The 71,585-nt window shown below is 45.1% G+C and overlaps 1 protein-coding gene, 1 long non-coding RNA gene and 1 other non-coding gene across 4 annotated transcripts; 2 read left to right on the top strand and 1 right to left on the bottom strand.

The window, feature by feature from the left end:
- The first annotated feature begins 44,575 nt into the window (after window positions 1–44,575).
- Window positions 44,576–44,682, top strand: LOC122241688. Its single transcript, XR_006221924.1, has one exon. It is a non-coding gene; the product is annotated as a U6 spliceosomal RNA (small nuclear RNA).
- Window positions 44,683–46,155: 1,473 nt separating this feature from the next.
- LOC107178955 lies at window positions 46,156–58,637 on the bottom strand. Of its 2 annotated transcripts, none has more exons than XR_006221707.1 (3): window positions 58,360–58,637; window positions 47,714–47,934; window positions 46,156–46,522 (listed from the first exon to the last, which is right to left on the bottom strand). It is a non-coding gene; the product is annotated as an uncharacterized LOC107178955 (long non-coding RNA). The 2 variants fall into 2 exon arrangements; XR_006221708.1 differs by having other exon boundaries at window positions 47,714–47,929.
- A 295-nt stretch (window positions 58,638–58,932) lies between these two features.
- On the top strand, window positions 58,933–69,860 carry F3 (coagulation factor III, tissue factor). The gene is made up of 6 exons (XM_007073420.3): window positions 58,933–59,063; window positions 60,177–60,288; window positions 64,502–64,692; window positions 66,602–66,780; window positions 67,334–67,481; window positions 68,854–69,860. The coding sequence occupies exons 1-6, from the start codon at window positions 58,964–58,966 to the stop codon at window positions 68,988–68,990; spliced, it is 867 nt and encodes a 288-aa protein (XP_007073482.1). The 5' UTR covers window positions 58,933–58,963; the 3' UTR covers window positions 68,991–69,860.
- Window positions 69,861–71,585: the final 1,725 nt, after the last annotated feature.

Here is a 71,585-nt window from a genome sequence, read left to right as displayed (position 1 = left end):
TAATAAATACGTGCCCAACAACATGCCAGGAATGGGCAAAATTCTCCACTTACTTTACTTCATGTAATGCTCTCAACAACCCTCTGTCACAAGCGCCTGCTATATTATTACCATTCCTATTTCATACCTGAGAATGGTAGGATAAGAGAGGGTAAGTAACTTTCCCAAGGTCACCTAGCCAATAGAGTAAATCTATGACTTGAATCCAGAATGCCAATGACTGTTCTCTTCTTTATCATTACACTACATTCTCCAAGTTTCTACAGACCATCAAGAACCCTCTACATTGCTTTTGGTGGCCCAAATAATTATATTTCTGAGGGCTGAGTGGTCCCTCCGTTCCAGATAGATTATTATATCCAAGGAAGCAGTTACAAGGCACCTTAAAGCAGCTGCCCAGGTTGGCGTTTTGATCTAGGTGTACTTGAAAGTGGTGTGGACAGCCGTGTGGCCTTGCAAACATTGTAGAAACCATGACTTAACGCTCTTAGGATAGCAGGCCTATACTGTGACATCCCACGTGTTCCCCCATGGAAGCCAAGTTCTGTTATCCCTCTAAAAAAATCCTTTAAATGTTTTTTCTCAGAAATACAACAGCCTAGCTATGACAGTTTCTGCACATTAGGGCCTCAGACACTGGGATCAACAACAAATAAAACAGCACAACTGGGAACAGGCACAGTCAGGGCAGGGGTGCAGCTGGAGTGTCATATGTCTGACAGACAGATGCAGGGAGAGGCTTCTGGCTGAGCGCCTCAGGTGCAAAGGCAAGTGCAAAGTGGGTCACAGACCAAGGTCATCTTCCCACCACACCTCCACCCCAAGAAGGGTTTCACAAGCCATGTGTTTGCTCCAAGGAAGGACTGCTACTCTTTTTTTGTTGTTTTGTTTTAATTTATTGTCAAGTTAGCTAACATATGGTGTAGTCTTGGCTTCAGGAGTAGAATCCCATGATTCATCACTTACATACAGTGCTCGTCCCAACAAGTGCCCTCCTCAATGCCCATCACCCATTTTCCCCACCTCCACCAACCCTCAGTTTGTTCTCTGTATTTAAGAGTCTCTTATGGTTTTCCTCTCTCTCTGTATCTCATTTTTCCTTCCCTTCCCCTTTGGTCTTTTGTTAAGTTTCTCAAATTTCACATATCAGTGAAAACATATGATATCTGTCTTTCTCTGACTGACTTATTTCACTTAGCGTAATATCATCCAGTTCCATCCATGTTGTTGCAAATGGAAAGATTTCATTCTTTTCCATTGCCAAGTAGTATTCCAGTGTGTGTGTGTGTGTGTGTGTGTGTGTGTGTATGTATGTGCACCACATCTTCTTTATCCATTCCTCAGTTGATGATGACATTTGGGCTCTTTCCATAATTTGGCTATTGTTGATAGTGCTGCTATAAACATTGGGGTACAAGTGCCCCTATGCATCAGCACTCCTGTATCCCTTGGGTAAATTCCTAGCAGTGCTATTGCTGGGTCATAGGGTAGGTCTATTTTTAATTTTCTGAGGAACCTCCACACTGTTTCCCAGAGCGGCTGCACCAGTTTGCATTCCCACCAACAGTGCAAGAGGGTTCCCTCTTCTCCACATCCTTGCCAACATGTGTTGTTCCCTGATTTGTTCATTTTAGCCACTCTGACCAGTGTGAGTTGGTATCTCAGTGTGGTTTTGATTTGTATTTCCCTGATGATGAGTGATGTTGAGCATCTTTTCATGTGTCTATTGCCCATCTGGATGTCTTCTTTGGAAAAGTGTCTATTCATGTCTTCTACCCATATCTTCACTGGATTATTTGTTTTTTGGGTGTTGAGTTTGGTAAGTTCTTTATGGATATTGGATACTAACCCTTTATCCAATATGTCATTTGCAAATATCTTCTCCCATTCCTTTGGTTGCCTTTTAGTTTTGTTGATTGTTTTTTTGCTCTGCAGAAGATTTTATCCTGATGAGGTCCCGATAGTTCATTTTTTATTTCATTTCCCTTGCCTTCAGAGACACGTCAGATAAGAAGAAGCTGCTGTGGCCAAGATTGAAGAGGTTGTTGCCTATTTTCTCCTCTAGGATTTTGATGGTTTCCTGTCTCACATTTAGGTTTTTCATTCATTTTGAATTTATTTTTGTGTATGTGTAAGAAAGTGGTCCAGTTTCATTCTTCTCTTTGTTTTTTTGGCTCCACACCACTTCCCAGGTTTCTGGATTTCTGGAACTTTTCCTTCCCAGGGAATAACTCCAAAGTCTTAACTCTAATGTACAGGCCTATATCATTTGTATGTAATTTAGTAAGAAAGTCAGGTGATGACAGTCATGAATGAGATCCCAACAGATCTGTTATTTCTGCTTGACAACCAAAGGGATGAAAGAAACATGTCAAGAGCAGAAATGGATGGTGGAGTGAGGTTGGGTTAGGCATGTAGGTCTCTCATGTTAAATTAATTAGACAAGCAGGCCGTTAGACTGAGGTGGCTCTAGTTCAATGGCAGTCTATGGAAAGAGACCAGATTCTGAGTCTGTAAATGCCCCAAGGTTATGAAATCAAACCCTAAGGACAACCAACCACAAACAGCCAACTAGGCTGTAAGCTACAGCCAACCAAATAATTTCCTTTCTTTGCTTCTGCACTTTTTCTATATAAGCCCCCCAACACATACACCCTCAGCTCCTTTCCTCCAAGCACTCTTGACAACTTCTGGTTTGGTGCTGCATCCCATTCAGGTCAATTTGTGCTCAAATAAACTCTTAAAAAACGTTTAACGTGCCTCAGTTTATCTTTTAACACTTAACCCTCCAAGTTCTCCAGAACTAACGTCTTCAGACCCAAAGAGGCAATCCCCTAGCCTAAGAAAGGGAGACAGTACCCTTTGGAGGGCATTTGGAAATGCGGATGGTGATATGGTTGTCAGAGTGACTGGGGGGTGTTGCAAACATTTAATGCAGGGGTCCGGGATGCCAACCATCCTGCAGTGAAGGGACAGTTCTGCATTATGAAGAACATCCCGTCTCAAATGTCAGCTGCACTCCTGGGTGGGTCCATGCCCTCGGAGTGGTGCTCAGCTCTGGATCTGGTCTGAAACTCTACATAGCCAATCTGAGCTTTATCTTCAGGGGGCTTTGTCGAAAAAAGACTGACGTCATCATCAGCCTCAGCCTCAATAAATATGTACAAAGAGCCTGTGACCTGGAGGGCAGGGCTTACTTAAGGAAAAGTAGGGAAATGCTTCAAAAATCAAGTGGGCTCAAAATCTGTCTACTACTATTGTCCAGGATACTTGCATTTAAGTATACACACTCTTAGGAGTGTGATATGCCCCCTGCTTTCTTTTTTCTCTCTCATTCTAGATAAATAAGGGTTGGTTCCCAGGAGCCTGGGTGGCTCAGTCACTTAAGCGTCTGACTTTGGCTCAGGTCATGATGGCAGGGTTCATGAGTTCGAGCCCCGCATCGGGCTCTGTGCCGACAGCTCAGAGCCTGGAGCCTGCTTCGGATCCTGTGTCTCCTCTCTCTCTGCCCTTCCCCCACTTGTGTGCGCACACGCACTCTCTCTCTCTCTCAAAATTAAATAAACATTAAAAAATAATAATAAACATTGGCTCCACGAAGCCAGGAAAAAACAAAATCCTTACATATGAATTTCCAATAGTAGCTCCAATCAGATTACCGTCTTCTCATGTGATGTGCTTTCTAGCCTGCAGACTTCTCAAAATAATTAAAAGACCCTTGACTTACACACAACGTTGACAAGGCTCTGCTCTACAATAACACTTCAGTCTTATCATTTGAGTGGGCATTTTGTTTTGATTCCAAATTTAGTCAAAATTACACATAAACATTATTTAATTCTCTGACATTCCGAAATTATTTTCAAATGACAACTATCTATTGTGGTCAAAATCGCTGAAGGCATTTCGCCCTAAATACATTTTTTCCAACTGACAAAGAAATTAATGAGGTATGAAGGAATAATACATTTTGTTACTTTAACAAGAGTCTGCATTTTCTGAAAATCAATGTATATACCTGAAGACACATCTATCCCGTGTTCTCAAGTAAATTTTCTGCGTGAGTTTTCCCTTGAATGACACTGATGCTGACTAGTCGTCTCTTCCACGGCTCAGTGCTAGTACCCTGCTCTCCCTTCACGGTATAAGCTTCTGAAAATTCATCTTTCACCTCTGTGGGTATCACCTAAAGCTGCATCTTCATTTCTGACCTCTCATCAAATACCCAGGGTCACATTTGATATTGCCTAGTGTGCATTTCACATGGAGTCCTGTTTCCTTCCCAATAGACAACGTTTCCAAACACCACCTCTTCCTCCTAGTTCCCCACTTCTGTCATTTCTCTAGACTCCTCTGTACCCTTTCCAACGAGAGAGAGAGATTGAGGAGAAGGAAGGGAAAGAGGAAGGGTGGTTTTAAGTGCAATTTTTAGTCCACAATGCCTTATACTGTTATTATCAGCACTCACTCCACCACCACGCCCTGCCACCCCATAACAAAATATGAAATCTCTGGGGCTAGATGCTTCTTTTGTCTGCAGAACCCCCAATTAATAAGCAGTCGCTTATTAAGTCGCTAAGGTTGACAATGATGAAGGCAATGACATGAACCAGATTTCCTTTGATGATGGAGAGCAATAACTTGAATGTTACATAACAAAACGATAAAAACCCAATTCAAAGTAGATTAGGCAAAAGCAAATTAATTAGCAAAAAATGAATTGAGAAGTCCAGGCTTCCGGGACCTAGAGTGCCACTGGACCCAGGTGCACAGACACTGTCATCAGGGCCCAGCTCCCTGCCTCTTCTTCAGGTCTACTTCCCCTGTAGCGGTTCGATTCTCAGAGCAGCCTTCCGCAAAGACAGGCAGAGACAATCAGCAGCATTTCCTAGAGCTTTGCATCACCAACAAAAAGAAAACTCCCGCCAAAGTTCAGGAGCTGACTCCCATTTGCTCTGATTGGCCCAGTGTGGTCACCCCAAAACCGATCAAAGATGACGTGCCCTCACTGGCTAGGTTTGGGTCTAGACCCCCAGAGCCAGTGGGTGGGATCAGCCTCAGACAAAATACACGGACTTTGGTGAATAAAGAGTGATCCCCTAAAGGAAGCAGAAGGTACCAGAAAAAAACAAAACAAAACAATGGACTGGCAAAAACAACAGGTGTTTACCATAATCCCTAACAATGATACTACTCTACAGGGTTGTGGTAAGAGTTAAATCATATGGATTTTTTAGAGGTTTGTAAATCATAAAGCAATTATATCTAAAAGTTGTTTTTTTCATTAAGTAGATAATTCTGCTTTTCCACACACACACAAGAGATACATTGCGTTGATACTATAACCAAAGGCAACAACCATTGTCTGTGCCGCTGGATGGTCAAGGGAGACTCCAGTGGCTGAGGAAGGCATCCTGGGTTTTGTGGACAGACTCTGGTGTGGTGGGAAGGATCTTGGCCTTGAAGTCACGCAGATGTGGACTCGGGTCTTAGCTGCATCTTCTACTGGCCAAGTGAACTTATATGTGGCACTTAGCCTTTCTGAGCCTTTCTTCAACTTTCTTCAACTGTGGAATGAGATCCATCACAGTTTTTAACACCCCATTCCTGTGAGGGATAAAATGTGAGCAAAGCGTGGTGCCTGGCACAGCACAGATAGTCATTAAATATTAGAAATATCTACCCCTTGTCGCTCCCCTGCCTCCAGGATTCCTTGTGTTGCTTTACTGCTATTGACATTTCAATAACGTAAGGCATCTTAATATTGAAATGTGGAACCTGGAAAATGCTAATTTTTTTTTTTTTTTTTTTTTTTAGTGGAGACAGAAGTAAATCAAGTTAGTCTTTTTTGCATTGCTATTTAGACATGTTTTAAAATATCCCAGTTGACGGGGGAGGGAGATTTGGAAATGGAACCAGGAACTTTGTCCTAAATATCCATTAACCTGGGCCATGAACTTTGGTTTCAGATATTGTCAGCACACTCATAACACACCGACTCACACAGCACACAGGCCAGGGAGCAGCTGTGGTATTATAAAACTATCTTTCCAAGGCACAAAAAGTGCAGCTTTTAAGGGAATCTGTGAGTCAGCCAGGGGAGTGAAATACACGTAGGGAGACCGTCACTGATAAGGAAGGAATGACTAAGCCAACAAGCCTTCGAGGGGATATTTTCAGTGGGTACTTTGTTCACAGTTATTGGGGAGAGTGGCACAAGTTATCAGGATAACCAAATGGGGGCTCTCTTTCTGGAGGAACTCGGGGGTGGCTCGAGCAAACACTCACGCTAACCCCTTTCTGCTAACCCCGTCCCTCGCTATTCCCCCTGGGCTCCGAGAATCAGCCTCCTGGGCAAACACGCACTCATCGATGGCTTTACTCATTACCGCCATTCCCCTCTCTTTCCTTCCCCAAAGCACATCTGTAAATGCCAGGGCTCTAGAACACTCTCTCCCTCCTCTGCCTTCCCAGAGTTACAGAACAAGGACCCACCTTAGGAAGCCACAAGGTTCCCCCAGGAATTTCCCAGGAGGACTCTGGCCCACCCTTCTTGTAGAAGCAGCTGCAAGAGGACCAGGTTGTGCTCAGCATAAACAGTTCTCACACTGGGCAGGCTGCCATCTGCCTGGAGTGGGTGCACCAGCACGGACCACCCACCTTCTTTCTCCCCTTGCCTCCAGCTGGCTCGCCCCACCCTGTGCCCCAGAGTATTGGACGCTAATGTGGAGAGGAAGGGGTTGATACGGCAGGTCTTATTAATCAGCTTCCGAGCAGCTAAACCAGTTCAGCTGATAATTAGTAAGAAACTAGGGGGAGGGCTTGTGCCCGACTCTGCTGAGACACTTTGTCCTGTTGAGGACCGAGGGTAGGTCACCCAGCGGCAGGACACTGAGGCTTTGTGATGCTTTCTGTAGCCACGACTGAAGGTCCTGCTCATCAGTGCTGATTCTGTGCTCTCCCGAAATCTGCAGGCATTGATTTGGGCTCCTTTCCTCAGCCTCGGGGAGGGGACAGGGAGAGGAAGCAGTGCAGGTGTTGGACAAGTGAAGGGGCTTCTCTTCAAGCCCTGGCCCAAGTGGCCCGGAGGAGCCTGGCAGTCACGGGCAGACACTTTCCCTTCTGCAGCTGAATGCCTGGTCTCCTCTTCTGTCTGGCTGCCATCGTTCACATATAGGCCACATGCCCCAAAGTTAACAGCATCTGATGCCTTCCAGAACTCTCTGGCTTCCACACGGGCACCCTATGTCTGACTGTTTCTGTTCCCCCACTGTTTCCCAGAAGATCACCTGTGGGCCTTAACCTCCCTGGCTAATAGACTGGGAGCTCCTTGAAGGCAGGGGCCTCATCCTGTTCCCTGTTTCCTCCCCAGCTCTCAGCATTTTGCTTAGAGCAAAGCTTAGTGACCAATTGTTGGTTGTTTTCCAAACACTCACTTGGGTAGTTTTGAGTGAATCTTTAACTTTGAAGGATCCCTTGGCCAAATGCATGTCCAGAGTCACTAGAACTGTCCTGACCCAGCAGATACAGACATGAGCTTGGCTGGTTCGCTCCTGCCATAGTGGAGCCTTCTCACTTGACCCTGCACACTCCCAACTGAACAACCTGACTGGAGAATAGGGGCTGAAGGGAGGAGACGGGACTGCCAGGCCTGAGGAGGAGAGAGGGAAGCAAGAGGAAGAGAGGGATTAGGAAAGAGATCAAAATGAAGGGGTGTCCACGTGCTTTAGTCTTAATTTCAGCTCAGGTCACGATCTCACAGTTCATGAGATTTCTCTCTCTCTCTCTCTCTCTCTCAAAAAAGAAAAAAAAACTTGAATAAAAAAAGAGAGAGGGAAGAGAGGGGCAGGCAGGTGGTCAGAAAGGGGCTAGAGCAGGAGACAACCAGACACAGAGAAAGAGGTAAAGAGACAAGAGAGAGAAGGGCAGGAGGAGCTCAGGGAGGATGGCAGAAAGCTCACATGGGCTGGGGGTCACCATGCCATGAGTTGTCCTAATTATTGAGTACCTACTGTGTACCAGGAACTGTTCTAGGCCTTTGGGGATATGGTGGCAAATGGTGAAGAAGACAAACTCTTCCCTCAAGGAGGCTATATTCTCATGGCTGACTGGTGACAAATTAATATATAATAAAAGTTGTTAAAGAAAAATAAAGCAGATAGCCGTCTACTCCCAAGTAGAAGTGAGTTTCAGTTCGATGCTACTGTATTAACATAAAGACCAAATGCCACAGACGATTAAAGAGCTGCTTTCATTCCAGCTATTGCAATCAGGAGAATAATGATGAGGGAGGAAAGTCTCAAACAAAAAAGGAAGGGGCCCTGGGGTTCTAGGTGGGTTAGTAAAGGAGGGAGTCATCCTCGAGTCCTATAGAAGCCTTGAGAAAGGAGGCAGAGGGGGTCTTATTATCTTGAAACACTGGAGGCCACGGTGGTCCTCTGAGGCTTAGCCTTGGAACGGCAAAGGATAAAGGTTTGGGAAAACAAAAGGGCAGGGGATTTCTTTAATAGCGCTGTTTTCCAGGAGCACAGAGCCCAGGTCAAGTTGGGCTTGACCACTGACAAAGTACCATCTCTTTTACTCTAAAAACAAAATGTGATTTCTTCTCACCCGCACCTCAGTTTTGGAGCTCCTGCAAGTGGCATGCGAGCACTTCGAGCTCTGGTTCCTACCTGCTCCCAGTTAGCTGACATGGGAAAGCCCAGGGAAGGGCATATAGGACAGGGTCTTCTGGGTCAGGCCCACCCATCATGTCTGCACACCTTCTGTCATACTGCAAGAGGGGCTGTGAGCCCAGGAAGGGGGAGAAAGTAGATCTTCCTGTCACAGCTAGCTGGCTTTGTCACACATGCCTTTCATGCTGTTCCCTCTCTCTTTAGGAACACCCTTCCTGGCCCTTCTCTGATTACATGGCTCTGTGCACCCTTCTGGAGACATTTAAGCATACCGGACTTGAGGAATTCTTTCTTCGCCACTGGTGTGGGTCAGGTACCCCCTGAATTCCCTGTAGCACCTGAAGATCTGTTACAACAGTGGCCAGACTGTTCTCCAATTGTTTATTTTCTCATCAGCCCACCATACCGGGGTCCCTGATGTTAGGAACTATGCCTTTGTCTCTCTGTCCTTGATGACTAGCACTGCCGGGTGCTGGGTAGATAATCGAAAATGTCTGCAGGTAAATGAAGGGCCTCTGGCTCACTTCTGAACTGCCAGGATCTCAGGTGTACCCCAGAGTGATCATTTCAACTAAAAGAAGACTGGAGGTTCCCTCCGTCATAGCCCTCTAACCAGAGGGTTCACTTGAGACCTGGGGCTGGATCAGTTCTCATACTGGGACCCCCCAAGAAGACACGAAGCATCACTAATATTAGAGATGCAAAGAGAGCCAGATGCCTGATTTTGAGTTCAGAACTGTGGCCTCAGCTCCCTGGCAAGAGAGGACAGAGGGCAACAGATACCCCCATTGGGTGAACGGGGCTAAGAAGGCAGCCGACTCAGAAGGAAGGCCAAGGGCTGGCATGACCGGGTTGCAGAGTATCCGGGTAAGTCAAGTAAACAGTTACACAGTGGCACACTTCGGTATAGCTTCTAATATTCGGGCTTTGCTCCCAGCCAGTTTGAGTCAGGACCAAAGACAGTTAAACCTTATTAACACTGGAGAGAAAGCCTGAGTCATTTCCATGATGACTGGCTCACGGCAGGAATTATTACTGAGCCTGAGAATGAGAAAATGGCAGCCTCTTTTTATGTTCAGTTATTGGCTGGGGCCCCACTTTATAACTTCTGAAGAAGGAATCGCATGCCTCACGCGTCCAGAACAAATAAAATGAGATTACCTCACGTATGAGTTACCAGACAGCAATGTCACTGGCACCTAAGGCCGAGGGTGGCAGAGCAGCTACGTAGAGCTACCCACACCTCCTACCCCATGGCTGCCGTGCTGGGGGGTTGAGGAAGACCCTGGAGGAGTTAGGCGTCTGCACTCTTGAGCCCGCCCGATGCCCCTGCTGCCTCCAATACTCATGTTTGAGATTCCTTAGGGCCAAGTGGGTGAGAAAATGGAACAGAACCTAAACAAATTTCAGGATTTATTTTATTTATTTATTTATTTATTTATTTATTTATTTATTTTGAGAGAGAGTGGGGAGGAGCAGAGAGAGAGAGAGAATCCCAAGCAGGCTCCAGGCTGCCCGTGCAGAGCCCAAGGTGGGGCTCGAACTCACAAACCGTGAGATCATGGCCCGAGGGGAAACCGAGAGTCAAACGCTTAACCACCTTGAGCCACCCAGGTGCCCCTCTAAACAAATTTCTTAACCTTAAATGGTTGACTTGGGTTCTGTGGTTGATGAAAGCGATGAAATGAAAATGAATGGTGCCTTTGAACCATCTGCTTTTATGTATGTTCTGGTGCTTCTTTTCCTGGTTGGGCTGCTTCTTAACTGAGCCCTTTGGGGGCCATGGAGGGTGTCCGAGGGCACAAGGACAGGCATTTCAGGAACCAGGGACACTAAGGACTTCAGGGACACTGTGGCCTCAAGACAGTAACTCCTGAAGTCTCTGCACACTTTATCCTCACAAGACGAGAGAAGCACTGAACTCTCTTCCCTGCACGGTCACTCTATCAATGAGATACTACGTACACTCATTGTTCGAGGCGGGAAACATACTGGTGGGGAAGATGCTGAAAAACTCAGCTCCAAAATGAATCAGACCAAAAAAACCCACCTAGAAGTCTTGGCGAAGATGTAGCCCTTGAGTTCCATCATCGGGACCCGTTGTGCCCCTGGGAGCCAGCGCAGGTTCTTTCTTCACATTTTATTTCAAACTTGAGCACTCACCACCCCGGTTGGTACCACCACCACCTTAGTCCAAGCCGCCATCATCTCTCACCCGGACTACAAATAATAGCTAATATTTATTAAACTCTTCCTAGGTGCCAGGCATTGTTCTAAGCACTTCTCTGTGTTTGACCATTTAACCCAACGAGGTAGAAAGACCCACCTCTGTTATTTGTAAGACCACAGTGCTGCACAGCTCCAAAAGGTACCCTTCACACGGTGTTCACTGCTCCAGGGGGCGGTTCCACCTGTACAAAGTGGCAGACTTTACTACGATCATCCCCATTTTACAGATCAGGAAGCCGAGGCACAGACGAGTCATTTAACTTGGCTATGTTCACGTTGCTCATTAATGGCATAGGCAGTCCGGCTCCAGAGCCTTGCCCACTATGTTACACTGCCTCTCCTAACGGGTGTCTCTGTTTCTGGTTTGCCCTTTTGGCCAGTAGGCAGACTGATCCTTTTAATACACATAAACGATATTGTGACTCAAACCCTCCAATAACTTTTCATCAATCCTGTTTTCATCAATAACGTTTCAACAATCTGAATGAACCGCTTAGAATGCCCCATGAGGCCCCACGTGACCTGGCCCCTCAGCAAGCCTCTAGGCTCATCACCAACAACCCTCTCTGCAATTCACTCGGTTCCAGCCACACGGCCTTTTTGTTTTCCTAAAATCACACCAATCTTGTTTCCCACCTCTGGGCCCTTTGCACATGCTGTTTCTTCTGCCTCTGCCACATCCTTTGCCCAGATCCTCCTGTGGATTTACTCCTCACATGATTCAGGACACTGCTCCACCTTCTCTAGAGAGGGTTCCCTGATCTTTCCACATAAAATGTCCCCCAACCCCCACCTGCTGGTCTCTATCCCATTACTCTCCTTTGCATTTCTTGAGAGCACTTTACAGGATTCCAAGTTATACCATAGATTTATGCATCTGTTGGTTTATTACCCCTCACATGTAAACAGGGACTTTGTCATCCTTAAACACTGAGTCTCCAGGGCCTTGAAGAGAGCCTGGTACATCATAGGAACTCAATAAATATTGACTGAGGATGTGAATGAGCAAAATTCCTGGAGATCAGGGCCATGTCAGCACTGATCCAGGGACATAGTTCTCAAACAGAACCAACAAAGCAGAGGAGACTGGAAAAAGGAGAAGGAATACAGAGGAAGAACAGCACTATTCAGATTCCAATTTAACCACATGTATTTTGTTTTTCTTGTGCACCGAAGCTTAGTGACACATAGTATCTCATTTAATTGTTACATCTGCTACAGAAAGTAATTTTAGCAGGGAAAGTGGAACTATGAGAATAGAAACAGAAACACAATTTGCATCAATTCCTTGATATGCTCTTTGTCTAAACAGGAAAGAGCCTATTATTAAACAAACAGACTTGGGGCGCCTGGGTGGTGCAGTCGGTTAAGCGTCCGACTTCAGCCAGGTCACGATCTCGCGGTCCATGAGTTCGAGCCCCGCGTCAGGCTCTGGGCTGATGGCTCGGAGCCTGGAGCCTGTTTCGGATTCTGTGTCTCCCTCTCTCTCTGCCCCTCCCCCGTTCATGCTCTGTCTCTCTCTGTCCCAAAAATAAATAAAAGACGTTGAAAAAAAAATTTTTTTTTTTAAATAAAATAAAAAAATAAACAAACAGACTCTGAATTCTTATCTTTATGTTGCCTGACCCACGGGATTTTGTGTTTATTATTTTTTTTATAACTCAGCTTTATGAATCCTGTAGCCCATTTAATTTATTGGGTTTCCTTTTATTATAGCTTCAAGATAAAAGTTTTATTTCTACCATCCACTGTTCTCTCAACTCAGCCTTTAGAATTTCCCCCATGGTTTGTGTGTATTCATTCATTCAATTCACTGGACAACCGTGAGTTTTCTGCATAAATTGTTTTGTCAGTTTTTGTGGAGGAGAAGCCTGAGTTTTTCTCAGGCTTTGTCCAAACTAAAATATTTTATAATGGCACTATGTCTGGTTTTTAATCAGTTGCTCATTTTAATCACATGTTGGAACAGTGACCTAACAACTTATAAGACAAAATCTTGCACAGTGTCCTAATCTGAAACCTTAGGGCCCCTGATTCCCACCCTCCAAAAAACCCCTTCCTCCTTATTAAAAGAAAGCACTCTTCAGTGGGTCAGGCCCCTCCTTGCCTAGCAAGGCACAGGCTGTTTGGTCTGTGGTTAAACCCGAACTTGCACAATGAGGATGTGGCTTCTGTTGCAGGGTTGTGCAAAATGGGGGAATCTTATGAAGTTGGTGCTTTGAGCAGATCCCAGCTATGTAATCCCAGCTCCCTAGGCTGATCGCGCAGCTAGTGAGCCTCCCTGGTCCTTCCACCCACCCTCTGCACTGGTGGGAGCCTGTAAGTCCAGACGGCAGTTGGGATTAGGGTCAGAAGACACCCTATTATAGCTCAGACCCACTCAGTGCTGATGCAGTCTACTTGCTGCTCTCCAGAGGCGTCGGGAACCCTTAAAGGGCTACTAAGGCTGAAATAATAACACAGCCCTGACCAGAAACATTTAATAGTCCCTGAAAAATGTCATAAAGAATGGAAATGGTAAATCAATGTAACTTCCAACAGGGATTTTGGAAGCTCATTCCCTTCTTCCTGTCCTGATGAAAGGAAAGGGAATTGGCATATGCTGCGGAACCCCAATGCTCATCCACCACAGTGTCCTGGGCGCTCAGCTTCACGGTGGGAAATTCTGGGGCGATCCCTTCTCCTCAGAAGCCGCCTACTCCATCTGCCAGAGTCAACAACTCCTCTCCACGTTATTGAAAACTTACAAGTGCTCTAAACAATTTACTCTTGATTAAACATCTGTGTTAAACATTTTTGATTTCCTCAAATCTCTTGCGCACTCACTGCTTTCTGAAATAAGAGTGCAATGAGGATAGGATCCCATTTGCCTTGCTGACTTAAGGTCATTGTTATGAAAACCAGTTTGGAGACCATTCTCAGTTCTACATTGCCCCCTGGGGCTACTGAAGCATGTTGACTATTTGCACCTGTCCTCAGTTGGGTCTGGTGGCTGTGATGCTTCTGTTAGCCATTAATGGGCCCTGGATCATTGCCTGGACAAGAGACGGAGGGACATTTTGTAAAGTGGGGTACCCATGTCTGGTGTTGGCATTAGGGGTCTCTACTCTGGAGAGAGCTGGGTTTGCTTAGTCTTGCTTTCATTCGTCTTGCTTGTTTGTAACGTGAGGTCAAAAGATCACAATTCAAATTCCAGTTCTTCTTGCTATCCAGACTCAGATTTCCCAGATCCATCTCACAGGTCCCCTGGCCATAACATCTTTTCAATGATCTTCCCCCAACAACCCCCCGCCCCAGGGCCCATTTGGGGTCTTCCATGGAGTAAAAGCTGACCACGTATCAGCTAGAATAGAATGGAACCATGAGTCAACCATTGTTGAAGAGAAGCCAAGAGGCAGAAAGCTGAAGGGAAATGAAAATCGCTCTACTTTTTACCCCTTCCCACCCTTTCAACACTGACTTTGACATATTTCCTCTGTCCTCTGCCATGTAGGTTTTAGCACCAGCGTCCAATGGCCAAAGCCATGTGGCTTTCTTCTTCAGTGAAGATTCAGGTGGCTAGGTACTTGACTAGACTCCTGGCAAAGCAACTGGAGTTTCAGCAGAGCAGACAGGAGACCCTGGAGCAGGGCCGACATTATCCTAAGCTTCTGCCTCCTCACACTCCTATGTCCTTACTGCCTCTTCCCTCTGGTAGCACCAGCATCTTCTTCAGACAGAGTTCAACTGGAAAACTCTGGGCAAGTTACTTAATATCCATAGCAGAAATTGTTCGTTGTTCGGCCCGCTATCCATTCTTTACTCCTTTGGTAACAGAGGCTCTGATTTTTAAATCAGAGCTGCCTAGAATAAAGACTGCATTTCCCAACTCCCTGACAGCTATGTGTAGCCAGGTGACTAAGTTTTAGCCAATAGCTTGTAAGGGAAAGTAGTATGTGTACAACTTCCAGAAAGTGTCATTGAAGGAAGAAGGTGCACCCTTCTTTGGTCCTTCCTCCTTCGTACTGGCTGGAATGTGGAGGGGATGGCTGAAGCTTAAGCAGCCATCTTGAGCCACAGAGTGGAAGCCAATGCTGAGGATGGGAGAGCAACAAGATAGGAGAAGCTTGGGTGCTAACACTATGTCTCTCTCTTTCCTATTTAAGTCATTATTATTTTGAGTTTTTCTGTCCCATGCATTCAAATCTAAGCCAATCTGAGATATTTCTGAGCCTTGATTTCTTTTTATAAAAACTACCAATGTCAGAGCATTATTTGGAATACTAAACGAGAAAGCTCTTTCAAAATGCTCTTTAAGAAGACTCTTCTTAAGTCTTAGTTTGACACACAGGATGTGATCAATAAATACCTTTTCCTACGTCCCTGCTTTTCCAGCTCAGGGTTGAAAGGTTTTGCTGTGACTTTCACCAGGGTAACATGTATGACCTCTTCAGAGTTCTTCTCCTGAGTCACCGTAAAACACAGCATCTGGTGGGGCTGAACTGACTTATGGGGAGCTTGCCAGGTGCCAGTCACTGTGCAGTCACTTTCCACCTAAAATCTCATCTTGTTATCATGAATGCACCACGTGAGGTAAGGGACATCCACATTTTACTAAAGAAGCTGAGATTCAAGGTCGTGAAATATTTACCCCAAATTACACAGGTTCTGGGATTCAAATCCAGAGCTACCTGAGTCTAGAATCCATGCCATTGACCACACTGCTGCTCAAAGAGCAGAAGATTTTCCTGTTATTCACCCCCTTCAACCTCTGCTGTCACCCAAAGTGACATCTGGGTCCATTTCCAGCCTTTCTTTCTCCCCCTCAGTCCACAGGGGCAGAGCTGTGGTCACGAGTTTGCACAGCTCAGTTCCTTGAGTTTTATAAGCAAGATTGCCAAAAAGATTGCCTTTTCACTAATGACTAAATCTGGGACTTTGTCCTCTTGCTAGTTATCTTGACTCTATGAGGTAAACAACAAGTTTATTGGTAGCATCATCCCTGTGAGCCATAGGTTTTGGGGGGCGGCAGAAAGAGGGAGAGGGAGACAGAGAGAGAGAGAGAGAGATTGCTCAAGCAGGATCCACACTTTCAACACAGAACACAACACAGGGCTCGATCTCCCAACCTGTGAGATCATGACCTGAGCAGAAATCAAGAGTCAGACAGTCAACTGACTGAGCCCCCAGCTTTGGAAGCTGAGCCAGGAGACTGCTGTCGTGGCAGGATTGGCCAGAACACCAGGCTTGTTGGGGTAAGGGTTGTGTAGTGTTGGGACAATGGACTTTAAGGAGAGAGATCTCATGTGGGGTCACCTAGGATCTTGGCCTAAGGATCTTGCACCTCTGTGAGGTGCAGAGAGACTCTAGTAGAGAGTAGTTGGAGGTAAATGACTAAAGGCTGAAAAAGGAGTGTCAATAACCTCTTGAAATGGAAATGCCCTGATGTGGAGGCTAAGGGCACTGTCACAGTGGGGAGTCCGGGGGGAACCTATAAGTGGCTCATGAGAACACCCCAAGAGAGGGAGAGCCGGCTTTAGATGACTGATCATCCCTGAAAGGTGAGGCCAGTTTATGACGATTCCATCCATGAAGTGAGACTTTTCCTCACCTTTTTCCTCGTCCTCCCTTGCGCCATGAGCCCGTGGGCCAGCCACAGAGAGACTGAGGAAAAGTCAACCAGACTGCCACCCAGTTCCCCACAGCTGGCTTCCAGCCCACAGGCAGCCACTGGGGAAGGAGACAAGGTTTGGCCTCTTACTGGGTTCAGGATGTTGACTGCTCTTGGGAACTAGACACGCTCATTGCTGGGCTAAGTCAGCACTTGAAGCCTAAAAGGACTCAAGGATTGTCTCCTACTTAATAAGCAAAAACATTTTGGGGCCTGCTGGAGTTCTCGTGCAGGGGCAGGGAAGAATTACCAACAGTAAACAGATCGTGAAGAATGCTGAGACTACAGATAAAAATGCGTTCTGATTACCTTAGGAGTCTGCCATGCCGCCCGGGCGGCTCTTGTTTATGTGTTGATCCCCACACAAGCACAGCTGCACGACTGCAGATCAGAGGAATGTCCTCCCTCGGGGGGGCCTCCAATGTCACGTCACAGGGAGCCACTTTAGGCCTGAGATGACACGAGGAAAGTGCCTGGCCTGCTTAGGAGAGGAGGAGAGTCCTCCGTGAGGGGATAAGACTCTCAGTCGATTTTTCCTTTGGGCCAATTTCCTTCCAGTCCTCAAGGAGGCCCAGCGAGGAGCCTCTACAGCCAAGGTGGCTGGGCCCAGGCTATTCAAAATGCACCTGGGGTAGAGTACTGAAGCTCCTGACACAATAATCCCAGGATCAGTCAGGGTTGTGACTTGAGACCCACGAAGCTTTCTTTAGCGTGCCCACTGGGGTCCCTCATGTGAAGCTTATCAGAGCTTCTCCCTTCAGAGAACTGCCCATTCCTCCTAACTCTGTGGGGGTAATGGAGATGGGAGCACCTGTCCCTGAAGTGTCTTCCAGGAAGGATCGTGGAAAGGAATTGCTGTTCTGCCCAAGTCCCTCGTCTTGATTACTAACTGTGTCCCGGCTCAACATGGCATTCCTTCCACAAGCGCCAACCCCACGGGTGCCACCTCCTGAGAGCCCTGGGACGGGCCTGGCTAGGTGTCAGCAACACGTTGATCTCACCTGAAACAGAGTATTTAATGAAAAGTGCCAAGGTTGAGATAAATAGGAATCAACTAAGAGAAAAATGTCTACACGTGGAGAGAGCCGGGGAGCACAAGGTCGTTCTTCTGGAATAAGCAGCCTCCAGCCTACACATTGGCTTCTCCTGTTACTTCAAGAGCTCCTGAGAGACCACGTCCCAAACCCAGTTTTTAGTGCAGAAAGACAGATGGAGTCTGGGGGGAAATCCTGGTTTGGAGAGTGGAGTTGCCTGTGGGAAGTGACACAGGGGAGGGGAGGACAGGATAAGAGAAACTCATACTCTTCTGGGAAGGCGACAGTAAACAAAAGGCACTGAATGAGGTGCCTATCCCGCCTTTCATTTCCTCTGTCTCACAACAGCTTGTAAATGACTACATTTATTTATCCTCAAACATCTCCTGAGGACCTACTACACGCCTGCCCTGGGCACTGTGGGTTGGGAAATAAACAAGGTTCAGCCCCTGCCCTTAAGGAGCTCAGTCTAAAGGGCAGGACAGTCACGTACAGAGAAAGTCTAAGGGAGAATGTGGCAGGTGAGCGCTACAGGAAGCAGACGCTGAGACAGAGCTGAGCGTGCAGGGTGCCCTTGGGATCCACACGTGCGGAAGGGCAGGGAGGGAGGCAGGATGGGGAGAGGGGGATGTCCAACGGCGGCGTAGGCCTGGTGATGGCCTCCGCCACCCACGGGCAGCGCCGGTGCTAGAAAGGCCTCACAGAGTTAGGCCGAGGGAAGGTCACTGCACTGATTAATCTTTGGCTGGGGCCCCCGGAATGGGGCACGACTCAGGCAGCCGGGGCCATCCCTGGGGAGCCAGGCCGCTGAAGACCGTCCGCCGGCAAAGCTTCCAGCAGTCGGGCAACACGGCCGCCGATCACGGGAACCTGCGTGCGGGACCACGGTGGCCACCCCGTCACCCAGAGCGCTCTGAAAACAGGGAGGGGAACAGTCACGAAGGCTCCACTGAGAAGAGTCTGGGAGGATGAGAAGAGCTTTCAGGAAGAAAAAGTGTAGAAAATTCGAGTCGCAGGGCCTCGGGTTGCTGTTGCCCCAGAGACTAGGGGGTTGCATTGAGAGGAAGTAAGAGGGTAACACTCCTCACCCGCCAGGAAGACCTGACTTCATCCCTCCCGCGCGAAGCGGAGAAGGCTCAGCCTCTCCAGATGAGCGTAACTACGTGGACAGACAGTAAGCTGCTGTGTGACCAGAAAGAAATCACATCGTGACCGGCTGGTGAGCAGCTCCGCAGGCCTTCTTCATCTGCAAATATTTAGTCTGATAACGAACACCAGTACCTGCGTGGCTGGCCCCACTCTTCTTCCCCAGCGGTGCGGCAGAAGCCTGGCAACCGCAGCTGACGACGTGGGGGGACCGCCTTGCTTTCTCCCAGAGAGAGCCGGGTAAATGAGCTGCCCACTTCCTGGGCGACCTTAGCCCAGTCGCTGCATCTCTCTGAGCTTCAAGCCCATCATCTGTCAAGCATAACTGGCACTCAGCGCCCAGGGTTGTGTGGCTTGAGAAAAGGTATAGAGAGCTGCGCTGTACAGGGCTGGTCTCTGGCACAGCCTCGCTGCCTTGGACACTTCATCAGGCCTGCAGGAAGTGACCCAGCCCGCTTCCAGGCCACGGCTGTTTTGTCACTCTGTCATGAAAGCCAGCATTGCCACTAGAGCAAGCCCGAGGACATCTGCACGCCCTCAGTTCAGACAAAGCTGTGACTGGTAATGAGCAGAGACTGGGAAATCAGTGGCCTGGTTCTTTCTCATCTTGCTCATCTGGGACTGGGGTTAGAGAGGGTTGCTTAGCAACAGGGTTAATTCATCTTCGGGACCATCCCCCTTCCCACTAGGGAAGGAATGCCACCACGCTCATCAGCACTATTGTTTTGGAGGGTTGTTTGGACACTTCTTCCTGAAGGGGGTTTATTCTGAGGTAAACCAGAGACATTCCTCGGATGGGAATTACCACAGGGATGAAAGAACAGCTATGGGGGTGGGGGTGGGGAGGGAGCTGCAACTTGGGGCCCCTGCCCACTCTTCACGGAGCAAATTATTCCGGAACAGAGGCAGGATGACCGGAGAGAAGGGGCACAAGCGGGCCTCTGTTTCATGTTTGGCAGGGAAAACATGGGACTCTTTTCTTCTCTCTGTAAGCCTTTCTAAGTCCCAGCCACATGCTGCCCCCCTCCCCGGGACGGAACTGGGCTCCTGAGCCTCTCAGAAGTGGGGTGAGAGAAATGAGTCAGAGCGCCTCAAGTTAGGAGGGCACCTGCAGTGGCCTGGCAGTTAGGAATTTCTGGACTGTTCCCATTCAAGGGGCCGCTCCCCAGGGTGGAGGGGACACCCTGTTAACTGCTTCAGCCCACAGCCCAGATTCCAATTGCTTTTACAGGTGGAAAGCAGCAAGCGGTGGGGCCTTAACAGTCCGATTACCCACAAGACGGAAAGGAATGAACATTTGAAGAAAACATGATTTCCTCGGCAAACAGCTTCAAATGCTTCTCAAGGCGGTAGACAAGGAGAGAAGCAGAGCTAGTCAGATCAGCCTGGCTTGTTTTAAATTCATCTCACAAAGCAAGTTTACAATGAGAGAACTCTTTTTAAGAGCAACTAACTGAATCAATCAACCTTCAGTGAACTTCCAAGTGCAGAAAAGCCATAAAGCATTCATTTGTGCAATAAAGCCCCGCTTGGAAGACAGACCGGTGACAGGCACACTGGGGAGACAGAGTCCGGGATCTGGCAGTTCTGCCCTCGGGCTGATGTGGACACCCCCACTGTTTGGTTGCAGGGATGAAGTTTGCACCCATCCCGCCCAGAACCATCCAGTCTAATCAGCAAGCACCAGATGAGCTAGAAGTGCCCTAAAATTCAGCACTGCTGCTTGGGCCTTTTTTCTTTTAATGCCTAACGGCATGATTATGCAAAATCAAATAGTGCTGCAAGGTGATGGACTTTTTCTAGTTTCTTCTTGTACAGAAATGCAAAATGCCTTCTTGAGGAATTCCCTCCTCCCCATCCTTACAAATCACAGGAAGAAAAGCCATGAGAATCAATGACCTTTATTCCCCCAAGCCATTTCTCACCCAGAAGGAGGGCCCTGTCTATAAACTGGAAGGGAACCGGAAATGAGGAAACTCAGTGAGGTATAATTATTTAGTCTTGTAATTTAGAGACCTGTCCATCTGAGCCCTGGAAAGTTTGTAGGGTCACTGATGAGTTAGCAAGCCCTATCAGCACCGAAAATCCATAACAAGAATAATCTGGGATTCCTCCACACCTGCTCCCAATCACTGGGCGGAAAGAAGGGAGCAGTGTGTGCATCTGCTCCAACTTTTCTGGGCTTTGGATGCAAGACATAGATATTTATCCAGGTCACATACAAAGAACGGAGGTTTATTCCTTATTCTAAGGAGTGCACAGAAATGCAGGAAAAGAAACAGAATATTCAGGAAATCTTCTCAGCTACTCTTTTTCTGCTCTTCTACCTTCTGCCATGTTCTTTCCCGCTTGTTCAGTCTTATTTTTCCTCCTGGCTGGTGCTTAGGGTGTCACTCCTCCTCGCCCCTAACTTTGGATGTCATGACCATGGGCCCTGCATGGTCCTGGCTTCATCCACTCCTGAATATGTCCCTTTGTGATTCAGCTCCTGGTGCTAACTCATTCTCTCGATATTTTTCATTGAAATTCCTGGGATGAGCTCATCATTTTGAGCTAGACAGACTATGCATGACCCTGGGTCAACAGCCCATCCCAGGCCATTTTCTATGGCTGCACAAGTGCCTTGGAGGGTGGGGATGGAGAGAAATAGGATCCTGCGTACCAGATATGGCTAAGGCAGACCCTTCAGCGGAAGCACACAAGGGTATGGTGTTTAATGTAGATGACCCCGGGGCTCTCGCTAACCAAGGCAGTGCCAGTTTTTGGCAATGTGCATTGGAAAGGCAAGCATCCTGAGAAATTATCTCATTTTGCATGAAATTTGTTTCATATACCAGGGGGCAGATTTGGAAAAACCGTGAAGTGTTTTCAGTCTTCAATGAATCGTAGATCTTTATGTAGGATGAAATCTAAGCAAGGTGCTAGCTTAAGAGGTCACACAAAATTAATAGGCTTAATCTGGCTTTTGATACAGGAGCCCTGGTCATACAGGGAGGAAGTCTCTAGCTCTGCTTTGAAGTCAACTTCATGTACCAAAGAAGACTTCTGAGCCAGGGTTGCAAGAGAGGGACACTCAAAGCCAAAGGTCTAACTCAGGAAAGCCAGATGGGAGAGATGCAGAGAACAAAGTATGTGGGAACGGGTGTGGAGTTCCTATGCCCTCTCCCAGTGTACCACCTTCCTAGCCAACTTGGAAGCTCCCTAAACCCTGTCCTTTGGGCTTGTTATAGAGGCGTCATTCCATAGGCATGATTGATCAAATCATTAGCCATTGGTGATGAATTCAACCTCCAGCCCGTCTCCCCTTCCCACATGGAAAGTTCCAACCTTCTAATCATAACTGGTTCTCTTGGCAACCAGTCCCCATCCAGTGGTGACCTAGGGGCTTTCCAAAAGTCACTGCATTAACATAAACGCAGATGTGGTTAACAAGGGTTTGTTATGAATAACAAAAAATATCCACCTCACGTTTATTACTCTGAAGCCATTTCAAGAACTGAGGACAAAATCCAAATATTTTAACAAAAGATGCCTCTATTGCTCAATTCATTTATTTGCTTTTCTTTCTTGTTTGTTAAAACTCATGGGACAACACCGATCATCTACCAATCAGTATAAAACAACCAATCAGTATAAAAACAAAGAACAAATAGAACACTCAGAACTGCAAGTATTTCGATGCTCAAAAGGCCTTTGTGTGACCTGTGCCCCAGCACCCTCACATCTGTTCTACCTCAGCTGCCCTCTAAAATTAGGTGACTCTAAGAAACCCAACTTGTGAACCAGGAGATCATCACCTGAGCCAAAGTCAGATGCTCAACCGACTGAGCCACCCAGGCACCCTTCCATATATCATTTTAAAAAGCTTTTTAATGAAATTAAGAATACATCAGGGGCATGTATTATTAGTGTACAGGTTAGTGAATTTTAACAAAGAACACAGCTATGTGACCAGCACTCAGAACTATAACAAAAAAAACAGAGTATCAGGGCACCTGGGTGGCTCAGTCGGTTAAGTGTCTGACTTCGGCTCAGGTTCATGGGTTTGAGCCCCACGTCAGGCTCTGTGCTGACAGCTCAGAGCCTGGAGCCTGCTTCAGATTCTTCGTCTCCTTCTCTCTCTCTCTGCCCTTACCCCACTTGCACTCTCTCTCTGTCTCTCAAAAATAAATAAATGTTAAAAAAAATATATATATATCACCAGCACCCCAGAAGGCCCTCCTATACCTCCTTCCCCAAAGGGAGACCTACCTGATTAGTTTGCCTGTTTCTGGGTTTTATATAAAAGAAAGAAAATAGCGTATACCCTATAGTGCCTGGCTTCTTTCACTTAACACCATGTTTATGAGAGTCACCCATATTGTGGTTTTAGTAGCAGGTGGCTCCTTCTAACCACTGCAATGCATCCCACTGTGTTGAATACGGCTCAGATTAATCATTCTATTACTGATGGGCATTTGGTCCATTCACTGTGAATCAAAGGTTATTGTCTGGCTTGAGACGTTTTTTAAAAACAATCCCATATTTGGGGGGGCCTGGGTGGCTCAGTCAGTTAAGCATCCGACTTTGGCTCAGGTCATGATCTCGTGGTTCATGAGTTCGAGCCCTGCATCAGGCTCTGTGCTGACAGCTTGGAGCCTGGAGCCTTCTTCGGAATCTGTGACTCCGCCTCTCTCTCTGTTCCCTCCCCAGCCCATGCTCTGTCTCTGTCTCTCAAAAAATAAATAAACGTTAAAAAAAATTAAAACCACCACCACCACCACCAACAACAACAAACAATCCCATATCTGAGTGAGACACTCAGGGGAAGGCTGTGCCAGCAGAGGGAAAGAAAATAGCAGGGTCATTTCATTTGCTTAGACCTCTAGTCTTGTTCTGTGCTTTCACTGACCCCGTCCCCTGACTCAGGAAAAATTGTGAGTGTAATTGTTACAAGGTGGGTGAGATCTGGAGTCCCAGATAATGAGGGAGGCCTCGGGTCTGCAGGGAGTGGACACAGGGAGTTGTGCATGTATGTAAACTTCAGAGAAGCCTCTGGTCCCTGGAAAAATCCTCAGCAAATAGAGCAGCTAGGACACCTCACTCAACCCCAGGTTATTGTGACTTCAATCTCTGGCATCTCAACAAGTGTAGATATCAGGTCATTCATTTCTTTCCCCCAAAGTTCTCTAGAAAAAAAGGTTATCATGAGCTGTGTATTTGATCCAGTGAAGCTTAATCAGGTCCTGGCAGATTAACCTTCCTGTTTTTAATAGAATTTTGACCAAAACCTTTCTCTAGCACGTAGCTCATATTTTTCTCCCTTCTCCAAGATCACCACGACCCTGCTTAAGATTTCTTTGGGAGAAAAAAAAAAAGATTTCTTTGAGGATTCTAAAGGAATCAGTGCTCACTAAATTTCTCATAATTTGAGGCAAAGCTAGCTTGATTTTCAGACAATCTCTCTTTACCTGGCTGTAGTGGTTTAAAATACAGTAGTTTCCCATCATTTGCAGTTTCTGGAAGTAGGTAATCCTCCCGATGTATCATCAGAAGGTCGGTAGTAGCCTAACATTGTGTCACAACACCTACACCATTCACCTCACTTCATCTCCTCACGTAGGCCTTTTATCACCTCCTATCATCTCAAGAAGCATGAATATAACACAAAAAGGTATTTTGAGAGAGAAAGAGACCACATTCACCTAACTTTTATTACAGCTATATTATTATAATTGCCTATTTATTATTACTCACTGTTGTTAATCTCTAATGTACCTAATTTATCAATTAAACCTTATTATAGGTAGGTATGTATAGGAAGAAACCTAGTATATGTCGGGTTCAGCACTACACATGATTTTGAGGACCCACTGGGGGTGTTGGAATATATCCCTGTGGATAAGGGAGACTACTGTATTTCTAAAAACTTTAGAGAGAAGACTCTTAAAATTTTACTCTCTAATCATCAGTACATAAATCCAAAGCGCCTTTGGGATCTAAAGATAACAACAGTACTCATTTGAAGGAGGAAGGCGGGGAAGGCACAAAGAAAGGAAGTGTTTAGATTCACTGGTTTGGAAAGACTTTAAAAATATTTATACCAGTATCAAGAACTTATTTATGTTTTATTTCCTGAGAAGGCTTTGAAGAAATTACATGTAAATCCTCAATGATTTTAAGCATTATTTCATAGAGAATATGCTGCTGTTTATAAATACAAATGTATGAGATGAGAGTAAATGTTCTTTAAAAGAATTAAGGCTCTTATTGATATTTTCTTTTCCTCACCTTCTTTGACTGCATCTATCTTTTGACTTGTTTTTTCCGACCTTTGTAAGCACCCCAATGATAAGAGATGGTGGTTTGTGAGACTTTCTAAAAGGACACCTAAAAGACAAACTAATGACTTCCCAGGTTGGTTGAGTACCCATAGTTCACAAGCATCCAAGTTTCTCAATTATGTTAAAGTACAAAGACTTAAAGTCCCCAAATACGACAATAATATTTAAAATAATTATAAAAATAATCATGCTATTAAAACTAATTATAAAAAATAGAATAATAATAATTATTATTATAGTAGGCTGCGTGGATCTTGAAAAAAATAAAAGAAATAGAAAGTTCTTCCTGCCCATTACTGTCAGTTCTTCAAGCTAAGATTTTCTGTGCTTTTAACTTGCATGCCAGCCACTGTATACTTTCAGGCCTTTTTAAAATTGATCTTCATAATGACTCTGTGAGGTAGGTGACAGTATCATCCCCATTTGACAGATAAGGAAAGTGAACTTCGAGAGATTAACACCTTGCTGGGGTTAAAAATTGTGAGTGACAGAGCCTGAACTTGAATCCAGCTCTAGCCAGCAGCCTGAGCCTCCTCCCTCTTGTTATCTGCTGCCACCCTCAGACATACAAGCTGTCCCTGAAGGCTGCCACCAAGGAGGTTAGCCTGAACACGAGGCTCTGGGGAGCCAAAGGCTTAAATTGTTTATTCCAAAGGTGAGGACAATTTCCACTGAATTTGTTGAAAATAATGAAATCCAGTTCTCCAACAATTTAAGGGACAAAGTCAGTATTAAAATTGGGTCTTGATTTTACCTCTCTTTTTCAGCAGGTAAGGTGAAGAAAATTCCATTTGGAGAATAAGGACTATTGTGTCCATCAAATGTCCATTCTGTGCAGCCTGGTGCTAGGAATAGGGAAGCTAACAAAACATGGCTCCTGCATTGAAACACATCAACATGTGATACTTCATCTGTGACACTGGGCAAACGAGAGTTTTGCCTCTTAAGTCTGCATTTACTATGAATTTCTTTAGGATTAATAACCCACAATACACCTCTCTTTGCCTAAACTGTGAAGGTGAGTTCTTTCTCACCGTATGTGAGCTATTCGTGAATAATAACATCAAAGGATAGCATAAGAATGCAAACATTTGGTTCCTTTAAACGTTCACTTCCATGTTTTCTGAATGAACTGTAGGGTTAACTTTCTCCCCCAAACATTAACCACTTGTATGTATCTCTCTCCTCCCATCATCCCAGCTGGAGTGGCCATGTGCTGAAATCAACATTAAAGATACAGATTCTTCCTTAGGCAGAATCCACACTCCCAGTAGAGAATTCTAGAAGATGAGAGCCAACATGGTAGAACTAAGCATATAGAGCACCTGACCCATCCGTTATTTTAAAAATGGAATAACTGGGCCACCTGGGTGGCTCAGTCAGTTAAGCATCTGACTTCAGCTCAGGTCATGATCTCAGGATTCATGAGTTCAATCCCCTACTGGGCTCCTTGCTGACAGCTCACAGCCTGGAGCCTGCTTTGGTTTCTGTGTCTCCCTCTCTCTCTGCCTCTCTCTCTCTCTCTCTCTCTCTCTCTCTCTGTCAAAAATAAATAAATATTAAAAACAGTAGTAAAATAAAAAAATAAAAACAGAATAACTTAGGGGAACCTGGATGGCTCAGTTGGTTGAGCATCTGACTCTTGACTTCAGCTTAGGTCATGATCTCACAGTTGGTGAATTTAACCCTGTGTTGTGGAGCCCACTTGGGATTCTCTCTCTCCCTCTCTCTCTCTGCCCCTTCCTCACTCTCTTCCTTTCTCTCTCTCTCTCAAAATAAATACATAAACTCAAATAAATAAATAAATAAATAAATAAATAAATAAATAAAACAGGAATAACTAAGACTCTGAGAAACTAAGTGGCTTGTCTATGGTCAGAAAGAAATAAACAATAAACCCAAGACTTAAATTCAGGCCATTTTTTCCACTACAGTGCTGTAGTTTATGCCAAGTTCAATCCTTTGGTCAGAGAAGCCACTGATAGGAGCTCTGGCCCATCACTTTGCACAGCGCCCAGAACAAAGCAGATTCTCGGTGAAAGTTGGTGAAGTAAGTATATGTGAGGGGACTCCCAGCTTCTGGTCTACCCCTTGTTATCTCACCACTAGCCCACACTGCACCTTCCCTTCCCTCCTGAACTACATTGCCCAACAATGTTAATGCCACTCTTGCCTGAGCAGCCATAGCAGGGACAGCATCTCTGGAAACACATATGTTACCCAGATGGAGATGGAGACCACTCAGAAGTGTTTAATCAGTGCATGTACCCAGGATATATTTTACTAGTGGACCCCTAGATGTGCTACACAGAGGCTGAAGTAAAGACGGTTTAGAGTAGGAGTCGGTATAAAGTCCAGAGCCTAGAGGGTAGAGAGAAGTGAAAGAGAATAGAGCCAAAGCACCCGAGAATACAAAAGCCAGAGAAAGTGAGTTAACTGACCTAGTTGGTACCAGAGTGGGGATTTGAACTGTGGCATTGAGATTACTCTGGAAGCTCCACACAGTGCTGCTCTCCCAATAGACCAGAAGCCACTGTGCCTAGTTTGGGATGTGTTACAGAGGGATAAAGGACGGACGGTACAGAAGCATAAAGGACAAGGGACAAAAGAGGATGCATATCATCAATAGAAATGTTTATGGAGAACCCACTTATTGCATGTTGGACACTTGTTACAGATCGGATTGTGCCCCCTCCTCCTCCCGCTACACCGGCATTCATATGTTGAAACCTAACCCCCATTGTGACTGTATTTGGAGACAGGACCTTGAGGAAGTAATTAGGATTAAATGAGGTCACAAGTATGGGGCCCTAATCCAATAGGACCGGTGTCCTTATAGGAAGGAGCCTATGTGATCAGAGGAAAAGCCATGGGAGGACATAATAAGAAGATGGGCTAAATGGGTGATGGGCATTAAGGTGGGCACTTGGGATGAGCACTGGGTGTCATATTTAAGTGATGAATCACTGGGTTCTACTCCTGAAACCAATACTACACTGTATGTTAACTAACTTGAATTTAAATAAATTATAATATAATATAATATAATATAATATAATATAATATAATACAATAAAAAAAGAAGGTGGCCATCTGAAAGCCAGGGAGAGACCTCAGAAGAAACCAAACCTGTTGGCACTGATTGATCTTGGACATCAAACTTCCAGAACTATGAGAAAGTCAATTTCTGTTATTTCTGCCAGTAAGCCATTCTGTTTTAAGCCATCCTGTTATTTAGTCTGTGGTATTTTATTATGGCAGCCCAAGCTGACTAATACAACAAAGATGGCCAACAGTGAAGGGGCTGCTGAAGACTGCTTCAGTCTTATACTGCTTCAAGCTTACCCAAGCCCGGGGAGGAGATGGGAAACAGACACACAGGTGAACCTTAACCAGGTATTTTCAAAGTAACCAGGTCCATGCTAAAACAAAAAGCAAAAAGACATAAGTAATGGTGAAAGTTGTAGACAGCCACGAACAATTTATCTTTTCTCTGTGGCTTTCTGTTTGTACCTACTTTAATTGCCTTGTTTCCTTGGTAGTTTTATAAAAGTAAACGTTTGTCTCAGAAAACTCAGTTCCTGAAAATTTAGAATAAATCTAAACACTTTGTGGCTTTAGGTGGTCAATATTTCGAAAATAGTAGTTTATGTCAAGGAAAGGATAAATTGCACTGAAAGAATCTGTGGAGGGATAGCAGCAAAACTGGCAGAGAGTGGGCCTCTGAAAAATCTCAATAAAAGCAGTGAGAACACTTGCAAAAATTGTCAGAATCTACTTTCTCACAACTCTGGAAATTAGTCAAAGAGTTATGGCAATCTGAGAAGAGTTTATTTGAGAAAAAAGGCTGAGGGGTGCCTGGGCAGCTGGGTCAGTTAAGTGTCTGACTCTTGGTTTCAGTTCAGGTCATGATCTCGCAGTTCGTGAGATCAAGCCCCGCATAGGGCTCCACACTGTCAGTGAAATATAAATGAAATGTAAAAATTCACACTGTCAGTGTGGAGCCTGCTTGGGATTCTCTCTCTCTGCCCCTCCTCCACATGCATGTGCTCTCTCAAAAAGAAAGAAAGAAAGAAAAAAGGCTGAATCTCAGCAAGACTGGCAAGCTTTGTGACATTTTAACTTGCTCTATCTCCAATTCACCTCCCCAACCCAAAAGTAGCCTTGATAATTAACGACCCTCAAGCACGGTGAAAACCAGCATCCTTGCAACCACTGGAGGGGGCAGAATGGAGCTGGGGCTCCTTTAAATTTCTATTCTCAGAGAACTGGCAATATTTGATCTATCTGGTGGTTCTTAGAAGACCCCACTCACAAAACCGTCTTTATTTGGACTGACTTGGAACTTACCCACTATGAAGAGCCCTTTCCCCAGAAGCATTAGCTGAAAACATTACAGCTGCCCAAGGTGGCAGATAACAGCTGGGTCAAACAGGCTGACCAAAAAGCTTTAAAGAAAAAGCTGGGGAGTGAAACATCTTTAGGGAACTTTGAAAAGCTTTCATATATTCCTGGGAATCTAGAAGGCTTCATGCATGCCCAAGGCCATAAACCTCAGGAAAGACCTGAGAAAGGTCCTAAATTCTCACCTCTGGCTGACAGTGAGGCTGCACGCAAGCAGGAAGTGAAGACTAAGAGTTGGACACTGCCTATCCAAATGTTGAAGGTGTGCCCCGAAATACTCACACAGAGCTCCTCAGCAGACTTATTAGTCCCACACATTTTAATGAAATTTCTATCCAATCATTAACTGACCACAACACTAAATGAGCAGAGACTTCAGTGGCCATACATGACAAAGTATACAGAATTAAACTCCAGACTTAGTTCAGAAAAGCTACTAACCAAATCGGCAGCAACAGCAAATGCTGAGAGGGGATACAATAATTTCCAAAACAACCAAATTATATTTTTTAAATGTCCAATTTTCAATAAAAAATTATGAAACGTGCAAAGAAACAGGAACATATGGCATATATGGCCTTTTTTCAGGGGGAAAAAAACAGTCAGTAGAAACTCTCCCTGAGGAAGCCAAGGTATTAGACTTACACTAGACAAAGATTGCAAATCAGCTATTTTAAATGTGTTCAAAGAACTAAAAAAAACTATGTCTAAAGAACTAAAGGCAAGTATGAGAAGGATGTCTCACCAAATAAATAGATAGAAATTATAAAAAAGAACCAGATAGGAACTCTGAAGTTAAAAAATATAATAAGTGAAATGTAAAAACTCATTACAGGAGTTCAACAGCATATTTAAGCTGGCAGAAGAAAGAAGCAATGAATTTTAAGATACGTCAATTGAGATTATACGGTCTGAGGAAAAGAAAAAAAACAAAAAGAATAAAGAAAGATGAACAGAACTCCCAGTGACCTGTGGAACACCATCAAGCATACCAAAATATGCATAATGATGGTTCCAGAAAAGGACAAAAAGAGATAGAAAAAATATTTGAAGAAATAATGACTGAAAACTTCCCAAAGTTCATGAAAAACAATCTACACATCCAAGAAGCTAAAAACAGAAAGAAAGAAAGAAAGAAAGAAAGAAGAAAAAAACAAAAATCCTCCAAGTAGGATACACAGAAAGAGATTAACATTTAGATCATAATCAAACTGCTGAATGCTAAAGACAAAGAGAAAATCTTGAAGGCAGCAAGAGAGAAGGGACTTATCATATGTAAGGGAGTCTCGATGAGATTGACAGCTGATTTCTCATCCATGACCAAGGAGGCCACAAGGCAGTGGGGTGGCATGTTCAGAGTACTGACAGAAAGATTGCCACAAGAATTCTATGTCCAGCAAAACTATCCTTCAAAACTGAAAGCGAGGGGCACCTGTAGCTCAGTTGGTTAAATGTCCGACTCTTGATTTCAGCTCAGATCATGATCTCATGGGTTTGTGGGATTGAGCCCTGTGCTGACAGTGCAGAGCCTGCTTGGATTCTCTCTCTCCCTCTCCCTCTCTCTCTGCCCCTCCTCTAGCTCGCACTCTCTCTCTCTCACACAATAAATAAACATTTTTTAAAAATGAAAGAGAAATTAGGACATTCCAAGATGAACAAAAATGGAGAGAATTTGTCAGTAGCAAACCTGCCCTACAAAAAATATTAAAGGGAATCCTTCCTTCAGGCTTAGGTGAAAGTACTCTAGATAATAACATGAATCCATATGGAGAAATAAACTGGTAAAGATGATGTTGCAAATATGAAAGACAGTATAGACGTATTTTTTTGTTTGTAACTTGTTTTCTCCTCTTTGATTTAAAAGACAACTCTATAAAACAATAAGTATAAATCTGTGTTGATTGGTGAACAATGCATAAAAACATAATTTTTATGACAATAACTGTGAAGGAGGGGGAGAGAATGAGGCTATAAAGGAGCAAAGTTTTATATACTTTTAAAAGGAAGTTGTCATTCATTCACACTAGAGTATTATGAGATGTTCACTGTAATTCCCAGGGCAACCATGAATCAGTGATACGAATGGTTTAGTTTAATCCAGCAAAGCTTTACTGGTACATATAAAACAGTGCGAGAACCAGTATGAATTAGTCAAATCTCTGAAGAAAGAAAGTTCTTCACTGAGGACATCATTTTTATTGGTTTCTCAATACAGTAACTGGAAAAGCAAACAAGTGTTCTTTCATTCACTTTAAATCAGTCTATTGTGTGGGCCTATTATGTGTCAGGTACTGTTCAATGCGGCAACATAGAGGCTTAGCGGAGTCTGTCTTAATGGAAAGCTCTCTATTTTTGTTATTTTAATTTCCTAGTGACTCAGGTCTTCCTTGATAGGTTCTCTCATTAATTACCATCATACTCAATCTAATCTATTTATTCACTCAGCAAATATGTGTTGAGCCCCTGTGATGTGTCATCCATTAGAGATACAGTGGTAGACAAGGCAGATGGAGTTTTTGCCCCCTGGCCTCAAGGAACTTCCTTGTGATGTGTAAGGTCACGTAGTATATATAATGTAATGACAGGGGGTAAGCGTGCTAAAAGAAAATCAAAACCAGGGTATAGGGTGGGGATGCTTAAGGGGGTCAGGAAAGAACTCTCTAAATAAAGAACTTCTGATATATTAACAGAAACCTAAATAAAATGCAAAGACCTGGGGCTGCCTGGGTGGCTCAGTCAGTTGAACATCCAACTCTTGATTTCAGCTCAGGTCATGGTCCCAGGGTTGTGGGATTGAGCCCCACATTGGGCTCCATGCTGAGTGTGGAACCTGCCTAAGATTCTCTCCCCACCCCCCTCTCTCTCTCTCAAAAAAAAAAAAGCAAAGATCTGGGGAAGGGGTGCTGTAGGAAGAGGGGAAAACCACAAAGCTGAGGTGGGAATGAGCTGTGTCTGTAAGATGAAAAGGCGGGCCAGAGCGAGTGGAGTCTCTTCTCTCAACATATGCCTTGGATTCAACGTGTTTTTCCTCCTGCCACAACTCTTTCCTGACCTGTAGCACTCACATCTAACTTACTGCAGGAATCTCCTCATTGTTCTTGTCCCAAGTCTATGTCCCACACAATTCATCTTAAACCAACTGCCAGAATGGCTTTTCCAGAACAATTTCATCATGTCATCTCACAATCAAGAAGCTCCAATGGCTCCTTCATGCTACTACACCCTTCCATCCCTCCACAAGCATTTACTGGTTTCCTTCTATGTCTCAGACACTTTTCTAGCCACTGTGCATACATTAATGCACAATGAAAACTAGGTTCCTGCTCTCACAAAGCTTATGTACTTGAAGGATAAGACAGACACCAAATAAGGAAACCAAAAAACATCAAGATAACTTCAGATAATGTTAAGTGCCAAGAAGAAAACAGAGAAATAGTGACTGAGGGGGTAATCTGAGGTGGTGTGAGGGGGTTTGGAAAATCCAGGGCCAGGATCTATTCCGGGAGTGGAAATGGCAGGTGCCAGGGCCATAACATGGGCTCTTCAGGGGCTGACCCCCACAGCCACCTCCTGTGGGAAGTGTCCCCAGCACACCAGGGAAACAAGCCACCTCTCTTCTGAGTGACTAAAGCACAGCGACCATATTCCTATGTGTGTGCTTGTCAACGTCATCAAGCTTATCTCCCTCTGACAGACTATGGGTCCATTGAATACAAGAACGGCATCTAATTCCCATCATGCTACCTGGAGCACTGTAAGTCACGGATCAATATCTGTGGACGTGAAGTGAATGGCGCTTAGGGTCCTAACGTGGCAGGCAGAGCCTCCCATTGCTGAGCTGTAGGTCAATCCTTACATTCCCGGACCGTGTTAAGCCAGCATCCTCATGCTCCAGTTCTCTCTGGGTAAAACTTGACAAAGTTTGTGAACTTTAATAAATCAATACAGGTATCCCCTCCCTTCTGAAAGTTTAGGAAAGACCACTCGACTTTTAAGAAAGACCTAAATTAGCGACAGATACACTGGGCTTTATGCCATTTGGGCCTATGAAAGTTTCACCAGAATGCTCTACTTTCAGATAGTGGGGGACACCTGCATTACATGAATATAAAATTCTGCAACACAAATCACTGTTCGCCTAGTTGGAATCACTTTGTTCTCAAGAATTAACATGCTTTAACTCCTGGATTGGATTAGTTATCTCTTTCAAAAATAGTTTACACTTTGGAAATTGATATCTACAACAGTGACTTGTGGAAAATGTTTTATCTTGATTTGGCCGTTTTGTTTAAACATGTTGTTGAAAGACTGACACTGATCTATTCACTCAATTTATATTATTAGTGGTCAATATTAGTTTTAAAAACTTCCAGGGGCTAGGTATGGTACTTGTTCTTGGGTACACACTGGTGAATAAAATACATAATGTTCTGTTGCCTTGTGGACTTTATAGTCTTGTCAGGGATACAGGTAAGAAACAAAAACAAAAAAAACAAATAAATGTATAATTACTACGATTTAAAAAAAATTTTTTTTAATGTTTATTTATTTGGGGGAGGGAGAGAGACAGAGTGTGAGCAGGGGAGGGGCAGAGAGAGAGGGAGATACAGAATCTGGAGCAGGCTCCAGGCCCTGAGCTGTCGACACAGAGCCTGGCAGGGGGCTCGAACTTGCAAAACGCGAGATCATGACCTAAGCTGAAGTCAGACGCCTTTACCAACTGAGCCACCCAGGCGCCCCTATAATTACTACTATTAAAGAAACAAACAGCATATAGGATAGAGAATAGCAGGGAGAAATTTGCTCAGTGTGCTCACAGAATGTCTGACAATTACACCATGACTCAGCTGTGCAAAAAAGGAATGGCTCTCACAGCTTCAAATAAATTCTGAATAATTTGCTTAATCCTGACAGGCTGTTTCTCATGGCCTGTGGCCATTACATTTTTCTATGTCCTTATATAAAAAGATTTTTTAGGTTTGTCCTACAACTAGTGAGAATTCACTGTGCGTTTACTCTACACTGTCACTGTAAAGTAAGAACGCTTATCAAGAAGACGACGCTCTCTTCCGCACCTCCCTGGAGCACACGCTTCATCACGCGCTGAAGCTGGGTTGAGTGGCAGCATTTGCGGCTGTGTTTCCTAAAGATCCCTCTGAGTAGTTCCAAGCGTGCAGACCTCTGTGGGCTCACACTGGTCCAATCTCACAGCTAACACATCAGAGGCCCGGTGGGTTACAGTTCTCACGGTTCACCCGGTGAGAACACGATGTCTTTGGCGCATTTGGGGGACGTTCAGGTTGGATCCTGATGACGTCGTCCATCCCATGGCCACTGGTCTCATTCCACCCCTGACCAGTGACTTCACAGCTCTGTGCCGTAGGCCCTGGGGGCCAGGGCGGGGGAGCCTGTGAGAATATAGACTAATTAGGGTAGATACTACACAACCATACAGAGTTAATGCAGGAGGGCTTTTTATAAATCCCACTAAATGGTGGGTTCTGAGGCAGCTCCCTCGATCTGCTCCAAAGCAGAACAAAGGAAACGCAGGAGCCTGAGAGGCACGAAGGAGCTAGGAGCCGCTGATGGCTGCATCTGTGCACACCCAACCCAGACAGGAAAATAATTGTGAATTCCAGAGACCTAAAGAACGCATATGGAGCCTTTCCTACCCCCACCCCCCACCCTGCACTCCTGATGGGAATGTATCTAAATACTGATGAAGAGAAGGGCAGTCAGATACTCATGGGACAGGAATTCTTTGACTGAGATTATTGATCTGGTTTTAAGCAATTTGAGGTGCTATAAGCAAGCAGGCAACATTGGCAAAGCAGCACATCTAGGACCGTTAGGTGACTGTCAGTTTATGGTTCATCAAATAAAAACAGTGTGTCTAATCCAGGCCTGTCACAGCTGAGAAGTGATAAGAGCAATAAGGAGGTCATGGAGAGAGAGACCCCAGCTGGATGGGGTGACCTGGATGAGAGGCCGTTGCCTAATTTTTTTTTTTTTAACGTTTTTTTTTTAATTTATTCTTGAGACAGAGAGAGACAGAGCATGAACGGGGGAGGGTCACAGAGAGAGGGAGACACAGAATCTGAAACAGGCTCCAGGCTCTGAGCTGTCAGCACAGAGCCCGACGCGGGGCTCGAACTCACGGACCGTGAGATCATGACCTGAGCCGAAGTCAGACACTCAACCGACCGAGCCACCCAGGCGTCCCGAGGCCGTTGCCTTTCTGTTGAGGTGAGTTACTCACCACCAGGAGAACTCTTGCTTAGTTCCAAGACTGAACTCAAATAAGGATCTTAAATATATATCTATTATTGTTATGAAAGCCTGTGATTCCTATAAGCATTTCTTGCCAAGTTGGATTCTTTCCTTTACTCACCAGTGTTTGTTAAGCACCTACTATGTGCCAGATACTATTGCCGCTGGGGCTTCAGTGCCTCCAAAAGAAACAGAGAAAGTCCCTGCCCTCATAGAACTCACATTTTAGTAGGGTGGGGCTGGGGAAGACAGAAAATTAACTAATAAATAAGCAAGTGCCATGAAAAGCAATAAGGCAGGTAGTAAGCGGGTGGGGATGCAGGATGACAAGAAGGGGGCCTCAAGAGAAACCCTCTTTAAGGGCAAGTGTATAGAATGGCCAGGGAAGTCTCCTCTGATGAGTGACATTTGTGCAGAAAGTGCAGGGTAAACCCTGGGAAGTTGTGGGGGGAAAGTGTTCCGGGCAGAAGGGGAGGAGCGAGTGCAAAGTCCCTGGGGCAAGAGTGTGCTGGCAAGGTCAAGCAACAGCAACAGATGGTGTGGCTGAGCAAATGAGGGACAGGCAGGAATGGCAGGAAATGAGACAGAAATGTAGGCAGGGGTTCTACTGTGTGGGGCCTTGTAAGCCATGAGAAGACTGAGCTAGGAAGCCGTGGAAAGTTTCTGAGCAGAGAAGTGATGGTATCTAATTTAGACTTTATAGGGATCACTCTGGCTGTATCTGCAAAACAGAACAGAAGCAGGAATACTCCAGGGACAACCCCAGGGTGTAGCTCCTTAGCACATTATTAACATGAGCTTTGTCATCTGTGCCCGGAAGCCCAGGTCAAGGTAAATTAATAATGCCTTCTTTGAGTTCAAAACCACGGAATCTCAATTAATCAGAAAGTTTGTGGGGGCGCCTGGGTGGCTCAGTCAGTTGAGCATCTGACTTCAGCTCAGGTCATGATCTCACGGTCCATGGGTTCAAGCCCTACATCGGGCTCTGTGCGACAACATGGAGCCTGGAGCCCGTTTCAGATTCTGTGTCTCCCTCTCTCTCTGCCCCTCTGCTGCTCATGCTCTGTCTCTCTCTCTCCTTCAAAATAAATGAACATTATTAAAAAAAAAAAAAGTTTGTGGGATGGAAGGGTCTTAATATTGTCCAGCATAGTAGCCACCAGCCACATGTGGCTATTGAGAACTTGCAATACAGCTGGTCTAAATGGAGATGTTCTAGAAGTATAAATTATACTGAGTTTCAAAGATTTGGTAGAAAAAACAAAACTCCCAAAAACCAGAATATAAAATATCTCATTAATAATTTTTATATGATTACATATTGAAATGATAATGTTTTGGATATATTGGTTGAGTGAAACATATTTTTTTTCTCTCCTCAAAACCTTTATTACATGTAGTGTGCATGCCACATAATTAGCATTATATTAGATATTGTATTGTTTTCTAAAAAAGCCTAACTTCGGCAAAATGACAAGGGCTTAGTTTTTTTCTTTATACATTACAGGGCCCAGTACACCCTGTCGGTCCCACAACATGTGCTTTGTAAGTGCTTGATCTTGTATCAAAAGGAAGGCCATGAATGCCAGCCAAGCTGCAGGCAAGCTGCTCTCACAATTATCGAGATCCAGTTTGTCTTACTATGTACGGTCATTCCTACAGCAGCCTACGGACAAGTTGCAATAAAAAGAATAGCGTGGGGGGCGCCTGGGTGGCTCAGTCGGCTGAGTGACTTCGGCTCAGGTCACGATCTTGTGGTTGGTGAGTTCGAGTGAGCCCCGCGTCGGGGGGCTCTGCTGACAGCTTGGAGTGGGTTTCGGATCCTCTGTCCCTCTCTCCGCCCCTCCCCTACTCACGTGCCCTCGCGTGCTCTCTCTCAAAAATACACATTAAAAATAAACATTAAAAAAAAAGAATAACGTGGCTTTTCTTCTCAAAGGAGTTAATTTGGCAAAGCAGTGATAAGGGAAAGTAATCTCACTTTTAAGTTAGGACCACATTTTCCAAATGAAGTCAGAAGCTTTGATTACGGGCTCTTTTTCACCTGCTACTTCTGGTCCCCACAGCTGTTAATCATTCTTTGTGCCAAGATTCAGTCCTGAATGTCCCCCGCTGTCGGTGATGAATGTAGACAAGTCTTGCCTTAGGGTCCATGATTCCATATGTTAGGATGAAGGTTTATCTGCCCAACCGGGAGGAGGCACGTTCTCCTCAGGACTGGAAAAACATACTCTTGAAATTAATTTCACCTGTTTCTTTTTACCTTTTTCATAGTTTTTCTATTACTAAGATATGACAAAAGTAGGTAGGGAAATTGTTTTTACTTTTTTAATATCGCTACTAGAAAATTTTAAATTACATTTGTGGTGTGGATTATATTTCTATTGGATAGCCCTGGTATTATAAACTGAATTATTTGAAGAAATCTCTTGTTATTTCAAGCCTTGCTTAATGTTTTTTTTCCAAAGTGTATTGTCCATTTCCTAGTTTTAATAAACAAAACCATGCAAAGTATAACTAATGTAATTGAATTTACTTTCATTAATGTGGAGAGTGTGTCAGTTATTCTGCATCATCAAAGCTTTGTTCTAAACATTACTCAGTGGCCCCATTGTCGTAAGGGTGGTGAAAATGGCTCTCCCACACTGGCACTGCCCATGGAGGGGCCCCGGGCTTGGGGTCCTTAGCTTCACAGGTTTCAGAACATGAACTTAATAGGTTTCTTGGCTGGGACCATAGGGACACATTTCTCAAGAGTTGGTGTGAGACCAGTGACTTCCCAGAAGGACAGGATTTTCTGGATCATTCTATCTGTCATCTTGCTAATTCAGCTTTTCACCTCCCAAAAGTCATGGGCTGGGCCCCAAACTACAGGGCGGATCCGCTGCACAGGGGCTTAGGGGCTCTAAAGGTGGGTGGATTTATGCGAGAGAGGCTGTGGTGTGGGAATGGGTGGGGGAACCCATGCAGAGACAGCCACTAATGTGAGCTTCCTTCAGGCCACATCTCTCAATCCTGTGGTGACTTTCCAATATGCCAGGAATGATCAAGCTCTAGAGGAACAAGCTGAACTCACTAGAGGGGAGTTCACTTCACTGGAGGTGGTCATATACACTCAAAAGACAACTTACTGATTTATAGGAAGAAACTAATGATCAGGGATCAGAAGGTTTGGCTCAGAGAGTCATCACTTTGCTCTCTGGGGGAGAGGCTGCTCAGGAGGGCAGATCCATCAGTATTTGGAGCTTACTTCATAGGCAAAGACAGTGAATAGGGGAGATAGAGGGATATCCCAAACATTTGGAAACGACAGAAATGGATAACTTCTGAAGAGTCAAACCATCCAGTGGGTCGCAGAAGAACCATTTGGATTGGTCAGCATGGGGCAAACACTCAAAAAATATGATCTGCATGCATATTTAATCTAAGAAGTAGTGAGATGGAATGATTCCCAGGCCAGACCAAGACTTGACTGAAGCATGAACATATTTCATGGAATGTGTTAATCACCTACAGAAGCACAGAAAAGGGGAAGTTTCAGAATCTGGCTGGCCCATCCACACACCATCCCAAGAGACCCGAGGGTGTCTTGACTGGAAGTAGAATGGAGGCCAATGGGGGTGCAGAGTGCCCAGCTGTGGAGAAACACACATCAGCCCTCAGAGTGTGGGCTCCAACATCTGAGTTCTAGAACTAAGATACCTGGCTCTGAATCCAGCATTACTAAGCTGATCATTGCCTTCCTGCACAGTTTTCCAATGGGAGAGACCAATGTAGTAAGCTTGGCTTGATTATCTTGTCTGCCTGAATTCTGTTTTTCCAGCCTGGTAAGTTAATTGAATTTATGATTAGAGATAGTAGTCTCTTATGAATTTTTAAGCATGGAGTTCATTTACATAATGAAGCACATAAATGAATTGTGTTTCCCGGTCTATACGACTTACTCAAGTGGCAAATTCATTAAGTCCAGCTAGTGTATCCCTCCTATTGAGAGCCCTCTGTGTCCCCAAATTCCACTGCCTTCCAGTACAATCTCCAGCAGTGAGCACAAAGAATCCTGTTCTAATCTGGCTAAGATATCCAACTTGGAATCTACACAGGTCCAACCAGCTGTGTAGACTATAGGTATAGAGAGGGAAAAGATACTGAGCTGAATTTTTACTTACTCTTGAATGTTTTTTAAATGTAAGTCTCTATTATTAGCCTTCTGATATACTGAAAATATGAAACCAGGATTGTGGTTTATTCACTCATGCATTCAACAAATATTTATTGAAGATCTGCTATGTTTCAAGCCCTGTTCTAAGTGCTGGGGACATATGTGGGCGAATAAAACACACAAAGATATCTATTCTCAAGGAAATTACAGTCCTGGAGGGTGGACAATCATTTAACAAAATTAAAAATATGTACGTAGCATTTTAGAAAGAGATAAGTGTTATTTAAATTTTCGAAAAATAACAGTAGAATCAGGTAAGAAGAATCCAGAGTACTTAATAGAGAGATTGCAGAACGAAAAAGGCTCAATTGGGTGCTGCCTGGTTTAGGCCCATGAGAGTGAACATATGACCACACATGTTATCCAAAGGCTCCTTTGCAAACCTGCAGGCTGGGCAAGAAAGCTGGAAAGAGAAGCTAAGCACATTGATCACATCTGTCCTACATAAGGGCGATTTTACCTGGGCTTTCCTCGTATTCTCGTTGGGGGCTTCTTTAGGACCAGTCCCCAGAGACATGCTGCTTTTTGTTTTTTGGTTTTTTTTAAATTTTTTTTTCAACGTTTATTTATTGTTGGGACAGAGAGAGAGCATGAACGGGGGAGGGACAGAGAGAGAGGGAGACACAGAATCGGAAACAGGCTCCAGGCTCTGAGCCATCAGCCCAGAGCCCGACGCGGGGCTCGAACTCACGGACCGTGAGATCGTGACCTGGCTGAAGTGGGACGCTTAACCGACTGCGCCACCCAGGCGCCCCTACTTTTTGAATTGTTTCAGAGTCAGAAGAACTTTGACTCTGCTGCTATTTAAGCAATATGTATTCTGACAGACCAGCAATTCCTCACACCACCTGGCCCACCCTTCCCCCGACTCCTCAAAGGGCAAGAAGGGGAAAGGCTTCTTTCAGCTGCCCCAAAAGTCCCTTGACCACCTCCTATGGCAAAAGTCCCTCTTTGACGAGAGTTAAGGTTCTGAGGTTCCTCATCTGAGAACATCTCAGTCTTTAGATCTCTGATACCTCATTGACAAAGCTGTGCCCCAGTTTCTTTCCCAGCCAGGCGGTTCAAATCTATGCAAATCAGCACTTAGTAGGATAGTTTGAGATGTGGAATTCCTCCTCCTCCACATTCCCATTCATCAGGGTTTGCTTTTTAGATCATAATGTGGGTTGACTGGCTTACATTTTCCCTTTTAAATAGTGAAAGCTAAAACCATTTAACAGAGTTATTAAATAAAATTAAGTTAGTGGCATATTTTGCCCATTCCCCCCAAACAGCAGAAATCAATTCCTTTCAAGGGAGCTCAAAACAAAAGCATAATGCCAATGTGATGCCCTCCAGCTTAGAGTTTGGTCAAGCCAGAGCTTAGACTACATCTCATAATGAAAGACTCTTGCCTAGTCCCTCAAGGTCAGACATTCAGGACCTGGATTCCTGTCAACACCATCCAATATTTACCAGGTGTGAAATCAGAGCTATACAAAGTTAAGCATTCCTTATCTCTCCCTTTTCATATCCTACTTGCAAAGAATAAGAAATCGAACATGTTTAATAAATAGGCAAGGTGAATAAACACAGACAAGAAATAAATTAAGGAGGCTGATGTTTTATCAGAAACATAATTATTGTATTCTTTTAAAAGTCTTAGGTTTGGGGCACCTGGGTGGCTCAGTCAGTTAAGCCTCTGACTCTTGATTTTGGCTCAGGTCATGATCTCACAGTTCACGAGTTCGAACCCCACATCAGGCTCTGTGCTGACAGAGCCTGCTTGGGGTTCTCTGTCTCCCTTTCTCTCTGCCCCTCCCTTGCTTGCATGCACTCTCTGTCTCTCAAAAATAAGTAAATAAACATTTTAATATAAAAAATAAAAATAAGAAGTCTTAGGTTCTAGGTTACTTCTGAGCCTATCTGGATTTGGACAGGGGCGGGTTTGGGATTCTCCACAGACCATACAGAACATGTATTACTTTACATACTGTGTTGATGGGAAGGGAGAAGATCCAACTCTCAGTAGCCAAGTCTTAATATTTGTAAACTCTGGTTGGGGCCTTAAGATAGATCTTTTTCTTTGAGGCAACCATCTAATGTAAAGCCTGATATGAAACTTTCTTCTCTTCATTTGACATTAAACAAAAAATTGAGGTTTAAAGAAGTGAAGTAATTTTTCCAAACTTACACATCTCAGGAGATGCAAAGCTGGGATTCAAATCCAGGTGTATCCAGCCCTCAAAGCCATGCTCCACCCAAACCTGCAGCCCTGAGTCATTTGCCAGGTCCCTGGGGACAGCTACCCTAAATATAGGTTTGGGTGCCCACTGGAACCCAAAGTTGAGAGGATGAATGGCTTTGGGACAGGTGCAAGGTGACCCAGCACTGAGTGAGTGACAAGTCAGGTACCACAACTGCCTCCAGGCTTAGAAGCCAAGCCAAAGCACTGTCAAGGGAGTGCTGCAGCCTCTTCAACCAGGGACTTTTCAAATAGTCCCTCCAAAAAGAATAGAAATTAAGCCTTCTTTAGCATGCACAGAGTATTTGGATGAAAGCTAATTAATGACATATTGCACTTGCTTATAATTTACCAGCCACTCCAGGATCTCAGAGATCTTCCACAAACAACTTATTATGACAACACCTTGTGAGGTAAGTGCTTCAGTCTACAGAGGAGTCAGAAGAAAAGTGAGGAGTTCACATGAAGTCAGCAGTAGTATTTATTTGCATGCTGTATCTATTAGAGTCTAGTCAAAAACCAGACACCACTCTAGGTGTCTCAAACCAGACTGGATTTAATACAGGGAATTGGTTACATGGGGCACCTGGGTGGCTCAGTCGGTTAAGCGTCCGACTTCGGCTCAGGTCAGGATCTCACGGTTCATGAGTTTGAGCCCCGTGTCACACTCTCTGCTGTCACCACAGATCCCACTTTGGATCCTCTGTCTCCCCCTCTCTCTGCCCTTCCCCCCACCCACATGGTCCTCTCTCTCTCTCTCCCTCTCTCTCTCTCTCGGTCTCAAAAGTAAATAAACATTTTTTTTTTAATACATGGAATTGGTTACAGAGATCATGGAAGAGCTAAGAAACCAAAGAGGACACAGGGAAGCAATCTCAAGAAGAACACGAGCAAACATCTGCCACTATCCCTAGGGATGGAGGCACAATAGGTAGTGCTACCAGATCCCAGGGATAGAACTGCCATGCTGGGTCCACAGAGGAGGTGCAGCTGACAGGGGGCGTGCTGACCAAAGTGGGGGCTAGAGATGGAGAGAGATACCCTGGCTTCTCCCTTCCTGTTGCCCATCAGTCTCCTACCACTTCTTCCCAATGACTATGCTAAGAAGCTAAACGGGAGCCTGGGAAATGTACACCCCTACCATACAGGGCTGGACAGAGAAGGACCAATTTCTAATCTAATGGGAAATACACTATTCAGAAATCAACAATGGGGCGGTGAATAGGCTACAAATATGGTGGTGGGTGGGATGGGGTGGGGAAAGGAGAGCTTGAAAGTATTGCTGTAGGCCACTGATTAAAGAGGATTAGGTGGCACAAAGGACTTTTTCCTGCTCATCCGTGACAACAAATATCATATATATTTTATCAAATATATTATCAAATATATTAAAGCACTTTTAGGAAAGTGAAGAAGATGGCCATGAGACTGGGCTGAAATCCAGGAAGCATGAACTCCAAGGGAGTATTAAAGAATCATAATGCATGGTTGGATTGCAAAGTAGAAGATTCAGAAGGTAAACAGAACTCGCTTCCTGTAGATACAACTCATTCTAATAAAGCTCGTCTAGAAGAATGGAGATTGAAAGCAGCAGCTAAGGAGCCAAACAGGATAGAATCAGCCCCAGCTCTGGCAGAGGGTGGATAGCTGTGTGTCTGGACTCTCATGGGTCTAATTCCAAAACTGCAAAAGCACTGCCCAGGCTGCAGCTTCCCAAGGCCCTCCCATTGCTGGGGTGCGGAACCATGGTTTATTCGTTGATTCCACAGAAAATCACTGAACACTTGCAGTGTGCCAGGCACTACTCTAAGCACTGCAGATGAATAGAAACCCCTCAACCCTTCACATGAGCCAGAGCAATACCATCCACTCTATCTGGAGGAGAGGGAAGGGGGAATGTCCTGGAAGGATGTGGTCAGAGAGAAACCGAAACTCCCACTTCCTCTGCTATTCCTGGCTCTGCCGGACACATTAATGGCAATTACACATGCACTAGGGACACACCTGCTTCATTAATAGAGATATTACTATAAAGAACAATGATATTTCTCCCCTGAATTCTAGTTTATTCAGTTGAACTCAACAAACACTTACTGTGTGCCAATTCTCTGCCTGGAACCAGAGCTATGAACATTTTATTAGAAAAGCAATGAACCTGCCCTCAGCATAGGAAGACTGGTGAATCCATGCAATTCCAAACCCAGAAATTGCTTCCAGGGACCTGAGTCCTCCACAGATTCACGTAGAGGATGGAGATTGGTTTCCCCACCAGGGCAAAGGGGTGGCAATACCGGTCAGGGCAACACAAAGCTGACCTGAGCCAACTCTGCAGCCCTCCAGGCACTGAGGGCTGATTTTCAACAAGGGAGAGTCTTTTTGGTTTTGCCTCATAAGAAGCTCAGTGCCCTCTTCGGCCGCCCATGTCCTAAAGCTATAACCATACAGAGAAGATTAGCTTGGCCCCCCTGCAAGAATGACACACGAATGCATGAAACATTCCCTATTTTTGTGAGTAGAACACAGAGGGTTTTGAAGGCAGTGAAATACTCTGTATGACACCATAATAATGGATTCAGGCCATTACACAGTTATCCAAACCTATAGAATGCACACCAGCATGAGTGGACCGTAATGTGCACTGCGGACTTTGGGTGATAACGATGTGTCAGTGTGGGTTCACCTGTTGTAAGAAACGTACCACTCTGGTGGGGATGTTCGCAATGGGGGAGGCTGTGCATGTGTGGGGGCCTCGGGGCATATGGGAAATCTCTGTACTTTCTGCTCAATTTTGCTGTCAACCTAAAACTGCTCTTAAAAAAAAATAAAGCCTTAATTTTTTTTAAATGAGTAAAAAAAGGAAAGAAGTTCAGGCAGGAAAGCAGCTGAGGAAATTCCCTGGAGCCACCAGACAGACAAGACGGGACCCTGCACTGCTCTGCTGAGGCCTGAAGAAGTTCGAACGGTCCCGTGGGGCTGGGGAGGCCTCACAGTCCTTCTTTCCTTCTGGAAGAAGGAAGGGAGTAGAGCCCAGTATATCTGACTCTAATTTCTTCCTTTTATATTAATGCCTTGCAAAAATATACCTAATTTAAATAGTCTAGTACCATAATTTACTTTTTGATTTATTAATATTTAGGGGGGAAATACGTCTGGACAAGACTTCTTACATTGCAAATCTTTTTTTTTTTTTTTTTTAATGTGTTCCTCTGGACCGATAAGGGGAAATGAAGAGTCTATTTGTTATTTAAGATATTTGTTTCTCCTGGTATTATGCTGTCCTGGGACAGTACTGTTGTTACCTTCAAAGTGAAGATATGTTTCTGTTTCCTAAGAGAGAATAAGTCATGCCCAAACCCGAACATCCTTGGTATAGAATCTCTGCTTCCCTACATATCTGTTTGCCTTGAGAAGTTAAATTTTATTTTAATTTTTTTTAATGTTAACTTATTTTTGAGAGACAGAGCACAAGCAGGAGAGGGGCAGAGAGAGAGAGAGTGAGACACAGAAGCCAAAGCAGGCTCCAGACTCTGAATGTGCAGCACAGAAACGGACTCCGGGCTCAAACGCGGGAGCTGTAAGATCATGACCTGAGCCGAAGTTGGGTGCTGGACGCTTAACTGACTGAGCTACCCAGGCACCCTGAGAGGTTAAATTTTGAAGCACAATCAAGGCCTGAGCTAGCCATGTCCATTTACTCAGACACAGGATGTTGGGTATCATGTAGCAATTTGTACAGAGCCCTCAATCTGTTTATGTTTTCCAGAAAGAATAAGGGCTGCTGGAAGCCTGCTTAGGGTGGGGGACTTCCTTACCCTTCACCCTCACCCAGACTTGCAGCCTGGAGCTCAGCCCGATTGCCCAGGAAGCACCTCTCCTCTGTTCTGACCCAGGGTAGATCTGCTCACCCCCTCCCCACCCATGGCTTCCTGCTGCCTCATTCTCAGTGAATTTGTCAAGGAAAAAAAAGTCCGCTCAGGCCCATTCCTAAGTGGTATTTTAATCATGACACTTCCCTAAGGGGTTTTGTTACTTTCAACACCTGGAGACATCGCTGAAGGTTTAGGCTTTGTCTATAAGCTCAAAACAGTGTCACTACCATCACTGGCTGGAGCAGTCAAGTCCACCTCATACATTAATCCAACAACCGTTTTGGGATAAACTTGACGACGGGCTGGATTTTCCGTTTGTTTGCTTCTCTGGCTTGCCGAAGAAAGCTGCCGGAGTCGTTGAACAGGTATGGGAGGGCAGGAAAGGCTTCAGAGCCTGCCCTTCCTCCTCGGCGTTAATTAGAAAATTTTCTATCAAGGTTAATGCCTTGCAAGGCAATGAAGTTAGCTGCTGAAGGAAGCTGAATTTCACGGTCGGGCAGAACAGACAATACAAGAAAAAGGCAAACAGAATAAACAGAAGGGCGTCCCAGACTACCTGCCACTCACCAGGGGAGGCAAACAAGGGGTTTTATTTAAAGCCATAAAGTCTTTTTTTTTTTTTTCTATTTTGTTTTGTTTTGTTGTATAGGTACTTTCTCCCAGTTTACAAAGTCTGAGTCATCCTTTTAATACACAAAAAATTCAAGTTAGCCAGGTGAGACTGAAAAGATAAAATAGTTCCCCGGGGAGAACTCAGGACTCCTTTCTTAGGCTGCTGCAGCACTTTTTGTCCTTCCTGGGTCACGGACCTAGCACGGCATCTCCCATGTTATAGCACACACTGATGCCTTCACCTCCCTGGGCCCCCGTGAGGACAGGGGAACATCTTGCTCTCCCCGGTTCCCCGCAGCACCTGGCCCTGAGCGGGCGCAGAGTGAGGGCCCAGGATGAGGTGCTAGCAGGCTGGGTCGTGCTCAACTGTACATGCTCTGGAGCTGCACAACCTGGTTTGAGAGTGAGCTCGGCCTCGTCCCAGTGTGTGATCTTGACCAGGTTACTTTAGCCTTGCTACGCTTCAGTTTTCTCACAGGGGAAATTACAGCACCTGCTCTCCAGGATTTTCATCAGACGTAAATTAGATCATCCCAGTACATGGTTATTGTGACTAAATCTTGATGATCTAGATGCAAAAGTTCATCAATACGAGCCAAACAATTACTTATTTATGAAGTGTTCGGGCAAATGAAAACCTCCTCATTTAGATGGTGCTTCGCAAAGAGGGGAGTGTTCAGAGGTGGGTATTGGGGAGAGACCACCAGCTTGTCCAGGGTTTTGAGGCCAGGTGAAATAGCCAAGTCTTAAAATCAAAAGCGGTCATGGAAAAGTCGCACATACTCCTTCCACTAAGAGAGAGAAATTTATATGGTGTGTGTGTGTATGTGTGTGTGTGTGTGTGTGTGTGCATGCCCGTGCACGCACACAAGCCGTTTGATTTCTCAGGGTTTTCCTTTTCCTATCTGTAAAATGGGCACAATGAATCAGTGGTCCAGATGTCCTATTCTCTGTTTTGCTATCTTAGAGACGGACGTGTGGACCAGAGCATTTTTCGATGGCTACTACATGCTTTTACCTTTTCCAATTGTGAAAAAACGTTTTAAATTGGCACTTACCTTCTTCTAAGGATTATAGTTTCTGTGAACATCCCTTCTTGATGAAGAAGACTTTGAAGAATGGAGGTTTCAGGAGCTTTTAGGTGAAGGGAGAACCCAGTGAGTTTTCGCAGAAGAGTCTTACAGGCACGTAGGAGAGTCGCAGAAAATGCTCTGTGCTTCACCTTCTGAGCCGTTCCCTCTCAAGTTCTCTTCCTCCCGGAACAGCACCTCCCGCTGACCTTGGAAAGAGATGGGCACTAAGGAACAGGTGCAGACCTTGTCATGCAATCAGCTGCCAGCAAGCCTCCCCCCTCTGAGTGATGTGTCCTACCGGTGTACCTGGTTAGGTTTATCTGCGCCGAGAGCTGTGCACCCATTGTGCACCACTGCATGTCTGGACCTCAGTAAATCATGGGTATTGCTGAGACCGTGATAACTATAATACTGCATGTGCCAATGCTGAGATAAAATAAGCAGACTCACAAGTAAATGGCCCCTAATATCTAAGTGAATTCCAGTTTGGTCTCCAGCTCGCACAACCAGTTTGTCTGGAACCACTGGATGCTTTGAACCAAGTCAGTTTAGGAGGTATGTTCACAGAAACTATAAACTATATAATCCTTAGAAGAAGACAAATGTCAATTTAAAACTTTTTTTAAAAATTGGAAATAGTAACTATTTGATACAACAAGCATGTAGCAGCCAGGAAGAAAAGCTCTGGTCCACACATCCGTCTCTAAGATAGCAAAACAGAGGATAGGACATCTGGACCACTGATTCATTGTGCCCATTTTACAGATAGGAAAAGGAAAACCCTGAGAAATCAAACAGCTTGTGCACACACATGCACGCGCATACACACACGCTCACCATATAAATTTCTCCCTCTTAGTGGAAGGACTGTGTGTGACTTTTCCATGACCACTGTTGACTTTAAGGCTTGGCTATTTCACATGGCCTCAAAACCCAGTGTGCTTCGCTCTAGGATTAACTGAACTTTTTGAACTAAAGGCTTAACTTGTTCTTAATTTTCTCTTTGAAATGCTGACTTAAAGAATTAGTGCCCTGCCCAACAGGTCACAGGCACAGAAGGAAGCAAGGAGCCTGCATGCACACTTCTTTAGCGACACAAAGTTCCTGGTCAGAGGTCCAGGACCAGATTTTTATGGAGCCGATGTCAGATCCAGCTTACCGAGGTTAGAGATCAAAGCAGAGGCAGAGAGAAGTGGAGGCTATCTGGAGAGGCACCAGATACTATCAGGAAATAGCGTGGCAGTGAGAGCTGAGGCTGCGCTGTAGGGAGCAGCTCTCTTGGGTACCTCAGGGTGGGTGGAACTCTCTGTGAAAGACCCACGGAATGGCATCTCTCACACACCTGATGTTCTTGGTACCCATCACGGCGTGAGTGCAGTAACCATCCTTGCCCCACTGGGTTAAACAGCTACCGGGAATCAGAGTCTGTGAGTACTGCCTGATAGCATCAGAGTAATATCCCCTGTTACAACACAACCTTTCTGCCCCACATAAAAAGAGGCAAAGTGACTTCCTCGGGTATGGGGACTAAGTGTTCACATACCCCGAAGTACCTCTTGGAGATTCGGAGGCAGCTGGTGGGAACCTGTGGTTCATGTCAGAGAGTCAGACCCAAACTCCTCCCTATTACAAACACAGATTTCTCCCTATCTTTCCCCGTAGCCCCTTAACATCGCACACACTGTCTCACTCAGCTCCTGCTGCCCCCAGGGGGTGTTGCCTCGTGGACGCCCTTAATGATTATTGGAACCTGACTGCCAAATGATAAAAATGTTTCCAGTGGGAGGGGGGAGAAGATACCATCTCAGATACCATCAACATTTTTCTAAGATGCTTTAAAGGTGACGTGGAAATGACCACATAGGAAAGGCAAAAAGATCGTAGCTGTTCAGCTAAGAAAGGCCTCTGTCACCCCGGCACTGGGGCCACTTCGCTTGTTTCCAGAGGCAAGCTCAGGGGTTAGCAGGAGGCAGAAGGTATGGGCAAGTGAGGGGCCACGGAGGTGGAAATGGCTTCTGCATCCCAAAGGAGGGAGCTTACCTGCCTGAGCATCCCCTCTGGGCTCTCCAATAAGGAGAAATCAGCGTACACATAGACCAGTAGAAATATAAGTGATTCTACGACAAGTTCCATCTCAAGCCTGAACATGTGTATCAAATAGGGCGAGAATTCACATGTTAGAAAAGGCATGTGGAAGGTGGATCGATAGGTGGAGGTGATTTCTAGATTCAACTAGCTCATCAGCTCAGTTATGGCATGAGCAAGAAGTACGTCAGAAGGGCCTTCCTAACCTAAACTCTGGTTTGTTAATTATCATCATGACCCCTATTTCTTAATGAAAAACAGAAACAGGGAAGAGCTTTTGTTTCATGTTGTCAGCGGGGGGAAAAGACATCTTCAGGCTAGGGTCTCCTTTTTTTTCCCCACTCCGGAGAGAAAAAAAAAAATCTGGATGTCAAAAAATATTAAGGACTAAATGAGGTGGAAACAAAGCAAAAGAAGGAGCCCTTTATTCTCAACTAAGGCCTGGTTTTGCCATGGTTTTCTATTGGAAATTCCCCGTATTTCAAAGCCAGGAACCTCAGAGAGGGCCAGCTGCACAAGGGCAGGAAACACTGGGAAAAAGGAAAAGGGATGTGCAGCAGGGAAGGTGCGCACCTTAACGCTGCCCCTGTGGAGAGGTGGCCTGGTATAGTGGGTGCGGAGGTGCACCCCGGAGCTAACTGCCTACGGTCAAATCCCAGCTCTCGCCACCTGCCAGCTGGGTAACCCTGAGTGAGTTACTTAACCTCTCTGGGCTTTGGGTTAACTCACGTGTATAAAATTCTACCTACATCTCACAGGGTTGTTGTGAGGATTAAATAAGCTAATACCTAGAGAATGCTAGAATAGTATTTTCTGGTGATTTTTACTCGCCACAAATAATAGAAATGGACAGCTACTGAGGGCTGCTGAATGCTTCCAAATGACCATTCGCTTTTCCACTGGCGGCATGATATCAGCTAATAAGAAAGAAAATGTAGAGAGAACAAAGTTATTTTGCATGTTTCCTGGATTCTCGAAAATGACATCATGTCAGGGCTATGTATAGTTTATTATTCTCTCATTTGGCAAATATGTGATACTAGCATCTAAGCTACTGGCCTTCAGTGCAGGAACAAGGCAGACACGTTCCTGCCTGCATGATGCTTAGACCAGAGCAGAAGAGAATGACCTCACAACTAACTTCAGTACAGGGCATTAACTGTGGTAGGAGGGTGAGATCGGGATTCTGGCCACTGACCAGGCAGAAGACGGGACCTCCCCCAAGTACCCAGCACTAGTCAAGTCCATAGTAGCTGCTCCATAAACATTCATGGGATTAAGGAACATAGCACTTCCTGTGCTTTATTGTAAATTTCAGGTTGTCCTTCGTCTCAGAATCTTCAGAGCAAGAATACATCTTTCTTTTTGTGTCCCCAGCACCTGACATCACGCCTACCACATAGGGGAAAGGGGTTAATAAAAGTTTATTGAATTGATCTGAATGACTAAGAAAACCTAATGTGTCTCTCCCCTATTCAGCCGTGTAGATCTTTCTAGTTTTAACCCAAAGAAATAAGAAACTTGACAAGATGGGTAGCCAAGTTAATTTTAGGAGTTGGGGTGTTTTTTAGTACCCATTAAAATTACATACATAACTGGTTTTCTGCTCACTGTTAGCTGCCATGGTCCCTTCCTTTTTTTTTTTTAATTAAAAAAATTTTTTATAAGTTTATTTATTTTGAGAGAGAGAGAGAAAGAGAGAGAGAGAGCGCATTTATTTGAGAGAGGGGCAGAGAGAGACGGAGAGAGAGAGAGAATCCCAAGAAGGCTCTGCATTGTCATCACAGTGCTGGAGGGGGGCTCAAACTCACAAACTGTGAGATCATGACTTGAGCCAAAATCAAGAGTCAGATGCTTAACCAACTGAGCCACCCAGGTGCCCTGGCCCCTTCTTTCTTATTAAAACTCTTCTCCTTCAGTGTTGGGGTCCCATCTGTCCTCCCCCATCTCTCCGGACTCTCTTCTACTTTCTTCCCTAGGTCATCTTCCTCCTCCAGTCATGTCCCAGCCTCAGTTCTAGACCCACTGGTAGCGATTGTTTCTGTCTGACGGCTAACTTTATTGACCTGTTCTTTCTAGTAGAGGAGACCCACTCCCTGACCCCAGGAGTGGACACATGGCCAGGCCTAATATTCCTCTGGCAATGGTGACTGGCCAAGGAGTGAACAAATGCCCCAAATAGGGACAAAGTCCTTCCCCAGAATGATGGCTGGACCCTGGTGTGATAGAGCTGAGAGAATGTTGCTCTACACTGTTGGCAGTAACCAGGCCCTACCACGTAGAGTCCATGTGCAGACACAAATGGAGACCAGCTTCAATGGGAGAAAGAGCAGGCAAGAGCAAGAGAGAAACCCAGTCTCAGAGGCCCTGGTTCTGTAACCCTTCCACTGGGCTATGAGCTTCCCAGACTCATAAACTTGTAAATGCCCCTTTGATTTGAGCCAGGCTGAGCAGGTGGTTAGTGCTTGCTAAGGGATTTACTGTCACTAAAGACCCTCCTTTGGAGACCTTGTCCACTTTTACATCTTTGACCAAACCTCTAGGCAAATGTCTCCCAATTTCTAGCTCTACCCTCAATCTCTTCGCAAGCCTTAGTGCCCCGCTCCCAACTCTTTGTGCTGGGCACTCTTCCTAGATGTCCACTGCCCCTCCCCTTCAACATGTGTAAATTCACAGCTTCTGAGCTGCCAACCTTCCATTCCAGGCTCCATCTTGACCTGTGCCGCCATTTTTCTCTGCCCCAAGACCTTACTCTTCTCTCTCCTTCCTGCCCGCACCCACAATCAGTCACTGAGTCCTGCAGCTTCTTCCTTCATACAGTTTCCTACAGCTGTCCTTCCTTTCCATTTCTCAGCCACCATTTGGGTTAGGGGGTTAGATTCCTGCTATGCCCCTTGACTCAATTCTTCTGACATTCCACGACCAGAAGAGTAAGCCTCTTAAGGTAACGTCTGCTGAACCAAGTCCAGACTTCTTAGTGGAGCCCCCAGAGCTGCCCATGACCCAATGTTCTAGCTTTTGGCAACACTTGTCACCTGCAGGATCTCCAGACCCGGTGTGTGTGGCCCCCACTCTGCTCACAAAGGCCTCAGCCCTTGGCTCACCCTTTTCCCCCTTACCCATCCCCCCCTTACCCATTCCCCTGGGATCCAGCTCAGATAATGCTTTCCTCCAGGGAACCTTCTCTCATCATCCCAGTGAAAAGTGAATTCTCTCAGGACACCTGCGGGCTCAGCAGGTTAAACGTTTGACTTTTGATCTTGGCTCATTTCACGATCTCATGGTTTGCAAGTTCAACCCCTCTATACGCAAACAGCACAGAGACTGCTTGGGATTCTCTCTCTCCCTCTCCATGTCCCTCCCTCACCCTTTCTCTCTGTCTCAAAATAAATAAAGAAACTTAAAAAAAGACAACAACAACAGTGAACTGTCTCCTCGAAGTCCCAAATATCTCCTATATCTTTAAACAAAGCTTTATGGGTGTGGAGGACACACTACGTGCCAGGCACTACACCAGGCACTAGGGATGCCAGTAAAGATAAAGCAGACTCTGCTGGCACAGAGCTCTCAATCTACTAGTGAGAGACATGGCGACGTGTCGCATTTCACTTACCCCCCGCCTTCTCCTGTGGAAGCTTACACATTTGCTTCAGCTCTCTGACTAGCTTGCAAGATATTCTAGAAAAAGTACTCATGGGGTGCCTGGGTGGCCCAGTCGGTTAAGCGTCTGACTTCAGCTCAGGTCATGTTCTCACATTCATGGGTTCAAGCCCCCTGTCTGGCTCTGTGCTGACAGCTCAGACCCTAGAGCTTGCTTTGGATTCTGGATCTCTCTCTCTCTCTCTGCTCCTCCCCTGCTCCCGCCCTTTCACTCTCTAAAATAAATAAACAGAAAAAAAAAAAAAAAAAAGGACTCATAACGTTCCTAGTACGTTGCCTTACACACAGTAATCCTTCAGTACATATTTATTAGCCTGTATACGGGAAGATCTGGGTTGACAAATCCATAAAGGATAGGAGATGTAAGACAAAACCTATTTTTAAAAATAAGGGCCAGGTTTAAGGCCCATCCTTTTGATTTGGTCAATTTAACAGCTGTCTATAAAGTTTACCAAATCCTGAAAACCCAGTCCTGTCATGGTACCACAAGCTCCCTCTATAGTCTATGTCCTGTTATGGTCCTTATGACAGGGGAGAGGAGTCATTTTGTGGTTGGTGTGTAGCTGATTTAGAACTTCGAGTTGCTGCAATACAGTAGCAGAGGGTAGTGGTTTAGGTTGGCAAGTACAACTAGCCGAATGCTATAACCATGCTTCCAATGTGCAGAAAACTTTGCTTATTCAGCAATTACTTTCCAGCTTGCAAGCTCTGTGTGAAAGAGGCATTGCTGTAACAGGATGGAGTATCATCCATTAAAGGCGGCAAGTGACTGGATGGATTGCAAGCTAATATGTTACAGCATCTGTAAACTATGCTATTTTATAAAATGTCAACAAATAAATTATCTAAAAAAGAACAAGGCCTCCAGATGCGAGTACTTTTAAACTAGTTATTTCACCAATTTTTTTTTTAACTCTTCATCTGAGGAATCCCATACTTAGCTATCTTTTGCCTGTTTATAGACATGGCTCTGTATATTGGGATATTGACTTTTTTTCCACGTGCAAAATTTTGAAAGTTCATCCATACTTTCAAACTGATAAAGTACATGGATTTTAAGGCTACAGATAATTTTCTGAGTTGAAGACACCTGTTCGATGGATTGACCATGACATGCCTAACCTTATAAATTTTTTTGGCATGGAAGAACATTTATTAGTAAATAACATTAAGATTGTTTTATATCCAATCCAAAATGCTGACAGGAAGTCATTCAAACAATTAAAACCAGGACAGTAAGTAGGAGTGCTCATATATTTAATTGGAAAGAGACTCCTTGTTTTATTCTGTATATCCAAGGTCTAGGGAGAACCCAGCATCAGGAAGATAGTCAAGTATTTATTGAATGAATGGATTTCTGTTCATCGAGTTACTGCATATGTCAAGCATAAGGAGCTATAGAAATTGGGAATTAAGGGATGCTTACATAAAATGATACCATGTACAAACTTTAAAAGTATATGTGCTATATTAATGAGAATATACGTTAAAGGTTTTCATTTTAAATGACTTTTTGTTGCTAAAACAATATCCACGACTTGTGTTTAGGATGTATCTAGTTTATCAACATTGTACGTACAGAATAAAAATAACATTTACTGCTCATGAAATGGAGGTTGACAGGCTGTTTGATAAGCCTTGGGTTTATAAAGATATTTTTGTGCTGAAAATACTAATCCTGTGTAAGGTTTGAACTGGAAGTTATTTCTCTAAAATTATGCTTTGAAAATATTGGTGCTGTGCGATAACGTACTTGGTAAAGCTTCCTGTAAATGATTTTAGACAGCTAATAGAAGTATTTTTGCATGGCGAGGATAATAGAGTTCATCGTACAGGCTTTCGACTATTTAATTTCAGTGTAAACGCTAACTTTTGAACTAGTACATAATTATTTTCATAAAATGCACAATCATGGCTGCCAATTTTTCCATGACTAACTATACCCTCCCAGATGTTGTTTTAAGTTCTGCTAAGTCATATTTTCTTTTTCCAGAACTCTGTGTTCCCTCCCACTCCTAAGTCCCTCTGGCCTTTTCTCAGACTTAGCCCTTTTCCTGAATTTGGGGTAAAAAGGATCCATTGCTCTTTTTACCATTCTATATGAATATAATAGTTTTACATAAATTACTCTCAATCTCACCTGCGATCATAAAGCTTAGCCTGTCCCCTTCCTGGAGAGATATACATTTTGTGCAGTTTCTTCCGAAAAGTCGTGAAGCCTTTCCATGCAAGAACAGCCTCATCATATGACTGAAAATCTTCTGAATCACCCCAGAATCCAGGCTGTTAGAAAACTGCTAACCATTTCCAAACTTCCACATTTGTTTTCTGCTGTTCGGCTACCTCTCCTCCAGATTAGATTTTCTTGCTATAGCAAGAATCATTAGTCACTAGTGAGACAGCCAGAGCTTACTGTCAAGGGACACCTTGCAACCCATGATGGATTCGTATTTTCTTACCAATCTGAGCTTTATGGAACACTCACCGCCCAGCCATTAGACAGAAAAACTTCAATGGCAAATCTCATCTCTTGAATGCCAGCGAAAATATTTGGCCACATGCATGGTTCCAAAAAAAACGTTTTCATTGATTCAAATGTATAAAAGCCTACCCTGTGCTGGTAATTGCACAAAGGGTTGAGAGATGTGAAGAAGAAAAATCCAGTCCTGACTACCCCCAAGGAGCTCTAGTGAGGAAGAAAGACAACAAACACAGAGTTGAAATCAAGTGAAGTACTCCATGAAATCAAGTCAGTGAAGTTCTCGGGGGGGCACAGAGGAAGGGCTGCAACATGGCCCTCATCCTCACACTCCTCATCAACCACAGTGCATCACTGGTTATGCAAAAGCTATGCAGCTGCTCCACAAGTCTCCATGTATGCACGCTTCAAGGAATAACCATCAGGATATTTCCTCCGGAGAACAGTGAGTTCCCCAAACTGCAAGCATTTTCTATACCTACTTGGAGAGCATTGTTGAGTGCCTATGGATGAATAAATTAATCAAGTAAGTCACGGTTTATAAGCCAGTCTTATTTCCATGCACTGGAACAGAGGAAAGTTGGTTGTGGAAAGAAAAGTTCCTGAGGTCAGAAGACCAGAGCTGCATGGTGAGGCTGTCTGTAGGACCCTCATCCCTAAAAGAATGTTTGTGAGGTCCCCGCCAGCCTTCTGATACTCTACGACTTAACCATAAAGGGAGTGGTCCAGCCAGCCTGATTATCATTATAGTTTAAGAATTTTTCCAACTTCTCAGAGTCTCCAAGATATACCAAACCGGAGGGAACTTTGGTAACTGCTAAGCTCAGGTTTACCGAAGGGGGTTAAAAAAAAAATGTGTATGGGTAGGGAATAATTTTTAACAATCACTTGGTTTCTGTGCAATAAATATCAACAGTGAAATTTTAGGAATGTTCTTTTAACAGTGCCAAGCATCAGAGATCTAGAAATCGTCTGGCCACAGTCTGATTGAGTGCAATATCACAGAGATATTATTTACTATAGCCAGTCTGCTTCCTCTTTTTCTTGGAAGTAGTAAAAAAATTTTAGCATTTTTCAAACCTTGAAGGATATAATTCTATATTTACTCAAAAACCTACGCAGAAACTCAACAAATTCCTCTCTTCCCTGTCTGATAATTTGGGTGAATTTGCAAAATAAGTATCTAATGTATCAACCTTTAAGGCATTTCATTGTGTCACCGTCTAACGTGAAACATACTTTTCTTGCCAAATTGCTGACCTTGACACACTTAAGTCCCTTTATGTTTCAGGAGAGTCAGGGACTCCGAGTGGAGCCAATCACTCTGTAGACACAGCAACGATTCCCTGAGTCTCGGAAAGCAAGTGTAACGTTTTCTCCTAGGTACCTTCAACTCCGGTACAAAGAATCACATCCCAGGCTGGGCTAAAGATCTGTTAGGGAAAATGACTCAGGCGGGAGACTACAAAAAGGAGGCCCACATGGTCTCGTTTTGCAAATACAAACTTTGTGGGGTATAGAGCTGGAAGAGACCACAAAAAGAAACCACCAAGTGCAGCGTTCAGCTTCTAGGAAAAAAGAACAAGAACTGGATGTGCTATTTCAGTTCAGGCAAAGGGAGAAAACAAAACTTTTGTGAGGTTTTATTTCTTTTAAAATGAGTGTATGCTACGGTTTCCCGGGCTATATGGAAATATACAGTATTTAGTATACACTAAATGCAAATGCAAGGCTGACTTCCCTAGAAAAAAGTGGGAGACTCTATCTACTTTCTCCCGAACACCTCTCCAGTCTGTCTTGGAGGCAACTAAGGAGTAATAATAAAGGAATGATGGCAAATACTTTAACAAGGCTTTCTACAATGCCGCTTTAGTAGAATACACGGTAACATCCTATCGCCTGACAATTTTACAGGAAAGCCCAGAAGAGGAAGCCAGAAATACGTTCCAAAAACCAATGCTGAGGACTAGTGGCCAAAAAAAAAAAAGTCTGATTTTTTTATTTCATTTTTGGTTTCTCTACACTTGGGTGGGACTCAGTCCCACGAACGTCTTCTTCTTCGGTGTGAGAGCAGTCCTTTCGGGAACCACAGGGCTGCAGATGTCATGCTGGAATTCTCCCAGGGGCAAACTGCCGGCCTGAAGCAGCTCTTCCCAAGTTACTACCCCCAGCGGGGCTGGCCTGAGCCTCGCTAACTGACCTTCGGACCAGTGGGCAGACACCTGCATTCGCGACCCACGCTAAGGGCCCTGTGAGGTGGGAAGGCCAGGTATGATTGCTTTCGGGGGAGAAGACGAAGGCTGGGAGGGAGCTCTGCTCAGAGTCACGCGGCCACCTGGCTGCAGATTCCGAGGCTCGGCCCCACATGGGCGAAGCGCGGGGGAAATACCGAGCCCGGAGCCCCTACCTGCCGTTAGACCCCGTCAGTGCTGCCGCTCCCACCGGCCGGGACAGCACTGGGTCTCCAAACGGTAGAGAAGAATCCTTTCCCTCCACCTCGAGAACTGCTTCCAAAGCGCCCCCGCTTTCAGCCCCAAGACCTGCCCACTCAGGCCGGACGTCGGGGTCGCCGGCCTCGGCGACCCCGGGGACCGGGCGGGGAGCGCTGGGGGCCGGGGGACCCGGTTCCCCGCAGCACCTGGAGCCGCCGGACCGAAGGGCAGCACCGCGCTCGGTGGCGCGGTTGAATCACGCGTGAATCACTCCTCGGAGTTTCCTACCCGGAGGGGGCGGAGCAGGGGTGGGGACCGGTCCCGGGGTCCGCCCAGCACGACTGCCAGTGATCGGGCCGGGGGCGGGAGTGGGGAGGAGCGGCGGGGGCGGGCCGGGGGCCTGCGGAGGCGCCGGCGTCCGCGCGACTCTTTAAAGCGCGCGAGGCCAGAGCTCCCCCAGACTCGGGGTTCTCCGGGATCGTTTCCGTTGCCGCCAGTGCCCAAAGGGGCCTCCAGCCCAGCCTCCCCAGTCTTCGCGGCGCAACGGAATCCTCCCGACCTCACCGCCAGCTCGTGGACATGGAGACCCTCCCCGGACCCCGGACTCCCTGCCTCGAGGACACCGTCGCTCGGATGCTCCTGCTTGGCTTGGTACTCCTGCAGGTGACCGGAGCCTCCGGTGAGTGGCGGCCGCCCCCGAAGCCCAGGAGCGCGAGGCTCGGAGGAATGGGCTCGCCCGCCTGAAGCGGCAGCTCTCACCCGTGTCAGCGAAGCCGGCCCCCGGGGCGCGCAGGCGGGAGTTGGAGGGTAGGAGGCGGCTGCCGCTTCTGCTGGAGAGGCTTGCTCGGTGTCCGGCCGCTGGGATTGCACACGTGGAGTGTGGCTCCCGCTCTAAGTTTAGCCAGTCTGTTCCAGTGGTCCGCGACCTTGAAGGTGGTGGACGTGGACCCGCACCTGCACTGGTCAGCGTCGTGCAGGGTTTGGATAGATACCATCCTTCACTGCGCGTCCACGTTCCCTGATGGAGCGGGAGAGGCACTTGTGGTTCCTCGATCACCTTTTAGATTCAATTAGAGGCAATCCTGTGGCAAAAAGTCGCTTGGATTGGCGTAGACACCACATGGTGCATGACCCTTATGCTTATTCGGTGTGGGGGGGCAGGGCAGAGACTGTGACCTGCTGCGTATTGGCAAAGCAGACCTTAATAATAAAGCGTCCTAACTGAATATATCCGATGGTGTGACGGGCCACACTTCCGCCTGGCTCTCTGAAAGTTTCAGTATAGAGACATGCTAGATACAAATGAGAAAAGTCAAGATTTGACTTTCTTATGGTATGCGGCCCTAACCTCTCTCACACATGTGGGATCTGCTCTCTTCCATAGCTTACCCCAAACCCATCCTACATGGCCCTCCCTGGTGAGTGGAACCTCTGGAGTCCTGTACTTCCCTGGGCTGGCCTGGGACCTCCCAGGAGGCTGATAGCTCCTGGGCTGTGTGCTAGGTCAGGTTATCACAGGGCTTCCTCCATAAATCATTTCAAACAAGGATTTTCTTAGATTACAAGGTCAATCTTGCCAGGAGAAAATTAAGAGAATTTAAGAAAATTAAGAAAAACTTGAATGTTTTTTTGTCTTGATAATTCAGTAGTGAATGGAAGCTTTCGTGGTTGCAAAAAAAAATTAATATGAAGTTTATAGTGATGTGGGAGGGATGGGAAGATGTTTTATAGCATCAACATGAAATCATGTACTGAGTTCACGTAATAATAGCTGTTTCTCTGTTGTTTAAAGGCATTACAGATGTAGTGGCAGCATATAATTTAACTTGGAAATCAACTAATTTCAAGACAATTTTGGAGTGGGAACCCAAACCCATCAATCATGTCTACACTGTTCAGATAAGGTAAGCTACGTACAAAAAAAAAAAAAAAAAGAAAGAAAATTAAGGTTTTTGATGTTTTCACTTTCCTGTGCTGAATACAAACGTCTTTAAAGCTGATTAATGGATGAGAGTATTTAACAGATGACAAAGAGGGCATTGGTGGTAATTTGCTGGCCAGTGGCATAGTCTATGAAGCCTGCAACATTCCTCAGCTTAAACTGATAGAATGTTTTACTTGGTTTTGGACAGGATGGGAAGATTCTCAAATGGAGTGTAAGCCGTAGGTAGGTGAACTCTCTTGAGCAGACTATGGCAGCATGGGTAGGTGTGGGTCACAATTGAAGATAACTAACATCCTCTCAGCACACCCGTCTTTTTCCTCGCTAACTGTCTAGACTGTGAGCCAGATCTAACATGTTCAGGAGGAAGCGGGGAGGAGTACAAATGTGTACATTGCCCTTAAGCAGTATTTGATTCATTAATCTTTAGACACTGGTTCAAAATTCAGTTGCATCCACGATCTCGGAGGTCAAATCTGTGACTCACTAAGCCCAGGAGAAATCCTCCTCTGTCTGCACTCATCCATCCTGCTCTGATTGGCAGCTCTTTCCAAGAGCTGGTGATTTGCACGTTCAGTCTGAATGTCGGACATGTGCCATCTCTGTTCCTTGATGGTTTTCACCATATTCTTGGTGAGTTTGGGGTTTCTGAAATGTTCAGGAGGCTTGCTAGAGATCTTATTAAATAGAGGAGAGCTGCTGTGGAAGTTATTTTAACACTAACTGAATAAAGGCACAATAGTATCACTGGCTAAGAATTAAAGATGTTTTGCTGTTGTGTTTGAACACAGCTCCTAAATACGCAGTGGGTCTTTTAGGTGGATGTTCTTGTTTTTCAAAATGAACTTCATGACGACTGTTTGCTAGACAAGGAGGAGAATCTGTGTGTGTGTGTGTGTGTGTGTGTGTGTGGTGTGTGTGTGTGTGGGGTGTGTGTGTGTGTGTGTGTGTGTGTGTGTGTGTGTTCGTTCATGTATAGAGATACGGGGGTTTCATAACCCCAGGGAATAATTATAATTGTGGTCACACTTGTCAATTCAGATTCCACTAATTGAGAATTAGTAATTAATTCCTCTGATAGAGAGCTGAAGCTTACTTTAGTAAAACACCTTCCTTCTGGATTGAGAAAATAAGATTTTAGGAAGAATGCTTACTCCTAAATATACTCAGTCTTATGTTTGGTGAACATGTGGAAACATTTATGATTTACTTGATTTTTATTTTTTATTCTTTTTTAATAAATCACTTCCCCGTCACAATTGTAAATAATCTCCCAAGATTATTCTTTTTATTTTTAATTTTAGAGAGAGAGCACACAAGCAGGAGAGAAGAGTGGGGTGGGGGGTGGTTTGCAGAGGGAGAGGGAGAGTGAGAGTGAGAGAGAATCCACTGCTGAGCATGGAGCCCAATACGGGCTCGGTTCCATGACCCTGGGATCACAACCTGAGCCAATATTGAGAGTCAGACCCTCAACCGATAGAGCCACCCTACCTGATTTTTAAACCTAAGCCTTAGTTAACCCTAAGTTCTTAGACTTTGCAAGGCTGCTAATATTTAAATGAACACGTCCCCCATGAAGAGCGATGTGCGCACATCCTAGCTGAGCTGAAGCTTGGCGGTGCCTGAGGGTAGGGGTGGGGAGTTCCTGCCAAGAGAGGGATCTCCCTGTACTCTTGGCCCTGCACCCCAAGGCCTGTGAACAGTCCCCAATCCTGCTCCTGGGAGACACATACTCTCCTGCAGCCTCCCCATGAATAAATAGGATTCCTGGGTGAAAAGGACCACAGCAATCCTATTATAGAAGAGGACACTGTTGCCATGGGCAAGTGAGCGGTTTATTCGTGACTGCCTGCCCTGATAACGGGTGCCCACCCAGGTCTGGAACCAAGGTCTCCCCAGGACCCCATACCACCACCTACTTGGGTGGGTCTGCCACAGTCTGATGTGAGGCCCCAAGGCTGGGAGGAGGAAGGAAGGTCATTCCCACTGCATCTCCTCTGTGGGCTTTCTTCCTTCCCGGTTCTCTGTCCCTAGAGAAAGCATTTTAACCTACTGTCGCTCTTCACCCACTCCCCGCCCCCCCGCCACCTCGCTGCTGGCCTGTCCCCAGCCATGGGTGCCACTGCTGTGCCTGGAGATCCAGCTGCACTTTTCCTCTTTGGAAACACTTTCTAGAGGTAGCTGGGAAGTGCTGTTGGCTCAAGCCTTAGCACCCAACCACCACCTGTGATGTTGATTCCACAGAAATGTTCTGAATTCTAACACTAAACTTCCACACCTTCTAGAAAACAACCTGCTCCTAAATTGGTGAATCTGGATTCTGCTGGAATTTTTTAGTAATTCAGATGGGACATTTATGATTTCCAAATCAGGAGGGTGTACAATACCTAGAGGAACCTTGAAGTCTTTTAAATATTAATGCTGGCAATAGCATTTAGAGGAATGTAGTACAGAACCGCCCCTTCATTACCTGTTCACATTACTTTACGACGTTCAGTGATCCAGGCGCTTGTGCTAAATTTCACCATAGAGTACTGTGATTTCTATGAGTGAGCTGGGGGAGCCCAATACCTGTCTCTCGGATGGAACGTAGTCACAGAGCCCAGGAGTCTTTCCCCTGATAATCTGAACCGTGTGTGTGCCACAGTGATGGAGAAGAATCGTCATGCTCTGATTCACTGTGTAAAAGAGAAGTGATATAACTATTAAAAAAGCATTTTTGTCATTCTGGAATTGAGACAGACTCTCTACTTTTTCACAGAAAGAGAAATCTAGAAAACCAAAATATTTCTGTGTCGATCTCAGTTTGTGAATTTTAGGGCAGAGTGTGTTTGCCCACATCCTCTTAGCCTGGATATTTAGTTCAGATTTTTTAAAAAAATATGTACTTACGGCTCTCGTGTGTGGACTGAGACAGTCGAATCCTATGGCAGCTCCATTTTCCCCCTGATCCAACTCGTAAGTGCAAACTGCCTAACACTCAGCAAGGCCCGGCTATGTGTGATCCTTCAAGTTAGCCCTGCTGCTTAATGGGGAGTGGGACCAAGTTCACAGTAAGTGCTTTAATGGAGGTATCATTGCTGGGAACAAGGAAGAGAGGTCAATTCTGAGAAAGGAGATCTGGAGATTCCTGGAGAAAGTGGGACTGGAGCATGGTCTTAAATGGTGGGCAGGGCTCTCTGGAGGTCCATGATGCCAAAGGAGAGAACAGTGTGGCTGTCAATATACGTGGGTCAGAAGTGTGTGGATCCAGGAGCAGGGGCATTCATCTACAAATTGTTTTGGTCCTTTAGAATAATTTCGTGTTTAGCAGTTCTTTAAACTATTTCCCCTTCAATGGCATCTTACAAAAGAAAGGTCTGTCCCAGTCTCTTAGTCTCTCAGACTCTCCGATCCTGCCTTTATTGTTATGTTGTAAACTTTGTTGGGCTGTATTCATATCTTGTAAAGTGAGGGAGGCATGTCGTAAAATGAGATGGACAGACTCAGCCCGCACCTCATCAGCTAGGTGACCTTGTACAAGTCACTTAGTGGTCCTGAGCATGTGTCCTTATATGTAAAAAAGATCCAATCCCTTCCTGAAAGGATTCTATCAAATGAGGTAGCCTGTGTAAAGGGCCCTGTACAGTACCTGGCATACAGTAGATTCAATGATAAATAACCATACCAGCAATGGTCAGTCAAATGTAAGATATAGAATAGATTATTATGTAGATTCTATTATTACTACAGTGGCTATGTTCCACACAGACTATAGAATGTGATAAAGATACGTGTGTTATACAATGATATAATAAGTAGACTAGAACAAATAATTGGGTCTTGATGGGATGTTGCTCTCTCTCCTGTGTGACTCTAACAAATTGTCTACATTTTAAAAAAGACATTTAACGAATGGTTAAGAGCACAGACTCGGCAGGCAAAGTGCTGTGTGGCCCAAAGTCCTGCTGTATGAGCTGGTCACCCAGTCTCACTTTGCCTCAGTTGCCTTATCTGTGAAAACAGTAATTACAGAGCCATCCCCAGTTTGCTGTGAGGACTCAGATATGTCCAAAGGACTCGGCGTAGCAAATGCCTACTCAGACTGCTTGTGAGTGGTGTTGGAACCCGGCACCACACCAGAAAGCCGTCTGTCTCAGCTGCAGATCCTCATACGCTCCTCCTCCTTCCTTCAGCCCCAGATTAGGCAACTGGAAAAGCAAATGCTTCTACACCACAGACACGGAGTGTGACCTCACCGACGAGATCGTGAACAATGTGAATCAGACGTACCTGGCCCGGGTCTTTTCCTACCCAGCTGATGCCACCGATTACGCTGGGGAGCCTCAGTTTACAAACTCCCCAGAGTTCACACCTTACTTAGAGAGTAAGTGCTCAATGTGTAATACCCTTTCATTCGTGGTCTGAATGTTTTTGTGAGCTTGTGACTTGCAGGGGCTATTCCATAAAGAATACTCATCCGTTGAGTCACTGGAATCTACTCCTGAAATCGTTATAGCACTATATGCTAATTAACTTGGATGTAAATTAAAAAATAAGAATAAATTTAAAAGAAAAGAATATTCATCCTTAAACATGTTCTCTTTCTCAGAAATTGGTAAGTGCCACAGCGCTGTTGGCTCCGTCCAGGCGTGCTAGGAGGTTCACAGAACGTGAACTCTGGAGTTGGTGACAGTGTCATTGAGTAACTTTTGTCTGTCACCAGGCCCTCCCAGCAACTGCCTGGATGGAGGGGCTGGGGAGTAGGAAATCCATCAAAGCTGGAGATTCAGCGTCTAGGAGGACATTTACATTATATATTACAGATGCAACTAAATCTCCTGAATTTTCTCTTCCATTATCAGACCAGAAGTCCCCGTTTCGGGTTTTCACAAACAGTCACAAATCCAGGGGATAGGTCCGGTGTCCCTCTGAGTCCACAATCAGGCTCGCTGACCTTTTTAAATAACCTGACTGTGCTCCGCGTCACGTGATGCCCTGCTGGGCCGGCTCCCAGCCTGCCTCCTTCGTGCTGGTTTTGAAAATGCTTTCCTCCCCAGCCTTTGTCCCAGTAAGCTGACCTGAGCATCTAAAAACGGAATGCAGAGGATTCCTGCCAAGTAGGAGATTTCAACTTTTTTTTTTTTTTGGTCAGAACTAGGTATTTTAAATAAACAGATGCAGCACATCGTGCTGGGTGAAATCAGCTGCTCTTTTAAGAAGAATTAGAACGAAAGGTTAGAATGGAAGCGTGTCATGTTTTTTATCTGGTGCTTTTGTGTGTAGCCCTGCGGCTGCCCAGTGAGAACACTCTCTCCCGGCAGGGAGGGGGGAGGGGGGAGGGACCTTCAACCACCTGGTCCCTCAGGTATCTACTTGGAGGGTGGAAATAGGGGGCGGCCTGACCCCCGAGCGAATCTGTGTGCCTTTCCTGAGCCCCTGTTGGCCAGAGCCTGCCTTCAAACTCCTCTGTGGCCTTTGCTCCCGTGTCTCTCTGGGCCCTCAGCTGGAGCATGGCCACCACAGCCACAGCCACCTCAGTGACAGTACAGGCTCAGTGACACTCATTCCCCTTTTTATAATTCTTGAGTTTCTTCTAAGCCACTTCAAATCCTTCCTTGACGTGAGAAAGTATTTTATATATTAATTTTGCATGTGCTCACACACACACACATATAACTGCATATAATTCGTGTGAAATTACTGGGATTATTCTACTGTCCTTCAGCCTAAGCATAGGAGATGACCAGTTAACACTGGTTCCTTGAGGTACCAAGGACATTTCCTGGGCTTTCCACAGCCCCTAATTTACTCTATCTCAAATATGGAACCGTATACAACTGTATTGTTTAATACAACAGCCACTAGCCACATATGGCCACTGAGCACCCACAGCTAAATGCTGTAAGTATAAAATACACACTGGATTTTGAAAAATATCTCCAAAATTTTTTCTATTGATTACATGCCAAATGATAATATTTTAGCTATTTTGGATTAAATGAAATGTATTATTAAAGTTTAATTTCAGCTGTTCCTTTTTACATTTTCTAATGCGACTACAAGAAAATTTTAAATCACATCTGTGGCTGTTATATTTGCACTGGATAGCACTGCCGTAGGATGTCCCGCTCTGGAGCCACTGAGCGAACTCCTGCAAGGAGCGTATTCTATGCGGCTGTTTTACAATGGGGGGTGGGGGGAGTACTGGCTTGTTATTAATTGTGATAACTAAATGCGATTCTACTTGGTATAGAATTCTTTGGTTCCAATGAAGCTCATTTTCTATGTTTTAGCAAAGCTCGGACAGCCCATGATTCAGAGTTACAAACAAGTTGGGACAAAACTGAATGTGACCGTACAAGATGCACATACCTTAGTCAGGATGAACGGCACATTCCTAAGCCTCCGGGATGTTTTTGGGAAAGACTTAAGTTACATACTTTATTATTGGAAAGCTTCAAGTACGGGAAAGGTGAGGATTCTTTCATTTGGTTTTAGGACTTGTTTTAAATTGTGGATCCTTGACTTTACAGCCCGCTTCTTCCCTCAATTCAAAGATGCCAGAATGGGGTGGTTGAGAGAGCAGTGTGGTGGAGGAGCAGGGGTGCCTGCTGTCCCGGCTCTGTGACTCTGGGCGTGGCCCCTCGGATACACAGGCTGCTCAGCCAAGGGCTGGACCAGGTCTTCTCTGAGGCTCCTGCTGGCTCTCCCATTTCTTCCTCTCTTGAGGATCCCAGAGACAAAGTCTGTTTTCCATTCACAACTAATGCTTCATTCCTTTTTCCCTTTATTGCAAATATCTTCTAAAGGAGCTAAATTGGGTTGGATGGGCTTAAGTTGGGTATTTTGGGTCTAGGAAGAAGCATCCTTTGCAGTTATCAGGGGGAACTGACCAGCCAAGTCACTTCTAATCCATTATATGTCTGGTGTGCCCCTGCAGGCTTTTGCTTCCACAGTTGACTTAGTGAAGGGGAAAGAATTCACTCTGAGCCCAGATAAATTAAGAACTCTTGATCTTTTAACAGAAAACAGCCAAGACAAACACTAATGAGTTTTTGATTGATGTGGATAAAGGAGAAAGCTACTGTTTCAATGTTCAAGCAGTGATTCCATCACGGAAAGTAAACCAAAAGAGTCCAGAAAGTCTCATCGAGTGTACTAGCCAAGAGAAAGGTATGTCCAGAGGTGAATGGCTCTGTCCGTTATTCTTCTGGGAGGCATGGAGACCTTCCAGAGTTCGAGTGCACCCTTAGAACCAGGAAGTATTTTTGTTCAGGGAGAAACAGCCATGTTTTTGGTTGTTGTTGCTGTTTGTTTGGGTCATGTTGTTTGGGGGAGACTCTTACAATTTTAGGCATTTGAAAATGTTTCTGCGTTGTTCCCTTGTTTTAGCTAGTGTTTTCTTGAGCACCTACTGTGTGCCAAGCTCACTGCTGAGCAATGGACACACTGTACATGTTTAGCATTTAGCATCAAATCACAGATTTCTCTGGGTATTTTTTTCATACTTAAATTCTGATTCTGCGGGTTATGGGGGAGTTTCTGGGCCAGCTGCAGCTGCACCCAATAGACATCTGTGAGCACTTGCTATGGGCTGTTGTCACAGAAGACAGAACGTTTAACCCATGAAGGGAGGGGATTGCCTCTAGCAAATATACCTACGTGAGTGTGTGTGCCTACATGGGGCCCAGACCCCTTGTGAGGACTGGTTCCTAATTGGCAGTGCTGAGAGGGGTTCAGACTCGTCCATGAAGCTGACAGCCTGAGTCTCCCTCCAGGCTTTGTAGGGATAGTACTCTGAGGACATTCTGGGATCAAAAGAGTCACAGGATGGCTCCTTGCTAAGATGAGATTTGAAAATTTAAAAGCACTTTTAAACAAATTTTTCCTGTTGATTAACCATGATGGAAGAAAAGGGCTGGCCTTCGCTCTGGTCCTGTACCCCTCTGGACCATCATTACCCACAGTCCTCACAGCCATCTCCCTCAAGCCAGCTGGAGTTCTGCTGCCTCTCTGTCTTCATGCACACCCAGATCGCTGCTTCCCTGCCTCTGCTCCATCTACTGAAATGTGTCTTTGAGAACCGTCTCACATGCCTCCTCCACCAGGAAGCCCTTCCTGTTGCCCCAACCAATGATCATCTCTATTGACCTGAACCCTGCCAGCACTCTGCATCTTGCTCTTTGCACTGATCATTTATCTTCTACTATGATAATTGTTGCCACCAAACCCAGCATTATTTTTAGCCACTTGTTTCCAAAAGCTGTTCTTGCTCCCATTTACGTGTACCATCTCCTGGCTGTGAACATTATCCAGTTTATTAAGTAGCCCATTGAATGATTTCGCCACTGTCAATTGCCCTAAAACATCTAGGGTTTGACCAGTTCTTTCCTAATCAAAATATGTTGTGGTAGAAAGGGTGGAAGAAAGAAATTTCAAATTACGCAAAAGCAGGCTGGTGTAATTTAGAGTTACACCCTCCGTTCTGCCCGCTGATAAATGGGGTTCAAGCTCTCAAAGTTGACTGGGACCTTTTGTTTTCCAGAAATGTTCCTCGTCATTGGAATGGTGGTGCTTGCAGTCATCATCCTGACCATCATCCTGGGGGTGTCCCTGTACAAGTGCAGGAAGGTGCGCAGGGGGCGAGGCGGGAAGGAGGGCTCCCCACTCAATGCTGCATAAAGAACACACCCTTGGAGCTGCCGACCACGGCACAGTTCATGTTGCACTGCGACCAAGAACTTTGAAGAGAATAGAATATATGGAAACACAAATGAGTATTTTGGAGCACGGAGACTCTCGGGCTCAACAATAGCTCTTTATCTGACCTGTTCTCACAGTTAGCATTCTGGTTTCGACAGCAGCATTAGACGCTGTGGAATGTAACGAACGGTACAACCCATTCCAAGTTTTTAAAATTTCTGTTTAACACTATGACATCCTTTGCACATATCATGTTCTAGAATGTATATTCTACACCCAAGATGAAACCAGGTTGTCTCATCAAAAACGAATGAACAAATGCCTTAAAACAAAAACAAAAAACTCCTGGGTAGACTTTTGGAAAGCTTTTGAGAAGCTGACTTCAAATCACACAGGAGAGTAAAATGGAAATTGGGTGGACTTGTCTAACCTGTGTCTCTGCTTTTGTGATATATGGTGTTTAGGGTCTTCTGCTGCTTCTTTTCTGAGTTCTCTTGGAGGTTCAAAACAATTGGCAAACGTTTATGTGAATGTGTGAAATGCAGAAGACTTCTGTTTGGGGCACATTCCTAAAGCACCTTAGGGGTAGCACTTTAACTGACTTCCGTGCTGTTGATTAAGCACTTGACAATTAACTATATTTTTATAAGACTACTATACAAACCACATAGAGTTTATGATTTAAGGTACTTCGAGCTTTTATGGCCAATATTGTGTATATTTATATATTTTTAAGAGGTTTTACACATGGGGATTATCTATTTATAGAAGTAATATTGTTCTGTTTGTATATATTGAGATAATTTATTTAATATACTTTTATATAAATAAAGGTGACTGGGAATTGTGGCTATCGTCTTGATTATATCTTCCACGTATTGATTACGATTTGGCCATTGTACGAGTTGGCACTGCTGTGGTAACAAATGACCCCCAAATTCTCAGTGGCTCACAACAGCATTACCTTGAATTCTCGCGTACATTAGTTTGGTGGCTGCAAGCTGACCACAGCTCTTCTTAATTAGGTTCTCATTCTAGAACCCACACCGAAGGTGAAGGCTCTGTTTGGGTCAGGGCAGAGGGAAAAGCAAAAAACAGGAGGAAGAGTAGTCACATCTTCAAGCTTTAAGCCACCTCTTAAAACTTCTCTCTCTCTCCCTCTGCTCCCTCCCTACTTGTGCATGTGCTTTCTCTCTCTCTCAATAAAATTAAATTAAATTAAAATCAAAAAGAAATTGTTAAAAAAAGAAAAACACAAAACTTCTGCTCCCGTGCAACTGCCCCAGGCAAGATACCTGACCACGCCTGACAATACTCTGCCTGCAAGGAGGCACCCCCCGTCGCATGGCAATGGCAGGGACACATGGCATTACAGGGAAGACAGAAAATGATACAACTGACTGCAGATTTAGAAGATGTGATTTCTTCCCATGGGCATCAGTTTGAGTTGGAGATGAAAGTTGGAGAGGAGAAAGGAAAAATTCTTTGGATTATTGTCTTCAAAGAAAATTGGACAAAAGGACAATGTAAGATAGAGAAGTGGAGTGTCTAGAGTTCATTAAAAGCAAACTAAATTGAGGGACACCTGGGTGGCTCAGTCGTTTGAGCATCATGACCTTTGGTTTAGGTCATGATCCCACAGTTCTGAGTTCAAGCCCTGCATCGGACTCTCTGCTATCGGCTTGGAACCTGCTTTGGATCCTGTGTCTCCCTCTCTCTCTCTCTCTGCCCCTCCCCCACTTGTACTCCCTCTCTCTTTCTTTCTCTCCCAAAAATAAACAAACATTTAAAAATAAGAAAAACTAAATGGAGAGCCCTTTGTGAGTGGGACTGGGTCTGGCTCACATTTACTTCCCCTTTATGGTGGCGGGGCCAGCAGACTCTTAGTCATGGCTCAGTCCAACTGACTGCATTAGCTCCCTCTAGAGAAGAGAAATGGAAATATTCAAATACAAATAAAACGCAGCAGAAGTCTTGATCTCACGAATGTGTTGGAAGAGGATTCTAACTCGAAATGGAAGTGACTTTCCCAGCACGTAGCTGGGCCTCAACCGTGTTTGCTTCCCACTGTGAAAGTCTGGGCCGGTGCAGTCAGTGTAGTTAAAGCCTCCAGATGGCACACCCACCCGGAAGCGCCCCGCCAAGGAGACCTGAGCTGACATTAAAATAAGCAAAGAGGGGCGCCTGGGTGGCTCAGTCGGTTAAGCGTCCGACTTCAGCTCAGGTCATGATCTCACGGTCCGGTCCGTGAGTTCAAGCCCCGCGTCAGGCTCTGTGCTGACAGCTCAGAGCCTGGAGCCTGCTTCGGATTCTGTGTCTCCCTCTTTCTCTGCCCCTCCCCTGCTCGTGCTCTGTCTCTCTCTGTCTCAAAAATAAATAAAAACATTAAAAAAAAAAAAGCAAAGAATCTGTTCACTGTCCAGCTGTTCATAAATTTTAAGTTCATCTGTTCCTCTGCTCCAAAGAACTCCAAGCATTATCAGTAAAACTCTAAACATGAAATGTGTGATAGAACATCACAGTCCGTGGAAGAATGGGCAAAAACCCCTTTGCTGTTCCCCTACCAGTGGTAGC

The sequence above is a fragment of the Panthera tigris genome, chromosome C1 (assembly GCF_018350195.1).
Source record: "Panthera tigris isolate Pti1 chromosome C1, P.tigris_Pti1_mat1.1, whole genome shotgun sequence".
NCBI classification, from domain to species: Eukaryota; Metazoa; Chordata; class Mammalia; order Carnivora; family Felidae; genus Panthera; species Panthera tigris.
The sequence above is the reverse complement of the archived record's forward strand: the minus strand, read 5'-3'. Positions and strand labels throughout refer to the sequence as shown.

What these genes read in the sequence shown, in the direction of transcription:
- F3 (XM_007073420.3), top strand. Translation starts at nt 58,964, where the DNA reads ATGGAGACCCTCCCCGGACCCCGGACTCCCTGCCTCGAGGACACCGTC. An exon ending in GCAGGTGACCGGAGCCTCCG is followed by an intron (nt 59,064 to 60,176) that starts GTGAGTGGCGGC and finishes TGTTGTTTAAAG; the next exon opens with GCATTACAGATGTAGTGGCA. An exon ending in GTGTACTAGCCAAGAGAAAG is followed by an intron (nt 67,482 to 68,853) that starts GTATGTCCAGAG and finishes TTTGTTTTCCAG; the next exon opens with AAATGTTCCTCGTCATTGGA.